This window comes from Cotesia typhae, unplaced genomic scaffold (assembly GCF_013202065.1).
Source record: "Cotesia typhae breed Kobodo isofemale line unplaced genomic scaffold, CoteBio_Ctyphae contig_4, whole genome shotgun sequence".
In the NCBI taxonomy this organism is placed as follows: domain Eukaryota; kingdom Metazoa; phylum Arthropoda; class Insecta; order Hymenoptera; family Braconidae; genus Cotesia; species Cotesia typhae.
The window spans coordinates 714181-786269 of record NW_027423748.1 but is presented as its reverse complement, the minus strand read 5'-3'; the positions used below and the strand labels follow the sequence as shown (position 1 = coordinate 786269).

Sequence of the window (72089 nt, the reverse complement as noted above, 5' to 3'; positions counted from 1 at the left end):
ACTTTTGTCATTAAGAAAAATAGATAAAATTTTTTGTTCGTGAAATTTTCGTCAAGCGTCAGTTTTGTGTCGCATAAATTCCAATACCCAAGGTCAAGCAAGACTTGACTAGCGAATGTTCTAGCAAACAAATTTGACTATTTCGACTCGTGTCAAATTTTTATAAGTTATAAGACGAGTAGAACGCTAGTGATAATGTTTTATATCAAGAATTAATTATTAAGAATTCTATATTGAGAATTAATTATCGAGGATAATATAGAGTGGAAAATTATTGGGAATATTATATTATAAAATTATTCCGTCAAGTGTGAATTTAATAATTTTGGGATTAAGTCCGTGAAGTAGTCAAATTGAAATTACTGAAACTTGATAATTATCGGCGTGGACATTAAGTCCTAGGAATTAGTTAATTGAGTTAGAATTGTCATAGTAAAAGTTTAATCAGAATTAGTTAATTAAACTTATGTTAATAATTTTGAAGTCATTGTAAAGGTCTATGTTGTGACTAAGTTAATTCAAGGCATTAAGCCTCTGGTTATATAGAGATTAGTTCAAGGTTAATTGAAGTTAATTGTTAAATTGGAATTATTGTTTTTGCCGAATACTAATGATTGAATAATTTGGAAAATTATTGTAATTAGATTAAAATCCTTTTTTTAAATTAAAATTATAAAATTAATTAAGCGAAGTGTGGGTTATGTGTGTGAAGAATTGTATGGGTTATGCGTGATAGAGAGTGTTAATAGTGTTAAGTGCGGTAGTCCTGTGGACTTAATTTTAAGTTATAAGTGTGTAAAGTGAGTTCGTTTTGGTAGTCCGGTGGACTTGTAATTTTAAGCTTAGTTTTAGGTCAGGTGTGGGAGACCGTTCGTTAGAAAAAGCCCAGTAGTTTTAAGCAGGTGTGGGAGACCGTTCGTTCAAAAAAGCCCATTAGTTTTAGGTCAGGTGTGGGAGACCGTTCGTTAAGAAAAGCCCATCTAGTTTTAAGCAGGTGTGGGAGACCGTTCGTTCAAAAATGCCCGTCTAGTCATCGTATCGTCGTTGGAAGGTTCATTGTAAATATCGTTTTATTTCGCAGTTGTTCTCCGCGTCGTTAGATTATAAGTGTGTGAGTGAGCGCTTAAATTTGTTAAGTTTGTTAAATTTTTATTGTTAATAAATATCGATATATTGTTAATTAAGATTTTATTATTCAACAGCACCTTCCTCCACTCTCTCTACCCTAAGATAAGTTTTCTCAGCTCTGGACCGGTTCCAGGAACCGTGATTAATAATCCTGGTGGCGCCCTGATAATTTTTATTGTTGTTAGTTTTGTTTAGTTAATTATATAATTGATTAGGGGCCAACCTGAGCAGGTAAAACTGTTACAATATATTTAATTATCATTTATTTATTGTTATGATAATATAATTTTTTAAACTATTTTTTCAATTAAATTCCATCACCATATCAACCTAAGTTCAAATAAAATTTTGTTTATTTACATTTTATAATAATTATTCACCAATGGATTCTGAGATTTCTTTAAAAGTTGTACATATTCTCGGTGATGGCGCGTGTCTTTTTTCTTCAATATCGTATTTATTGTATGGCACTATGTCAAAAAGTGCTCTTATTAGAAATCAGATCGTGCATCATGTATCCAACAACTGGCACAGGTTCAAATATTTTACTCAGCAAGAATCTGGTGAACCTTATGGTACTAAACGTTTGTACTTCGAGGACATGTCGAAGCCTTATACACAAGGATCTCTTTGTGAAGTTAAAGCGGCGGCAGAGTTGTTTCCATATCAGTTTCAAGTATATCAAGATGGCTGTCTCAGGGCTCTGTTTGGTGAACCATCAGATGGAATTAAAAGACTCAGGTTTACTGGAAACCACAACAACGGTCATTATGACGTTTTAGTTCCATTATTTGAACCAATAAGTATTGATAATACTCAACCATCAAACAATCTTGATCAAAATCTTGAAATAGAGACCGAAGATGTAACAAATCTGTCTTCCTCTCAATTAACTTCTGACACAACTTTCTTGAGTAGTGATGGATCTGCTTTTGTGACTGAAATATCAATACGATCCAAAAGTGGAACAAAACGAAGAAAAAGATTTTCTAGCGCAATCAGAGCTAAACAACTGAAAAAAGCTGCTTCAAAATATACAAAAAACCAAAGAGAAGTTCATAGAGAGGCCGCTAGAAAATATAATGAAAGTCATCCTGAAATCTTAAAACAAGCCACCCAAACATATCGTCAAACTCATCCTGATGTAGTGAAAAAAATTCACAAGGCGTACAACGAAAAAAATCCACACGTCAATCGAGCAGCTACTGCCAAATATCATGAAAAGAGATCAAAATCTAAATTATTGTCCTGGACTTCTAAACATTTGTCCGGTTTCAAGTACGATAGTAGAATAAATTACTCAAATGATAAAATTGTCAATCTTGGTCCACGTTCTCCTTGCCAATGGTGTCATGCTCTGAAATGAAAAGATGAGACTCAAGGAATGTGCTGCAGTAGTGGTAAAGTCCAACTTTCTAAGATTGGTCCCTATCCTGAATCTTTACACAGCCTATTGACTCATCAGAATCCACTATCAGAACATTTTCTGAAAAATGCCCGTAAGTATAATGGATGTTTTCAAATGACATCTTTTGGAGCCAAAGAGGTAAGAGAAGGAAATTTTATGCCAACTTTCAAAGTTCAAGGGCAGGTTTATCACAAAATAGGCAGCTTGATGTCTGAACCTAATCAAAAGCCTTGTTTTCTTCAAATATACTTTGTTGGTGATGAATGTCATGAAAGAGACATCCGTTGTGGAATTTATCCTGGCGTTTATCCGGAATTAGTTCATCAACTGCAGAAGTTGTTACATCAGCATAACAAATATCTTCAGGATTTTAAGGCTGCAATAGATTCAATTCCTAAAGATCAAAAAGACTTCAAAGTAATAATTAATGCTGACAGAAAACCGGCTGGAGAACATAAGGGCCGTTTTAATGCTCCTCAAGCAAAAGAAGTTGCAGTTCTAATTGTCGGACAGGATTTCGAAAAAAGAGACATTGTTCTTCATAGTAGAGACAATAAGTTGATGCGAATTAGTGAAACACACTGCTCATATGATGCTTTACAATATCCTTTGATGTTCTGTTATGGAGAAGATGGCTATCACATCAACATATCTAAGCGTGACGAGAGGACTAAACTGCCTCTCGATAAGACAGTATCTGCTTCAGAATTTTACAGCTTTAGGATTATGGAGCGTGAGAGTGAAGTGTGCTATTTATTGCGATTCCGCAATCTTTTAAATCAATTTTTAGTTGACATGTACGCAAAAATTGAGACTGAAAGACTTAACTATGTTCGTAACAACCAAAAAAAACTGAGAAGTGAAGAATACGTTCACTTGAAAGATGCTTTGTCAAAAAATGATGAACAATTATCAACAATGGGAAAAATGGTTGTGTTGCCTTCTTCTTTTACTGGAGGACCCCGTTACATGCATGAGCGAACTCAAGATGCAATGACATATGTACGTCATTATGGACGGCCAGATTTATTTATAACATTCACCTGCAATCCTAAGTGGCCGGAAATAACGCAGCTTTTGAGTGAAGGTCAACAGTCTCATGATAGACATGACATCGTAGCGAGGGTTTTCAATGTGAAAGTGAAACATATGATAAAACTTCTTACAGTAGGTCGTATCTTTGGTGACACGAGGTGTCACATGTACACCATAGAATGGCAAAAACGTGGACTCCCTCATGTTCGTATTCTATTATGGTTAGAAGAGAAAATGAGACCAGAGTCTATTGACCAAATTATCTGCGCTGAGTTACCTGATCCAGACATAAATCCAGATCTTTATCAAATTATCAAGACAACAATGGTTCACGGTCGATGTGGATCTTTCAATTTAAAATCACCCTGTGTGGTTGATGGTAAGTGCACAAAAAATGACCCCAAGGAATTTTTAAAAGAAACTCAAACAGGAGATGACGGATATCCCAAGTATCGTAGACGATCACCAGCAGACGGAGGAAAAACTTTCAAACTTAACGGAGTTGAAATCGACAACCGATGGATAGTGCCGTACAATCCCGTTCTATCCCATACTTTTGGGGCTCATGTTAATGTTGAGTTGTAACTCTGTAAAATCCATAAAATACATCTGTAATTATTTAAATAAAGGATCTGACCAAGCATCGTTCACCGTTCAGGATCTTGATGAGGTGACGAACTACCAGGCGGGACGTTACATCAGTAGCTCTGAAGCAGCCTGGCGAATATTTCGTTTTCCTATTCATGACAGGTTTCCTTCGGTGATGCATCTTGCCGTACATCTTGAAAATGGTCAAAGAATTTATTTTACTGAGCAAGATGTGGTTGACAAAGTAATTAATCCAAAAAAAACAACACTAATGGCTTTTTTTGAGCTTTGCCAAGTTGATGACTTTGCAAAAACTCTTTTGTATGTTGAAGTTCCAGCTTATTACGTATGGAAAAATAACCGATTTGATAGAAGAAAAAAAGATAAGGTTGTTTCAAGTTATTTAGGAGTCAAGAAAGATCAAGTTTTAGGTAGAGTTTATACCGTGCATCCCGGAAATACTGAATGTTATCACCTGCGTCTTCTCTTATATGAGATTCGAGGTCCTACATCATTTTCTGCTTTGAAACCTGTTGATGGAGTGATTCATCCATCATTTCAAGCAGCATGTAGAGCACTTGGTCTTCTAGAAGATGATGCTAATTGGTATCGCACTCTGGATGAAGCTTGCATCTCTGATTCGCCCTACAAGATCCGTGAGCTGTTTGCCATTATGTTAGTTTTTTGTCATGTTGACGACCCACCAAAATTATGGGAGAAATATCGAGATTATTTTTCAGAAGATATTAAGAGAGAGGTAGAACGACACGGTGGAGATGTTGAGTTGTTACTTGACGTTATTTACAACAAATGTCTCATACTACTTGAAGATACTGTTATATCAATGTCTGGAAAAACACTTCTTCAGTTCGGTCTTCACTCTCCAACCCGAGATGAAAGGTTTATTGTCCCTAATCGTCAATATTTGCGTGAATTGGCTTACGACACCGTCTATTTAACTAAAGTTTTAGCAGAAAATGTTCTTAAATTAAATCTAGAACAGGACAAAGTTTACAATGAAATTTTAAATTCAATTATATCTGATTCTGGGCAGTTGTATTTTCTTGATGCTCCAGGTTGCACTGGAAAAACGTTTTTAATCAATTTACTGCTTGCGAAAATCAGGAGTGAAATAAACATCGCTATAGCCGTAGCTTCTTCAGGAATTGCGGCGACTTTGATAGACGGAGGTAAAACAGCTCACTCTGCCTTTAAATTACCTCTCAATTTAGGTTATTCTGAGTCTCCACTTTGTAACATCTCTAAACAGAGTAATATGGCTCATGTGCTGCGAGAAGCAAAAATTATTATCTGGGACGAGTGCACTATGGCTCACAAAAATGGTATTGAAGCTCTAATTAGATTGCTCCAAGACATTAGAGGTTGCGACCGAATTATGGGAGGAGTAATTGTTCTCTTGGCCGGTGATTTTAGACAAACTTTGCCTGTTGTGCTACGAGGAACACGTGCAGATGAAGTTAAAGCCTGTATCAAGTCATCAATTTTATGGCCTTCGGTCAAAGTTCTATCTTTGACCATCAATATGCGTGTTCATCTTCAGCCAAATTCGAAAGCAGAAGAGTTTTCAAAAATACTGATTGATATAGGTGATGGCAAAATTCCGGAAGAAGACGGAAGAATAAACGTGTCCTATATTAATTGTGAAACTGTCCTAGATTTAATCACCTTGACTGACAAAATATACCCGAATATTGAAAAAGCTGGCGACAATTGTAATTCATGGTTAAAGGAAAGAGCCATCCTCACACCAACCAATGAACAAGTCAATTGTATTAACAACTTTTTGCTGGAGAAACTGCCAACTGAGCAAGTAAGATATGAATCGGTGGACAAAGTACTGGAGGATGAAGAAGCTGTCCACTATCCTGTTGAATTCTTACACACTCTCAATCCACCAGGGATACCACCTCGTGTTCTTTAACTCAAGATTGGCACTCCAATAATGTTGCTCCGCAATTTAAATCCGCCAAAATTATGTAATGGTACCAGGCTTCAAGTCAAGGTCTTACAAAAAAATGTCATTGAAGCCATGATTTTCACCGGAAAATATGAAGGAGAAACTGTATTCATTCCAAGGATTCCTCTGATCGCATCAGATTACCACTTCGAATTTAAACGTCTGCAATTTCCTGTCAAAGTTTGTTATGCCATGACGATTAACAAGGCACAAGGGCAGAGTTTAAAGATGACTGGTATTGATTTAAGAAATGACTGTTTCTCTCATGGCCAACTATACGTGGCATGCTCAAGAGTAAGTTCACCTGACTTACAAGAATGACAGCTTGGTCATTCTTCAACCAATAGGAAAAACGAAAAATGTTGTATATAAAGAAGTTTTAAGTATTCAAATTTCGATTTTTGAGTATATTAATAATTATTTCTTTAAATTAGATCGATAGAATCAGAAAATAAACAGTAATCCAATCAATAAATATTAAAATTTCAAAAATTTTTTGGATCTACCGCTAGAGTGGTTTTTAATTCAATTATTTTAAATATTTTATCTATATAATAATTTCTTTTTACTGTAACAAGAGAAATGTTTATCAAGCTTTCAATTTTGTTTAGTGTTAATTGATTGGATACATTTATAAATTGCCAAAGAATAGATATAATAAACAATATATTTTAATAACTTTCAGGTTTATTGTAAAGCTAAAACTATGAATAATGTGATTTTTGGATTTTAATTTACGTTTCTAATATACAAAATTAGTAATCAAAAAAATTTTTAAACTATGAAAATAATAGTATAAAAATAAGAACAATGCTAAAATAGAAAATGCTAGCAATATGCTGAAAAGTTCATAGTTTTAAATTTATAACTGATGTTCATTTAGAATTAGTTAATAAAAAAGATATAAGTTAAATTACTGTCTTTTTATTTAGCACGACAGAGTATTGATGCCCAGGTTTAAGTTGTTTATATCCAATCTATATTTATATAGATTTGATATGTGTAACAAATTCTAAACTTGATGGCATTGACACTCACGTCGATCCATGGTGTAGGCCTACTGGGGATCCCGCCATGTAAAAAAATGGGAACGCATCGTACGACACAGTACCTCCATGGTGATGTGGAAAGCTGTGTTATTTATTATTTTAAGTCATATAAATCGATAAGACCCTAAGTAGTGAAAGGTGTGTTAATTTCGTAAAATCCGTTCATGATATATAATTAGGAAGCTAGATAACACAATTTAATATTTCTTTCAGTTGGCATGTATTTTATGCCACGCGAAGCGGGCGGGTAACGGCTAGTTATATATGTCGGATTAGCGTTGGGTTGAGATGAACTCTCGCTGCCATTATTATTGTTGGACATTTTATTGTGAATTTAATGGTACAACGTCACAGGTAATACAATTTAACTGTATGTAACTATAGTCACTTATATCAACAATCACTTATTAATAACGTACAATAACAAAGAATCACTACACTATGATTATTACTATTATTACTAGATACAAACAATTGTAGTTTGACAAACGGGGTTAATATAAACAATATCAAAGTAATTACAATATTATTAACGTTGACGTTAGGAATGATCAGAGACTTAAGTCGGAAAACGAATCCACGATCGGAAGAGCAGCAGCCCGTTCTCGTGTACTGTTCAGGAAGAACTGCCTATTACCAGAAACTGTTTTCTATCTGTAGCTCCTTCAAGTAATTACTTTTAAAATAAAAAAATACACAAGCTACGTACTGCAAATTCTAAAAATGTCTCGTCTTTTTGGGTATTGCTGTCCCTTCGATCGTGGCTACGTTAGACCCGCACATGTGGTCTTTCCAACCCAAGTTGACCGTCATAAAAGGCTCCGAGAGAGTCTTACTAAACTTTCCTTAAGGGATTAAATCATAAAAATTAAAATGCTAAAGTTTATTTCTAGTTATAAACTAAAATGCTTGGGATTTTCCAACGTTCCCTTGTAAAAACCCAGCTATTGTCATCTCCGACACGGCCATCCTGACGATCACACGTCCTCGGGTGCATCTAAAATTTAGTTTTGTTCAGGGTTAGAGTCGAACTAACGACTTTTAGACAACGAATAACTTAAAATAATCTACTAGTTCAGGGATCTAATCGAACAACAGAGGATAGAAGGTTGTGTATAACAAAATATCAAATTTTATGATCGCTAGTGCCAGTTGTGTTTCACGAGATATGGATTCTGGTGAATTTCATTTTCTGTAATTGCCAACAAAAAAACACATCTAAATTGCTTTAGACTCCACTGTCAGACTGGACAAGTGGTATAGAAACACATCTAAATTTCTTTAGACTCCACTGTCACACTGGACAAGTGGTATAGAAACACATCTAAATTTCTTTAGACTCCACTGTCACACTGGACAAGTGGTATAGGTTTATTTGATCTAAATTACTGTCAATGCTCTTCAGTGCTTTCTACACTTAACGAGTTATTTTCGTCCTCAAGATCACTATGATCCAACTCACTAGGAACACAACTTTGCGGCATCTTTCTTAACTTATCATGACTATATTTATACGTTCTTTTGCCTCTAACTGAATTTAAAATGTATCTATCTCCTTCTAGAACCTCTGCTATTACAAATGGCCCCTAAATTTCGGATCTAATTTAGTTTGATTTCTCTCTTCATTTTTTAACAGTACAAAATCGCCAATATTAAATCTAATTACTTTAGCTTTAGTCTTATCAAATCTATTCTTATTATAAATAGCATTACTTTCGATGTTACTTATAGCTTGCTGTCTTACATTGGAGATATCTATTTCTCTTACTTCAGAGTTTTCATGCGCTAAAAATCCGTAAGGTCTTGCCACCTTACCAATGAGCAATTCTAGAGGACTAGATTTGGTAACGCGATTGGTAGTGCAATTCAAAGCCAACTGTATTTCGCCTACTGCGTCTTGCCATGAACGTCCAGTCGTTTCTACTGCGGTGAGCATATTCTTTAGAGTACCCATAACGCGTTCTACCTGACCATTTGCCCTACTAGATCCCGTAGCTATTAGGTGTAATTTAATATCTTGACTTTTACAAAAATTTTGGAAATCCTTACCAGTAAAGCATCTACCTTGATCAGCAATTACACGGCAAGGACTACCAAAAATAAAGATAGCTGATTTAAGTGCTTTTATTGTATTAAGGGAATCTATATTGCGAGTATGATACAGGTATACGTATTTTGTAAAGGCGTCAATGAGTACAATAATGTATTCTTTGGAGTCGTTCTTACCACTTAGTTTACCCGTAATATCCATATGGATAGTGTGCCAGGGTATACCGGTTTTGGGTATCGGGTGTAGCTCGGCCTGTATCTTGCCTGAATTAGATTTAGAGACTTGACAAGTATGACAGTTTTCTACAAATTTCCGCACGTACTTTGCCATCCCTTCGAACCAATAGTATTCGTATAGCTTTTCAAGGGTCTTATCCCAACCTAAGTGCATGATCGATTGATGTATATGATTAATAACGGACCATCGAAAACCTCGCGGGACAATGGGTAGACAAAGAGTCTTCCCATTCCTTTGAATTTTTCGATAAAGGGTGCCGGATCTTAATTCGTACGTCTTTAGGATATCCTCCGTATTTTCATTGTTGTGCAATTTAGAAACGATTTCCGAGATTTGAGGATCGCGACGTTGCTCTGCTAGTAACCAGTCTTCCGATATCTCTGTAAAATTAATGAGCTTCTCTTCGATCCTTTCAAAGGGTTTACAAGAGATGTTAATTGGGTTACGGGAAAAGAAATCAACGTGTGACATTCGTTTTCCCTCCCTGTAAACAATTTCAAAAGTATAGGATTGCAGAAAAGCCCACCATCTATGAACCCGGTCATTTAAATTGATTTTATTTTGGGATGCTTTTAAAGAATTACAGTCAGTAACAACTGTAAATTCTCGACCGTGTAGATAATGCCGAAAATGCCTGATCGAGTTTACTACAGCCAAGGTTTCTAGCTCGTACGAATGATACCTGGATTCGGCTGAGCTAGTCCTTTTACTATAGTATTCTACGACTCTATTGTTACCTTCTACTTTTAGCATCAGCATAGCCCCGTAACCATCGGAACTAGCGTCGGTGTGAAGTTCAATGGGATAATTAGGGTCAAAGATGATCAAGACTGGTTCGTGTGTCAAGATGGTAATTACTTTTTGCCGGAGTGTTTCATGTTTGTCTTGCCAATCTATGTTTTTGTTGCCCGACGTAAGAGAATACAAAGGTTTCATAATCTGTGAAAACTTTGGGATGAATTTACGGAAGTAAGAAGCTAAACCGATAAATTGTCTCAGTTGTGTGACAGTAGTTGGAGCAGGTAAAGAATTCAAAGCTTGTATCTTACGCGGGTTGGGTCGTATCTCACCGTTAGTAATTTCATAACCCAGGTAAGAAATCGATGTTTTGAGGAAGGAACATTTAGCAAAATTAAATGAAAATCCTGCTTTAACGAGGATATTTAGAAGGGTTTCTAATCGCTCCAACGCTGATTCTATTGAACTGGCGATAATTAACACGTCATCTAAATAGACTACAACCCAGGAATAAGCTAAATCACCCAAAGCTTTAAGAATTTCTCTCTGGAAGACAGACGGCGCATTCTTCAATCCAAATGGCATTCTCAGGTACTCGTATTGACCATCGGGAGTAACAAAAGCTGTGAATTCAGTAGAGTTTGGGTGGATACCGATTTGGTGAAAGCCGCTAGCCATATCTAAGCTTATAAAATACTTAGCGTCACGTAACCTTGAGATTTGGTCTGAAATTAAAGGCAATGGAAATCTGTCTGCAACAGTGTTTCTATTTAACTCTCGGTAATCCACACAAAGTCTATCTGAACCATCTTTCTTTTTGACGAGTAATATAGGGCTAGAAAACGGTGAGTTGCTGGGTTTTATAATATTCGCTTTAAGCAATTCGTCAATTCTTTCACGAACAATCTCCCGTTCTTCAACACTGAGTCGATACGGTCTTCTTTGAACGGTAACATTAGGATCTATAAGACGTATTTCTAACTGACCTGTAGTAACTTCGTTTCGGGAAAACCCGTGATAAAAGAATCTTTAACATTTTCTAAAACAGAAATTAATTTGGTTTTATCGCTGCCCGTAACGTCGGTGTTTATCTCATTAAAATTAATGTCACTAGGAACCGTTTCGCAGGTATTGACTACTTTCGTTTTACAAATAGTAAAGTGATTTTGCGTAATATTTATTTCAAAACCCTGACCCAGAATTTCACGACCAATCATTATATTATATTTTAAGTAATTATCCGGAATCACATGAAAGACTATCTCCAATGTAAAGCTATTTATACAAACGGTAGACAAAATTTGCAAGGTGCATTTGACACAATTATCTCCTATACCTCTCATTAAAACTACGTCATTGATACGTTTGCCCGAAAATTTCTTGGCAACTGACTCTTTGATTAGTGAGCACTCAGCTCCTGAATCAAAGCAAAATGGAAACGACTCACCCATATGGGTCATTGTACCCGTTGGAACATCTACGGTGCAAAAGTCCACTCGGCGTTCGATGCTTGAGTGTTGGTTACTATTGTTGTTGACGCCGGTGCTGTTTTTTTCCTTGACGGACAGTTCGGTGCGATATGACCCTCTTTGTGGCACTTAAAACAGGTAACCTTGGTGGCGATGGATGATCGATTCCCTTCTGGGCTATGGAGATGTTTCCTCTTGTCAAGAAATAACTTTTTGCGACATTCAGCTATTTTATGGCCGGGAATGCCGCAGAAAAGACATTTAATCCGTGACTCCGTAGTTTTAGAGCGTTTAGGGTCTGGATTTGACAAGTTTTCAGATGACTGAAACGGTCGCTTCTTCGCGTACGAATAAGCTCTCATTTCGTTGAGGAACTGATCTTCTGTTTTTACCTCGCTCGTAAGCGCGGTGCGTTCCACGCGGTGATCTTGAGACGTTAATCGATAGAGAACAACGCCGTTGATGATTTCCGCCATGCTTAAATTTTCCCACCTGGCTTTGAGGAGAGAGCGTAAGCGGATACCGAAAGCTCCAGTAGTCTCATCTTTTAGCGGTTGTTCGTTAAAAATTTTCATGAGTGCTGAAGCTGCGGTTTCTCTTCCCCCAAAACGGGAAATAAATAGTTCCTTGAATCGGGACCAAGTGATAGTTCCTCCAACCATAACTTGAGTTAACCACTGTGCGGCGGAACCCTCTAGAGCGCTACTAAGCGCGGAAAACAATGCGCTGCCCTGCAACGGATTTTCTTCCATCATGATGGTGACAGCTGAACTCCATGCAGCCGGATCAGAGCCAGAAGTTTCTGGATTAAATCGTGGCAACGTAAATCTCCTGGTATTCGTATTAGGCTTTGGAGTGATCGACTGGATCAACTCGCGTAAAATAGCCATGTGCTCTTGCATTGATATACCAGGCGTCGATCCCACTTCTGATGTCGGATTAGCGTTGGGTTGAGATGAACTCTCGCTGCCATTATTATTGTTGGACATTTTATTGTGAATTTAATGGTACAACGTCACAGGTAATACAATTTAACTGTATGTAACTATAGTCACTTATATCAACAATCACTTATTAATAACGTACAATAACAAAGAATCACTACACTATGATTATTACTATTATTACTAGATACAAACAATTGTAGTTTGACAAACGGGGTTAATATAAACAATATCAAAGTAATTACAATATTATTAACGTTGACGTTAGGAATGATCAGAGACTTAAGTCGGAAAACGAATCCACGATCGGAAGAGCAGCAGCCCGTTCTCGTGTACTGTTCAGGAAGAACTGCCTATTACCAGAAACTGTTTTCTATCTGTAGCTCCTTCAAGTAATTACTTTTAAAATAAAAAAATACACAAGCTACGTACTGCAAATTCTAAAAATGTCTCGTCTTTTTGGTATTGCTGTCCCTTCGATCGTGGCTACGTTAGACCCGCACATGTGGTCTTTCCAACCCAAGTTGACCGTCATAAAAGGCTCCGAGAGAGTCTTACTAAACTTTCCTTAAGGGATTAAATCATAAAAATTAAAATGCTAAAGTTTATTTCTAGTTATAAACTAAAATGCTTGGGATTTTCCAACGTTCCCTTGTAAAAACCCAGCTATTGTCATCTCCGACATATATATATATATATATATATTCACAATTTGTAGGTAGTATGTGACGGGAAATTTTTGAGGGTTCATTCTTTGGAAAAGGGATAAACGCTAAACGATTATGAATGATACTGCAACACAAAACGCCCCCTTGCTCGAATCTGAAGCTCGCCGGAGTCCAGGGTAAAAGGGGGGTTGAACAACAAAATATATTTCAGAAGAAAATAAATCTCAGTTACTTAAACATAAATAATACATAACTACGTCTTACTAAATAACTCCAAATGTCAAACAGGTTATGATAGAGAAATAAATAATCATTTATTTATCAAAATCGACTCACAAAGAGTTACGAAACAAAATAACAAACTCTCGTAATACAAAAATGTTGAGGTTATATCCAACCTCAGCAACTAAATCTACGATAATAATACAAACAAAATGTCTTCATGACGTTGATCGCGCACGCGTATGAGGACCCGATCAAAACTGGTCTGTACAAGACAAACTCGCACACATTCTGGCTCCCGTGAGCGTCCAAATCGCGAACTACAACTCCAAAAACTGGTTACCCACTCCCCAGGAGACTAGCCGTCACCCTGGGCCTAAAACTCTACCCTGAGAGCGGATGGAGAGTTCCTCTCCGCTCCCACCTACACGGCTTGTGATTACCTACCGGATTTTCGACAGAGGGTCAAAGATCCGGGGAAGTCAAATCTTGTTGAGAGTTCAAAAGGTACTTACCAGTGTTCTAGGCGAACCAAGGTAATGTCCCTCCAGCTGTTATTGGTAGAAGAATATTCCCTCAATAACACTCTGTCACAAGACTTCCTTTCCGATCGCCAATTTTCGCTTTTAACAGTTTTTCAAAAAGTCACTTACAACGAACCAGAATAATCGTTTTTGCCCTCTACACGTTGTTTACAAACTACTAATTTAATTGGCAATTCCCTCATTCTATATCCATTCGGTTCGTCAAATTCTGAGTTTTGAGAATCAAATATCAACAGATTACATACAATTTCAACAGAATACATTCCCATACTAAAATTTGCTCGGGACTTAGAATAATTTCGTTTATAAATATTTCTCTTTTAAATAATAATCGCCATTTCTCTCATTATATAACCATTCGCCGCTTTTCCATACTAACTCGGCTTAGGACTTAGAATAATTTATAAATTGGAAATTTACAATAATTCGTTTCCAAAATTAATTACATTAATTTTCTTTCAATAAATTTTTAAACAACAAAAAAAATATAATCACTAATAATAATCATCGTAGACAAACTAATACTTTTATGATTAACTAATTATTAACTCATCTAGCTATTCAACATTGGTAACTAAACTATTAAACATTAATTGTTTTGAACAACGATATTAACTAACAAAAAAGAAAAAATATATTTCTGAATATTTATAATCAAAACTAAATTAAATAACTAATATTTCCACACGTCGTTAGTGAATAATACTTTTCAATTAGTAATAACTTAAATAAATAAAAATGAATTATAATAAAGTTAAATAATAATTTAGCAGGAAAATACGCCCGTCGAAGTATCAGGAGAACATGAGAAAAGGAGAGTAGGTAGCTGTCGTTGGTCCCCTCCTGGTCCCTTCTTCCGCGCCCTACTCCTCCGCTGTCTCGTACTAGCCATCGGCCCTCTCTCTCCGGCTCAGTCCCTCTTCCCTAGTTTAGACCCTTTTTCCGACATCTGGGTCACAAGTACAAGAATTGAAAAATAATTTTTGGTTGCCAGTATACCTGTAGTCGTTGCACTGATCAGTCGATAGTTTTGTGATAAATTATTTCTCAAGTGAATTAAATTATTAACCATGGGACGTGATTCTAGAAAGGTTTCAAGAGAACTTCGGAGTTCTGAAAAAATTAATAAGTCGCGTTCAGTCAAAAGAAAGAATGTTTTTAATCCGAAAACAGCCGAACGTGATGAAAGTATTCAGAGTACATCTTCTAAAACATTAAAACAAAACACTGAAGATGATGTACCTGAAGACAGCAGTACTGAATTTCGAATATTAAATTTTATTCAGGTATTCACTGCAATTTCTGCTCTTATAAAATGTAAAAAATGTGATGGAAATGTAGTGTTTCAAACAGCAAGTACACGTGGGCTAGGATTCAAAATTGTAGTTGCATGTAATAACTGTGGAAATGAATATATTCCTTCCTGTTCTTTCGTTGGGTATTCTTATGAAATAAACAGACGTTTCATTTTTATAATGAGAATACTAGGAATAGGATACGAAGGATTGTGCAAGTTTTGCGGCCTGATGGACATGCCGTCTTTTTTAGATAAATCTACGTATACAATTTTACTGAAACAGATTTTGAATTGTAGTAAAATCGTCGCAGAAACCTTCATGACGAAAGCTGTGAATGAAGAAAAACAAGCAATGCCAACAACTGAAAATGAAGAGATAAATCATCTAACTGTATCGGGAGATGGAACCTGGCAAAAACGGGGATATACATCGTCATTTGGAGTTTCTTCTATAATTGGCTATTTTACTGGAAAGATTCTTGACATAAACATTAAAAGTGCATATTGTAAGCTATGTGAGTATTGGAAAAAAAACCAAATACTGTTGAGTTCCAGGAATGGTATCAATCGCATGAAGATGTGTGTTCTGCTAATCATAAAGGGTCTTCTGGGAAAATGGAGGTGGATGCGATGGTCGAAATGTTTTCGTATTCTGAAACTAAATATGGAGTTAAGTATGCCAACTGTATTGGTGATGGTGACTCCAAGACCTATTCAGGAATTATAAAATCAGATCCTTACAAAAATACAACTGTAAATAAAAAGGAATGTATAGGGCATATCCAAAAGCGGATGGGGAGTCGATTACGTACGCTGAAGAGTAACCAAAAAGGTCTTGGTGGTCGAGGTAAGCTCACAGGAAAAGTAATAGACAAACTAACTGTGTACTGTGGTTTAGCAATACGCCGGCATTGTGATTCTATTGAAAATATGAAATCTGCTATAATGGCAACCTTTTATCACTACGGCTCGAGTGATGAAAAACCGAATCATGATATGTGTCCAAAAGGCAAAGAATCTTGGTGCTCTTACCACCGCGCTGAAGCAAGAGGAGAGCTTGATACCTATTCTCACGATTATTCTCCCTTACCTTCTGATGTTTTAAAAGCTATCAAGCCTATATACGAAGATCTTAGTAATGAAAATTTACTTTCAAGATGTGTAGGTGGATTCAATCAGAATAATAATGAAAGCTTTAACCAACTAGTATGGAAAATATGCCCAAAAACGGTAAATACTAGTTATACTATCGTACAAATAGCTGCATACGTTGCTATGTGTATATTTAATGAGGGTATAAATTCATTATTAGTCTTGATGAATACACTAGGACTTAATTGTGGGCCTAATTCTCATCGGTATGCAGAAAGAATGGATGCTGCACGTATGAAAGTAGCAGATAAGAGCGCTAATGATAACACCCGAGAAGGTCGATTGCAACGTAGGCACCAGCAAATCGATATTTTGGAAGCTGCTATGATGGCTGAAAAGCTATTATATGGTCCGAGAATAGATGACTCAGTGTAAGTTATTAAATAATTCTTATAATTCGACATAAATCCATAGCAAAACTTTAAATGCGTTTTTCTCAAAACTATGTTTTCTGAACTGGTGATCACTGTAACTTAAAAACTGCTCAGTAGATTTCAATAAAATTTATTGTACTTTTGAAAAACATTAAAAACTCGGATTTTTTTTTTTCAAAAATTTCGATTTTTTTTTAACAATAAACTGTCGGTTTTTTTCTCGAAAATTTGAAAAAAATTTCCTGAAGCCGCCATTTTGTTAATTTCGAAAAAAAAAGCTTCGATCAGGCACAAGATTATCTATTAATAAAACTAATTTTTCTTGTCCGATTGATTTTAGATGAATCTCCAAGGACTTATGATGATCACCGCAAAGGACTTCGGGAGGAACGGGCTCTACAAAAACAGCGATAACTTTTTGAATTATTAATTTTATTTTTGAAATTTTCGTGAAGTCAAATCGAAACGTGTTCTAATAAAGCTATGTTTTTATTTTTGTCAAATAAAGTAATTAACTACAAAAAAAAAATTATTGAAAATCATCATTTTTCAGGCCTCTGAGTACCCCTAACCCCTTAAAAACACTGCTTACTCGATTAATTATCAGTTTCAGTGGAAAAATCCGTTTTTTAATTTTTTTTAAATTTCTAGTGGACATAACTATCAATATGGTGGTGTGGTGAAATCTTCTGAAATTATATAAAATTTTTGGATTCAATTTTTTTCAGCTCTGTCATTAAGCTTCAATGAAGAAACTTGATATTGCTTAGTTTAATTGTAATTAACACATTTTGATTGGCAATCACACCGCATTTTCTCAATTTATTCAGCCATATGTTTTCTTTTCTAGAGCACTCAATTGTATCCACTTTGAAGTAGTTTTCATAATCAAACACGAGAGGGCGTTTTAGTAAAATCATAAATGATGTCTGGAAGATTAAAAAATTTCAAATAACATACGTATGACATGTCGATTTTACCTAAATTTTGTAAAACTTATTATTAAATAATAATAGTTGATTAATTAAATTCATGCATTTTATAGGTTGAATTACTTATAAATTTTTAATCATTAAAAGGATGTTTATTTATTCTGAAAAAATTTGGGGTACTCAATGACGCGCGCCAAGTACGATAAAAAAATTTTTTTTTTTAATTTTTAAATTTTCAACAAATTTTCTTTCAATTTTTTTAACATTATGACAGTTTCTTGGTATTTTCTTGTATTTCACTTTTTTTTTGTAGAGAATGACAATTATTATATCGAGTCTTATTTTTTTTGTAAAGTGCAAACGTTATTGAGATGAGTTTTATGAACGTGGACTTAGCGCAATTTTTTTACAGTGAAACTGTTTTTGTTCGGATTTCACATCTTTTTGTAAAGAATGTGTTATATCTGGCCAAATTTTTATATATTTTTCCTATCGATGGGAAAATTTTCATAAAATCCCAAGTAAAGCCGATAAGAACTTTATCTTTCTTAATGGGTAAAAAAAAACCCAGAACCATAAAATATATTAGTAATGTTATTTCAAAAGTACTTGGGTTATTTGCTTAAAAATGCCTACACAAATAGCCTAATGCATTTTACTATCTCTAATATTTTTATCACTATAATCCAAAAAGGTTCTTAGATAACATAAAACCTTGGACCCCAAACGATCCATAAACCATTAAAAGTAAATTAGTTTGGGAATAATGGTTTATGATCGTTTGAGGTATCTTTTGTAATCTTTTATAATGTAAAATTCGTACTTATTTAGTTAACAATAGTTAAAAGAAAATCCAATGTTTAAATGTACAGGGCTGCAATACTGTCACGTGTACACCAAATGAGGATAAGATAATAAACTAACAACTTAAATAAAATAATAAATTAATAAATAAATAAAATAACAAATTAATGAATTAATAAAGCAACAAATTAATGAATTTATAAACTAAAATACATTCGACATATTAATATTTATTATAATATGTCATTTTCAAACTTGTTAATTATAACAGTTAAAAATTAATAATTAATAACAATTATAAAAACCAATAATATATTTGTTAACTGTAGTAATAAATAATAGAACCAATAAGAAAAATTTGTTAATAAGTAAACATTATTATAAGTGCTAAAATGTTGAAGATTGTTAATGACAATTAACATAGAGATAATTATTTTTAGCTAAATAATTATTTATACATATAATTATTATTATTAAAAAAATGTTAGTTTGTGTGTGGGTGTGCACACAGACAAGCTAGCATCAGGGCAGTCCTTTACCTGCCCAAAATAATTACGGAGTAGGGATGATACCCTGAAAACTGACCCTGATTGGGAAATTCTGTGCCCCAACCCAAGGCCCAATAGGTGGAGCCTTAATTAGGGAACACTTATATAACTAAGAGTTAGTTACTTTGTCTTCTAGTTCCAATATCAGTGCAGTCCTAGTTCAACTATTTCAACAGTTAGTTAACAGCTACTTGCTTTAAACGGTGGTCCATCAGTACCATTTTCAAGTATTAAATTTTTATAGTTACATTCAAGTATCCGCATACTTAGTTTTCTCTACATACAGTAGGAAAACGTGTAACTGAGAACAACCGTTCACTTTCAATTCGAGTCGATACATTTTTCCTTGATTTCATTCAAGTGTCCGCACACTTTGTTTCTCCGCATATCGTGGAAAACGTGAAACAGCACAAAGATGACGACTTCGGTAGTTTGAGACAAGTGAACATCCCGTATCCTAACAAAACCCACAGCAGTATCCAATCAAGGTCAACTCAACAGGGATCATGGGTTTATTCTAAGTTATAGCAGTTAACAAATTAAGTTATTTTTATATTCAGAATTTCAATTTAGAATTTCGTAAATCAATATTTAAAATAATTTCAACTTAGAATTTTGTAAATCAATATTTAAAATAAATTCAACTTAGAATTTTGTAAATCAATATTTAAAATAAATTCAACTTAGAATTTTGTAAATCAATAGTTAAAATAAATTCAACGCAAAGTAAAACCACCCATCTAAACATTATTACATGCCAAATACAATCTCACGATCCCGGTCTATAGGTCGCAAGACTTGGACCACGGAGCTTAGATAGAAGGAGAACGATCGAGATAGGGGGTTTGGTAAAAATGTGTCCTCAAAAATAGTAGCAAATTACTGATGCCTATTCTCACCACCAGAGTAGCGCCACTATCAACTCGATCTCTGTGACGTCATTAAAGACAGCAACTTTGCTACAACGCATGTAAACATAAACGCATGTGTACATTCATGTTTTTTGGCTATACTTGATATTTTTTAAATTTTTAAAGTAATTAAATCGATAATTTTGTAAAATGGTGAAGAAATGTGCAGTTAAAAATTGTATGAGTGGCAGTATAGCAGAACGAAAAATGAAGTTGAAGCAAAATGATCGTCCAACGGCTTTATTTCAAGTACCAAAGGTAAGATAACCTATAGTTTTAAATTATTTCCATTTTCAAAATTAATAATTGTGATTGAATAATAATAAAAATTTAATTTTTATTTTGTGTAATGGTTTAAAATAATAACTAATGTATATTTTTTAACAATGATCACTGTTAGTGACAAAGAACAGTATATAAACGATATGTTGTTAGTAGGAGTGAAATGTTTAATTTATAATGTTTTTTTTTTTTTTATTATTATAAATACCAAACGTAATAAAAAGAAAAAATTTTGAAGTCTGTGTTTAAAAAAAGTAGAGTCTAGTAATAAGATAAAGTTTGTGGATTATTAATTTTATATGGGTTATTCTCTGGAAGAATGTTTTTTGCTGTCCCAGGCATTTTTTTATTAGAAAAATTGTTATTTTGTAACTAAAAAAAAATTTATTATGAAAGTAAAAAAAAAAACATTTCTATTTGGAGCAGTGAAAACTAAAATGGAATAAATTTTGGGTTTTTTGTTATAAATTCGTAAACCACCGAAATGTCAGTCCCCTGGGCTATCCCAGTCCCAAAATTAAAACTTAAATATAATTTAGTCCATAATGTTTATTAACTCAATAAGTTAACTAACAATCTTCTTCAATAAAAAGTACCGAAAGTTAATTTGTTTCATTAAATTCATTAAACCAAAGTGTGTCGCAGGCATTTTAAGATCATTCCCCTGTCAAAAGTTCTAAGCCAAAAAAAAATCCAGCGTGTTATTTTAGCTTTTGTAAAGATTATAAGGATCTAACTAGCCTTAAGATAATAACCATAGGGCTGATAGTGCTTTATCGTCAATTTATTTAGTGTTAAAGCACTGTTTGTGCTGGAAATATGTGTCCGGGCCACTTCAAAACTCAGTCTCCTGACAACTATTTTTATTTATAATTTATTTATAAAATTCGATCCATAAGTCTTAATATTATTCTAATTAATGTAAACATTGATTGAGAACTTGAAAAGTCGAATGCATTGAGTTTGCTTGATTTTTCTCAATTTCATAAAAAAAAAAATAATTCCCTAGCAAACAGTCCCCTGTCATGTTATACGGCAAAAGACACAAATATCGAAAAAACAAAAATTAATTTGGCTGTTAATTTATTATCATTAAGCTGATATTTTTGTAGCCCTTGTTAATTTTTTTTCTTATAAAATCAAAAATAATTTAGTCGGACAATTTTGTACAGATTTAAGACATCTTTACAGAGAATCACCCATATACTATACATTTTCATCTTTGGACTTTGAAAAATTTTATCCATTCATTTGCACTAATAAAAAACTTAACTTTGGAAAAAAAATACAAAACATGTTAGAAAAATCAATTCTTTTCGTCGAAGTATTAATGTACATGTTTTCAAATCAATATAATAACAAATAATAAATTATTTGTTACTATTAATACATATTAATATGTAAGTAAATTTTTCTTCTGTTTGAAATTAGTGTCCGAGCATGTTGTAAAAATGGAATTTGGCATTGTCACAGCAACTTCTTCCTAAAAACTTCGTTTGTGAATTGCATTTTAAAGAGGAAGATATTCATAAAAAATTTGACTCAATTATTTTGCCTAATGGTGATATTTACGACTTATCAAAAGCCAGATTTGATTTAAAAGTAGGTGCGATTCCAGTGATAGTAAATAATACTACTGATGTTAATATGTTCCAATGCTCGGAAAATACTAGTATTCCTATGCATGTAAACTCGGAGCAGATTGTAGACGGAGAAGATATTACTATAGCTGAAAATCAACAGTATGAAAAAAATGATGTAAGCAACAATTTGTCCGAGTCTAGCGAACAGATTTCTAGTTCAATAATTATTGACGGAATAACTGCAGATCCAAATTGTATCGAGGCTGCAGAACTCGCAGAACAAACCAGCTCCGATGAAAATATTTTTCAGGCACCTACTATTGACAATTCTGAAACTTTTTCATTATTTACCATAATACAAGCACTTGAAGACCGAGGTGTACCTCAAAATTGGTATTGGCCAAAACAATTAGAGCCACAAAAAGTATTAGTTCTGTATTATGTCGATATTATTTTAAAGCAGGTAAAATTAGAAATTAAGATTAGTCGGGATTTAACACTTCAGGTATATAAAAAATAATTTTGTGCTTATACTTTGTCCTATTAAATATTTCATCTGTAAATATTATCGTACTTTGTAGGTAACTGTTATTAAAACTGAAGTTTCTGTAAATTTAGATAATCCATTAACATCAACGAAAAATTTTTGGAAAATGCTACAAGATTGGAGATTGCTACGTTAATTAATAACAAATATTATTTAAACTAAAAAACGAATACTTTCAAACTATTTTACTTTGCTCTGCAATTCAGCTGCCCAATTTCAAAACACAGTAACTACCATTTAAAAATTTTTTTCAATTTTTCTTATTAAAAAAAATTTTGTCCACCATATTGATGAAAAATTTGATCTGTGAATAGAAAATACTTGAATATAAATATTTTTAAGAAGAAATACTTGAAATTAAGGTCTAAAAGTTATAAAAAATGCAACGATACTGGAAAAAATCTGGTATAAAAATTTTGCTGTAACTGTGTTTTAAAATTAGGCAGCTGAAATTTCTTAAAATAAAAATTAATATGTAATTTTTATTTTTAATTACTATCAAAAAACTATTTCATTATACATAATAATAATAATTTAATTATTAAATAATTATTAACTAAAAAGTAAATTTTTTTTTAATGTATTTGACAATTTCAAGACATATTGACATTATAAAGCAATATAAAATTAGAGGTTTCTTTTATAATAAATTCATGTATTATTAATTTACGGAACATTTACGTATTTTTAATAATTTCACCCCATTAACTACAGTTTTAATTATCCTTTTTTTATAACAATTATTTAATCCTAATGATTATTTTTGGTTATGGATATAGAATTTGATCGAATACTTTTAATCGCTAAATTTAAAAAATGGATCGAGGCAGTTGCAGCGCGCTCTGTAATGAAACTTTATTTTCCCCTTATTTCGAGGACATCTTTATACATTGCGTGCGTTCTCCTTCTATCTAAGCTCCGTGACTTGGATCAAAAATATATTTCGCCAGGTCTAATCCTGGACATAACAAATGAAAATTTTTGAAACGAGTCTAATTTTTTTGTGTAAACTGCTAATGTTATTGAGATGAGTTTTATGAACGTGGACTTGGCGCAATTTTTTACAGTGAAACTGTTTTTGTTCGGATTTATTAATAACAACAATCATTTTAGTAATAATAATGATAATGAAAAACATTATTATTGCTTTCATTTTTAACATCAATTTATTATTACCGATATTAATACTTTCAGTATTATAATTACTATTATTGTTATTTTTATTATGGTTACCAATATTATTTATTGTTATTATGATATTGTTGTCAGTAAATGACGCAATATATCAAACCCATAGTCATATTTCGTATTATCAAGAGATTAAGATTATTTGAAACCCGCTCAATTTGATGACAGTGCCATCTACATGCAATAACCATAAGATCATAGAATGTACTCACTTTTCAATGAGAATTCCCCAGACACTGAACATCTGGTTTATCCGAAGAAAGTATAACTCATACAATGTTTGTGTGTTTAAACTGGTTAACAAATAAAATTTAATTAAAAAAATATGTTTCAAACATAAACATGGAAGGTTGTATGATAATTTGTTCTATAAAATTTTTTGTTTCATAAGATAGTTTTACATTTTTAATTTCAAACGTAAACTTTTCCCGCGCAATATTAAAAATTCATAAATAAATGAATTTTTTCAGGCAAAGCTATAATCATATAAAAAGTCGTTCGTTCTTTGATTTTACAGCTCAAATTCTGATATAAAAAATTAAAGTTTTTTTTTCTCATATTAGCTAGTGGTATTAAAATATTTAAACTGACTAATCTGCGTCAACGCCTCCGGTTTAAATCGATAACCTAAATTATCGATGGAAATTATACATTCCTTATATATACAAAGAGAATTTTGACATTTTCTTAATAGGAAAAAATTTTAATTTAGATTTAATACTGTAATACACATTAATTCAATGAAAATTACAAACAATTATTTTAGTAATAATAATGATAATGGTAAATATTATTATTGCTTTTATTTTTAACATCAATTTATTATTACCGATATTATTACTTTTAGTATTATAATTAGTATTATTGTTATCGAAAATATGAAACATTAGAAATTAGATTTCTTGTTAAAAAGTGTTCAATTATATTTTTTAATTTTTTTTTTTAATTAATTTTTAATTAATATTTTTTCAATTAATTAATATTAGGAAAATAAGGTATGAACTACTGTTATAATAGAAATTTAAGAAAAAGAAAGAACGTAGAATTTAAAATAAAATTTGCAACCTCAGAAAAACGTCATGCTTACAGTAAACACAGTCGGTAGTCTGACGCTACGTTTACAACGAAATTTTTGAACGGAACTTGGCGCCAGATTCTACCAAATCTATGGATTATTTTTTTTTTATTTAGTATTATAATTTTAAAAATTTTTGTTTTGTTGTTTGTGCTCATTTACTTAAGTATTTTTTTTAACTTTAAAAGAAGTTAGTAGTAGTTATTTTATTTAATTTCTTATTAAGTTTAAGATAAGTTAATATATTTTAAGTATTAAGATGTCGTATATACATAGAAAAAGAAAACTTCTTGAACTAAGAAAATTGTAAGGAAGACCGAAGTTATTTTGGAGCAAGAAGGAATTTTCTTGGCTTAAAAAAAATTAACTTCATTCAAGAAATTTTCAATCTTCCTTAAGATTTTTTTTTATTTAAGAAAATATATGCTTGACTTAAGACTTTCTTTCTTTCGGTGTACCTCAAGTTTTCAATTTACTTCTTTTGTAAGAAAAATACGTAAGCACTTTTAGAATTCGCAGGCCATCTTACTGATTGTGCAGTCTCATCATCTATTTGGATCCATGATAAATTATATTTAATCATCGCAACATGATGATTTTCAGAATTACCATCTTTTGAAGAGTTAAATAGAGCACTTACAATAGCATAGTTTGTATTACATATTGATATTTTTGCTTTGGGTACCGATTTTATAAACCTTTTGTTCCTATTTATTACTTTATTTTTTCCTTTGATGGATACATGTAATTTCACAACTAATATATGTTGCAAGGAATTTAATGAAATTTTTGTTAGCGTTTCTTTGACTTCTTTACAATTATCACAAAATTTGAAATTAGTAAACCAATATCCAAATGATGAATCAATTAATTCTTGTACACTACTGGAAAAAATTAAGGGATCAAAAAAAAATTCCAAATTTTTCGGTAGTTTTCAACAGGCCGTAACTTTGAGAGAAATAGTCGTACAGGAAATAAAAAAAAAGGAAATTGTAGCTCCAAGTGTCTAGTTTTTGGATTAGAACTTCAAAATTTTGTAGCCTCCGCGGTTTCTGAGTAATCGTAGAAAAACCAGCAACAAAAAAATTCTCAAAATTTTTTTAGTTTTTTTTTTTTGGTCTACGGGCGTGGAAAAAATTTTTTTAGCTTAACCACCATAAGGATCGGATACTTTGTTCATTTAGCTTTAATTTCTTTTTTTAAACACCCTGATACGTCCACTCCTCGCTGAGATATCGGTCTTCAAATGGAAAAGGATCTTTTTGTCTTTGATTACCGATATCTCAGCAACCAATAATCGCACAGAAAGTTAAAGGTGGGTTTCAAGAACTTGAATGAATTCCCTTAACGACTGTCCATTGTTTTTTCGAAAAAAATTTTTTCTTTCCGTCACATGAATTTGAACATGCAACAAAAAAAGGGGCTTTTAGTGGTTTTTGGAAAATCAAGCGCTGGATCGAAAATATTGAGGAAACCACTAATGTTAAGTGTGCCTTTTACAGTTCAATATGTCCACAAAAACCCTACAAAGAATCAAATTAATCCAGCCAGCCGTTTTTTTGTTTCACTTGATCGAATTTTTGAAAAATTAAAGGAACACGTTTTTTGCTCTGAAAAGCTCATAATTTTTAAAAATGAGAAAAAAATGGTTTTTTCGAGCTTTTTCCACATTTTCGTTTCAAAAAGTGCTTAAATTGAAAAAAAAAAATTAAAAAAAAATTTTAAAAAAAAAAAATTTTCAAAAAAAAAAAATAAAAAAAAAAATTTTTTTTGGAAAAATTTTTTTTTTAACAAGTTAAGGAAACTCAAAAAACCATCGCCCAATGATTTTTATCACCTTTCCACCGCTGCATTCCTTGATTCTACTGATCTCCTTTTAATTAAATTAATAAAAAAAGTTAATACCCCCAATCGAATTTCGATTTTTTTCATACGCTTTTCGGAGTTTTTTTTTCATTTCTTTTTGTGAATCCTTAGCAAATCGCTTCATTCAACAGTTTTTTTCAAAACTAATCCCTCTGCGCTAAAAAAAATTTTTTTTAATTTTTTGGTCAAAATTGAAAATTTCTGACTTTTGATTCTTAATCATGATTAGACGACATTTATCGGAGGTGGAAGTCGCTCGTTTAGTGACTCGTATCGACGAAGGTTACACTCAACATGCAGTTGCTATCCGAATGGTTGTAAGTCAATCTGTCGTATCTCGAGCTTATACCAGATACCAAGAGACGAATCAATATCATCGTCGCCCCGGACAAGGTCGCCATCGAGTCACTAATGCCCGCGATGATCGAACAATTGTTAGAGAAGTTCGACGACAACCTTTCGTCAATGCGAATATTGTCGCTCGAAACTTCCCCAATCGCAGACAACAGCAACAACAACAGCAACAGCGACGACGGCATCAAGTGCGAAACATTTGCTCTCGAACAATCATCAACCGTCTTCGTGAAACTGGGTTACACGCACGACATCCTAATCGTGTACCCCTGTTGACAGCAAGACATCGTCGAGCTCGTTTAGCGTATGCTTACGATCATCGAAATTGGAACTTGAGGGAATGGACAAATGTTTTATTCACTGATGAGTCTCGTTTTAATCTGTATGGCAACGATCGACGTCCTCTCGTTTGGCGCCGTCGTGGAGAACGTTTTTGCCAGAACTTTGTCCGTCCAGTCGTTGCCTACGGCGGTGGATCAGTTATGGTGTGGGGCGGCGTTTCACGAAATTGGAGAACACCTTTGGTAATTGTACGCGAAAATTTGACAGCTAGACGTTACATCGACCAAATTTTAAGGCCCATTGTTCTGCGCAGACGACAACATCTGAGGTCGTTCATATTGATGCAAGATAATGCACGTCCACACACAGCCAACATTACCCGGCGCTTCTTTGAGCGGCATGACATCACATTGTTGCGACACCCAGCAATGAGTCCAGATCTCAACCCCATAGAGCACGTTTGGGACATAATGGGCCGTCGGTTGCGCAGAGAGTATCCAAATTTGCAGAACTTAGCTGCTTTGGAGCGCGCGCTTCAGCACATTTGGAATACCATTCCGCAGCCTCAAATTACCGTCTGCATAAACATGGCTGAACGTTTGAGAGCCGTTATTGAAAACAGGGGTGGTAATACCCGGTATTGAACCAACAAAAACCTTCAGAGAATGAGTTTGGAGTCATTAAATACGGTGGAACTGACGAGCCACCGGGTCTCAATTCTCCTGAAATACCTCACACACACACACACACACACACACACACACACACACACACACACACACACACACACACACACACACACACACACACACACACACACACACACACACACACACACACACACACACACACACACACACACACACACACACACACACACACACACACACACACACACACACACACACACACACACACACACACACACACACACACACACAAGCGTAAATCCGTCCGCGCGACCTCCACGTGGTACGCTTTGGATAACGCTAATGCCGGCGGTAATTGTTTTCTTAAACTTTTCAAGAGAAAAAATTTCAAAAACATTTTTTTAATTTTTTTTTCAATTTAAGCACTTTCTGGAACAAAAATGTGGAAAAAGCTCGAAAAAACAATTTTTTTCTCATTTTTAAAAATTATGAGCTTTTCAGAGCAAAAAACGTGATCCTTTAATTTTTTCAAAAATTCGATCAAGTGAAACAAAAAAACGGCTGGCTGGATTAATTTGATTCTTTGTAGGGTTTTTGTGGACATATTGAACTGTAAAAGGCACACTTAACATTAGTGGTTTCCTCAATATTTTCGATCCAGCGCTTGATTTTCCAAAAAACCACTAAAAGCCCTTTTTTTGTTGCATTTTCAAATTCATGTGACGGAAAGAAAAAATTTTTTTTCGAAAAAATAATGGACATTCGTTAAGGGGAATTCATTCAAGTTCTTGAAACCCACCTTTAACTTTCTGTGCGATCATTGGTTGCTGAGATATCGATAATCAAACACAAAAAGATCCTTTTCCATTTGAAGACCGATATCTCAGCGAGGAATGGACGTATCAGGGTGTTTAAAAAAAGAAGTTAAAGCTAAATGAACAAAGTATCCGATCATTATGGTGGTTAAGCTAAAAAAATTTTTTCCACGCCCGTAGACCAAAAAAAAAAACTAAAAAAATTTGGAGAATTTTTTTGTTGCTGGTTTTTCTACGATTACTCAGAAACCGCGGAGGCTACAAAATTTTGAAGTTCTAATCCAAAAACTAGACACTTGGAGCTACAATTTCCTTTTTTTTTATTTCCTGTACGACCATATCTCTCAAAGTTACGGCCTGTTGAAAACTACCGAAAAATTTGGAATTTTTTTTTGATCCCTTAATTTTTTCCAGTAGTGTAGTTCAAATGTTTTTTCCTCATCATATATTGAAACATGTAATACATTTTCTAGTATACTGTAAGAATTAGAATAATTGCATGTTTTGCATCGATCATTAATTTCTAATTTAAATTGTACTAAATTTCTAATATCACAATTATCATCACAAATTTTAAGAAATACTGATACAGGATCGTTATTTGTCATAGAATAAGGCTGCTCTATTAATGACTCTTTAATGTCACTGGACTTTAAAAGTAATTCGCGATTATTATATTTGCTAAATAAATTACTAAGTTTATTGTTGACAGATTGATTCTTTAGGCCATGATTGATTAATAATGTCCTAATTATTGTATTATTAAACATACATTGAATAATTGAATTAAGACCATCGGAAACGTTATCACAGTTTTCGATACCTCGACAATCTAATAAACTAAGAGAAGCTTTTTTCGCATTTTTGAGTTCAATTTGAATAGAATGTTCTTCAACTGCCCAAATCATGTCCCATACTTTTTGCCAACGTGTATCAGGAATTGGTATGGTAGGTAAATCAGACCTATAAATTTTTCTTAAACGATTATATTCTTTAATTGCTGAAGAGCTTGCTTTAACGGAATGAGGATCAAAATTGATTAAATGTAGTCCACGTAACTCTGTTACACGAGATAGGGCTACATAAATTTGACCAACATTAAAAATGGTGTTCCCTGCTTCAATGATGACATTTTTTAAACTTAAACCTTGATTCTTATCAATAGTTACTGCATAACTCAAGCATAATGGAAATTGTTCTCTTACAACGAAAGCTCTTTCAAATAATTGAAATTTTACTTTAATACCATTTTAAAAATCAGCTCCTAAATTATCATTTATTATTATTATGATATTGTTGCTAGTAAATAAGACAATGCATCAAACGAATAATTACAATACGAATTATATAAAAATTATGATTATTTGAAACCCGCTCAATCGAATAACAATGCCACCTACAGGAAATGACCAAAAGATCATAGAATGTACACATTGCTTAATGAGAATTCTCGAGACCCTGAACAGCTGGTATATTCGAAGAAAGTAAAACTCAAACAATGTTTAGCCTATTATCTATTTGGTCTGGTTAATAAATTAAATTAAATTAGAACAATATGTTTAACAACATACACATAGGTTGTTGGATCGTTTAGTTAGTAGTTTACTCTGTAATTTTTTTTGTATTCATAAGAAATTTTTTTACATTCTTAATTTAAAGTTTGTACTTTTCCCACGGATATGAAATGTTCATAAAATTATTATAAAAATAAATTAAACTTTTATTTTCCGTAAAGAAACTAGTAGCATCGATAAAATTTCATGAAAATTAGTCGCGTATATCTTTTGGATGAGATTGATAGACTTGAATTATCAATCATAATATTTATATTTTATAAAATCGTAGGAAAAATTTTTTATATTTTTTGTAATTTAGGAAATTGTGAATTTGGATTTAATACCACAATCCTTAATAATTTAATAAAATAATCGTACTGTTCAATATTATGAATGCAATTATTTTTAACATCAATCTATTGTTATCATTATAATAACTATCAGTATTATCTTCATTTTTATTGTTATTATTAGCATGATCATTTTTATTACATATTATTATTATCATAATTATGTTGTTAGTAATTAATAAGATTCATCAAACTCATAACGAATATAAGCATTATGTACAATCGCTTTCATTAATGCCTGGGTTAGGAATTTCTCACTTATAACCACTCAACATATTTTTATAGTCATGGGTGATAAGCTGTTGTGGTACACTGAGAGTACGAAACAGTGTGAACATTGGCATACTAAACGAAAAATATATTTAGAATGGTTAGTAGTGTAGTGACGGATGTAAACAAATATTTATGGTGAGTAAATAAATCAAAAGTTTAATCTATTTAAATATTAAATACAATATTTAATGATTGTAAAATTTTTGTTTTTTTAATTATATTTATTGTTATTGATTATTTATATAAATTTCCAAAGCTGTCAAATACTTATTAAATTATGTCAATCCGCTAGACTGAAAGTCAATCCTCTAAAGGATCAGCAGAGAAAGTTAATGCATATTGCTGGTGGTAATATGTCACAAAGATCGTAATGGACATCAAACATACAATTATCAAGAGGATCACAACGCAGCTCTAATACAAATCTTCTCCAACAAAAATCAAACTTGGTTCTACCTTCCACTTTTAATGTACGTAATTGACGTGAAATCAAAATAGAATCAAACCTTGACATAATCTACGAGTCTCCCAACAGCTCGGCTAAAGAAAATGATATGTCAGATATGTTTTCTTCTCTTCGAGCCAAGCGATCCCAGGTATCCAGTAAGAATTCACACAAATTATAAACTCGAATAATTTTTAATATTACCTTATTTTACAGAATCCCCGAGTCCTGCCAAAAGAGCTCCGGAAAAGGAAGCAAGAGACCTAAGAGTAAGTTGCAAACCCTCAGGATTCGTCTCAAGGAATTGTTCTCAAGTTACGAACGTCTTGAGTGAATTTTTTACTTCCGTAGGAATCGTTCCAAGTGAAAGCGACTCTCATTACATTTTAGGTACTTAATTATTTAAAAAAATTCATTTAAATTATTAAAACTATGAAAAATCCAAATCCTTATTAATTATTTCCAAAAAGCGATCCATTGATTACAGTGAAAAAAATCCAGCAGGTCTTCCTCTCCAATGATTATTCCAGAGGAGCTATTTTAAAAGAGTTTGACGGTTATTGTAGGCAAGTCAACAAATGTCTAATTGCCACCACAATAAATTTGTCTGATAACTGTCAATTGGATTCATTCTAAAGTTCTCCAGTGATTAAAATTTTTTTACAAGTTCCAGCTATCCAGAGTACAGTCTTAAACAGTCTGCTGACTAAAATAAATGAGATTATTGTCACTGCGTAAGTAATAAACTCTTCAATAACATAATAAAAAAAAAAAAATAAAAATAAATTAATAAATCAATTAACTTTTCTTTCCTCATCTACGTCACTTATTTTATTTATTATATATATTCTACTTCAGTTTAATAATTAGTGATTATTTGAAGTTTAATTGTTGTAAAACAATTGGATTGATGGATTTATTTCAGATCACAAATGTTGATAAAAGTCAAGTCTTACTGGTGCAACCAAAGGCCATGGATTATTAAAAAAGAAAGCTGATGCTTTACAGATGAGATTCCGTGTGATTCTTGGTAAAATTATCGAGTTAAATATTTTTTTTTTTAATTTCTTTTTCAGTAAAAGAAAGTTCAATAGATAAAAAAGATTTTTTTTTGTTTTTGTAAAGTCTACAGTGATGTACGTTCGGTTTTAATACCGGTACCTTCCCTCAAACTTGGGTAGGTTTTCTTACAAGTAAACTTATTTAGTGGCCTTGAAAAAGACCGTTGTTATTAAAACTACGTTGTAGTCTTAATTTCTTGAGATGACTTACTAGTCACACGCTCTTGAAAAGAGCTTTGAATAGTGAGCTCTGAGAAGAACTGTTTAGATTTTAGCCCTTAAAAGAGCTGTTAGGATAGTACTCGAACGTAGCTGCCTTTGAAACTGACTCAGTGTATTTGATATGATCCGAGTTGGCCGAATAAAGACTTTGAGTTAGGGATAGACAAGCTTTGCACGCTTGCTATCCGAAACACTGCACTGTAGTTGGTAAGCCTTGCTCGCTTACTGTAGATCTTTGAGTTATTTCTTCTTCTTCTTCTTCTTCTTCTTCTTCTTCTTCCTCGCTCGATGGTTTGAAGTGGACTGTGTGGTAGCTCTCCTCGCTGCCTCTTTTAAACGGTCTGGTGATTTGAGAGGGGATTGAATTGTATGAATGCATTGGCTCGCTAGCTCCGATGGACTGAGTGGGGGTATTGAAGGTAGCGGCCCAATTACAACTTAGAATACTTTCCCACTATGACTGGCTCTCTCGTTATGGTCCGTGCGTTTGTTAGTACCTGATGAAGATCTTAGCTATGACCAGTGCGGCCAGATCGTGGGTAAAACTTACCACCTCTCTGATGCCGCGCGCGCCACGCACATAGCGAAGCAATGTATCGGTGTGTCGGGTTCGGGGAAGCAGCCGACTACGTGTAGCTGGATCGTAACATATTACGGCCGATACCTCCTGCATATAAAAAAAAAAATATGGATGAAATTTTTTTCAGGCAATAATTTTGGCATAAAAATAAATAAATATTAATATTAATAATAATTATAGTTATTAATAACAATTGTTATTATTAATGGTAACCTTAAAATCCTAAACACAACTTTTATATAAGATTTCATTTATAATCTTAAAATGCTCTGGTAGCCGGCAGGTATAATTTTTGGTTCCGTACTCCCTAAGTTGCGTGTTATTTTTATTATTAGTTATTATTATTATTATTATTATTTGTTATTAATTGCTCAGGGGGGTTTTCCCCGGAATCCGACTCTCCGAGGGCCCAGCCTGAGCGCCATCCATTACTGCTGCACCACTCCGCACAACAAGGCGGTTAGTGAGTGCAGCAGGCCAAGTTCATTTGCCTAAGTAGACGCAGGGATCCCAAAATGACAGCCTTTTGCATCCGCACTGCTAGAGACACGGCTGCTGAACTGCAAGCCGGTATCTTCGCAAGTGAAGACACAAAAGACTGTTTCATCCCTCCAAGGACGCCGACAACCAAAACGACGAGCTTGACACGGTAACCTGGGTACAGTTTGCCAATTTCAAACAGGAGATCCTGATATATCTGGTGTTTGTGCTCTTCTTTGGCCGAGATATTGTATTCGGCTGGGGCCGAAAACTCAATGACATAAATGTCACGAGTAGCCTTGTCAAAGAGCACAATATCAGGTTTGTTGTGGTCAATCCGCCGGGTTGTTGCGAATGGTATGTTCCAATAAATTTTGGAACTGTCATTCTCAACAACCTGCGGAATATCTCCTGGCAGATAAGGCAACACTGGTGTCTCATCGATACCGCAGCTATATCTGAGATGATAATAGAGTACTCGCAGGGCAGCATTGTGACGCTGTATGTAGGCACCTCTTGCCAGCACAGGACATGCCGACAAAAGGTGCATCAGCGTCTCCGGATGTTGTTTACACGTCCGACAGGACGTGTCCGGAAGCTGCGCCTGGAGCACCTTGCTACGGTATTCGAGAGTGTTGATAACACCATCTTGGCAGGCAAATATAAACCCTTCGGTCTCGGACATCAGGCCAGCTGACTTCAAGAAGGAGAATGTCAGCTGGGTGGACAAGCCATGGTCACGGACGTGTTTGAAATACACGCTGTGCATGGACTTGTCCATGTGTTCACCGAGGAGTTTTTTTCCTCGGCTATCCTGACGACGCTCTTGAACTCCTTTTTCGGGAGTTCAATGAGAGCGTTTATTTCTCCGAGACCTAAGGTATTTGCCGCGTAGATTGCTGCCTTATACAAGAACGACCCCTTCCGCGCATTTTCATGACTATGAACAAATTGCATCAGGAAGTCGTCCTCGTCTGCTGTGAAATTGGCAACCTCGTATGTTAAACCCAGAACCAAACGATCGTGAAGCCGCTCCAAGCTCTGCAATCCTCTCCCTCCGATGTTCCGGGAGAGGTACATCCTGGCGACTGATGAATTAGGGTGCATGCTCTGATTCATATTGATGACTTTACGGGTTTTGATGTCGAGATCTTTCAACTCATTTCGAGGCCATTTCAGGATCCCAAAAGAGTAAAGTAGGACCGGGACAGCGAGCATGTTAGTAGCTGAGACTTTGTTCTTGCCGGAAAGTTCTGATGACCAGATCTTCCGGAGTCTCCTAACATACTCACTGCGAAGAGTTGTTCGGACTTCAGAGACGGCATGCATTTGCCGCTCTTCAATCCCTAGATATCTGTACAACTCTCCGGCGTCTAATTCTCATAAGACGCTCCCATCCACTAATTCGACATCTCCACCCGTATCAGAGCACTTACCCTTCGCCAGGTGTACGACCGCACACTTGTCCAACCCAAAAGACATTCCGACATCTCGTGTGTACTCTGCTACGATGTTGATGGCCGTTTGTAGATGATCTTTGTTGGCACTGTATATCTTTAGATCATCCATAAACAGTTGGTGAGTGATCGAGTATACTCGATCACTCGGTAGCCCCGCAGAGTACCCACGAGTTTGTCGGAGGGCAACAGATATTGGCAGCAGTGAGATGCAAAACAACAGAGGGCTCAGAGAATCTCCCTGAAAGACGCCTCTCTTGTACTGAACAGTTCCGGTTACGTGCAATGCATTTCCACTTCCTATGTGAAAACGCGTTCGCCAGAGCTGCATCGTACGTTGTATGCATCCCACTGTTTGGCGATTGATTCCGAGGCATTTGAGCAGATAGAGAATCAACTCATGTGAAGTTGAGTCAAATGCCTTACGGTAGTCAATCCAGGCCATAGACAGGTTGCGTTGGTAGTAGATTGCGTCTTGAATGACGCATCTATCTACCAATAAGTTGATCTTGCAACCTGACACGCCCTGTTTACTGCCACGTTGTTCGTATATCTGTTGCCACACAGGCTCTATCTCCTGCAAGATACGGTTATTTAAGATTTTTGTAAAAATCTTGTAAACCGCATTCAAGCAAGTGATAGGCCTGTAGTTCTTTGGGTTGGACAAGTCACCCTTTTTAGGGATGAGTACGGTTCGCCCTTCTACCAGCCAGTCTGGAATTGGTTCGTCGCCCTGAATGTATGATGTAAAAATCCGGGCCAGATGAGCATGTGTAGAAGAAAATTTCTTCCACCAGAAGATGTTTATGCCATCTGGACCCGGGGCACCCCAGTTCTTGCTGCCATTCAGGGCTTTACGAACCTCTTCCACACTGACTGCAGGGCTCTCTTCGGCGATGTCCTGCCGTCGGTGTTCTCGACAGAATGCCTCGAAGTCGTGCAGAGCTGGAGTATCCGGGTTGACGTTTGGTTGATCTCCGTACAATTCACTCCAAAAGGCTTCCACTCGCTCAGATGATGGATAATTCTCGGGAACAGCGGTCTTAGGTGACAGAAAGCGTGAAGGGTTGGATCGAAACAAAGAGTTGTCGATCAACCGCTTCAGCCTTTTCTCTAGTGACTTTTGGAAGCCACCAGAGCCCGCAACCTGTTAAGAGATTCTTCTTTGATGACAAGAAGAGTACTCTTGTTCAGTGTGTGATGTCGCCTTCGAAGTTCTGCCGCCAGGCGACGAACTTTGGCGTGTACGGTCTTTGAGTACTAACATACTCTATCACACACTGAATGCGGGAGACTTGTTTCCGAGAAATGTCAATTTTGTGTCCAAGTTGAGCGATGCGCAGCTTCAACTTCGCCTCGAAAGAAAGAGAATGTCTTCTCTCTATCGGCAGAAGCGAAGCCGCGGCACCGTAGACAACTTGGTTGACAGTGAGCAGAGTGGAGTCCTCTTGAAGCTGTGTGGGGAGATCTTCGTTCACCGTGTCGAGCTGTTGTTTTGAGTGAGTCATCTTTTTGGAGATGCTCACTTGTCGACCTGTAAAGAGGTTGTCGTTGTCCTCGGAGAAACGGTGCCGTTCTTGGTGTAGCGGTGCTGGAAATGAAGGCCGATTAGACTGCCTTCTATTTGGCAGCAGCGATCGTCGATTATGCCGAAGGTATGAGGCGTAATTACGCAGGTGTTTGGGCGTAAAATGTCTGTGCTCCGGATGCATGCCACACCAAAGTGTGTGCATCCGGGCCATATACCCTGATACCTCCGGCTCGCTGTTCTGCCAGCACACCAAGAGATCGGCGCGAAGCTCCTCCGTCCACTTAAACTTAATCCTATAAGCGCCGGGGTCGTCATAAGTCATCGGGTCCGGTGTGCTCCTCCCACCTGATGACTGGTCCTCATCCGAAGAGGACCGGTTGTGGGGAGCACTTCTGAGATTATACTGTTTTGGAACTCAGATATTACGGTGCAACGGGTAGTTGGCCCGTTGCTCCGGTTACGTTGTTAGCCTACAGACCAGATGTTGCGGTCTGCGTTTCCCGCGGTGCGCCACTAGGAGGCCACGTAACAAGCACCGCTATTATTATTACTATTATTATTATTATTATTATTATTATTACTATTATTACAAAAATCACATATTATATCTTTTAAATAAATAATTAACCAAAAAATCATACGACTACAGTTAAAAATTGTATCATGTTATGCTGTAGTATAGTATTCGTTATAATAATAATAATAATAGTAATAGTAATAATAATAATAGTAATAGTTATAGTAATAATAATAATAATAATAATTGTTAATTGTTATCCGGAAATTCCCAAACACAACTATTATATAAGTTTTTGATTTTGTATCTTAGACGCTGCGATGGCTGTGCGTCTAAGTTTTGGGTTTCAAACGCACAAGGTTACTTGTTCGAAACCGCAATGAAAGCGAATTTTTTTTTTTTGTTTAAATTTATTTATTATTATAACAAAAATAATAATTGAATTTATCTAAATCATTAATAAACTTAATGAATATGTGACGACATAATATTTTTGCAGTACATATCAACGTATTTGTATCAATTATTTTTATTTTAAGAATAACAATAATATTTATAGCAATAGCAATAATAATAATAATAATAATTGTTAATTGTTATCCGGAAATTCCCAAACACAATTCTTATATAAGTTTTTACATTATCTACTCAAGCGCAGCAATGGCCGCGCGCCAAAGTTTTTGGCCTTCGACGCGCAAGTTCGCGCGTTCGATTCCGCACAAAATTGCTTTTTTTTTTGTTTTTTTTTTTTCAATTGCTCTTTAAAGGCACAGATTTCCACATCACCCAAGTGGTACTGTGCTTCGAGATGCGTTCCCATTATTTTTCATGGCGGGTCCCCAGTAGGCCTAAACCATGTCACCTAAAACTTAGATGGAGTAAGTTATTTTTTTACAATAATTTTGTAGTTAACGTTTTAATTAATAAAGTAATTAATGGCAGAGCTTTAAGCTTTTTTTTCTTAATAAGCAAATTAAAATAACTAATTTCTTAAACTAAAGACTAGAAATGCCTAGAAATGTAAAGGAAGCCGAATTGAAGATCCTAACTTCGTCAACAAATGAATGGAATAATAAAAGCAACTTAAGCTTTGACTAGTATACTTTGTTAATAAACTATCTAATTATAAACCTTAAAGCTCCATATTATTTACAAAACTGATAAAAGTAATGAATATTTAAACCTTTGAACAATAAACTTAATTAATTAATGGATGTTTCTATAATTAAATATAATAATTTAAGTTTTTAACACTTGACTAGACTTGACTGGATAAAATAGTACGAAGCAAAGCAGAAGGCTCTGATTTCTTTATAAAATAAAGGATATAATTAATCTTATTAGCAATAAAATTATCTATTGAATAACATTGTTTAAAGTTCTGACTTACGTATAAAATCACAAAAGCTTTATCTAATTTACAGCAATTAAAATGTACAGTGGAAACGTTTCAAAGATATAAATGAAAATTCTTACGATTCATCCATTTCCCAATCATCTCCACTATCGAAAGCATGGACATTCATTACTTCTGACTGGGGCTTTTCTTTTTCGCAATACAAATTGCGAGATGACATCATTCCCACAAGATTTTTATCAATCGACATTTCTACCGCAGTTAAGTGACTTGATTTTGAAGAAGATCGTATAACACAAAGGGAATTAAGGGTTTGTGGGCTTAAGTTGTTCCTTTTCTTGGTTTTGATGTCAGGTATGAGAGAAAAAGCCCTCTCCGCCGCAGCGTTTGAATGAGGAAGGGCCCTGACTGCACTTAACAATGACCTCATCATCGGAAACTGGACAACATTATCTGAAGTAGTAAGAGTGCAAATTTCTATCCACATATTATCAAATGAAAGTTTGCACCATTGCTCCTTCAGAGTCGGATTGATACAGTACAATGAACGCCATTCTTCCTGAATTAATTCTTCTGAAACTCTAAGTTTTCGACAGACGTACTGTACTTTAGAAATCGATGATTCTCGATCGGAGTCAAGAAGAGCGATTTCCTTTGAAAAAACAGTCAAATTTGAGAAGAATTCATCGTTAAATGGTAAACGTTTACGAATATTTTCTGCAGCCAATATAAGAAATTGTAAACAATTGTAGCGAAATTGGTTGACAATAGATTCAGGAACGCCAAATAGATTTAATTGATCTTTTAAGTAATCTCTACACTCGTATCCGACATCAACGTCAGCTAAATCAAGTTGATTGCCGCTAAAATTAAAGTCGATATTGCGAGCTTCGAAGATTACAGGGTCTAACAAATGTGGATTCAAGAATCTTTGAAGATATTCAACGAGTAATTTTTTCGAAAAAGGTTGCAACTCATTAACTAATGTCTTATGAGCCTGAAAATAAGAATTGACGCTTTCTAAAGAGCTAAGTGCAAATTTTAAAAAAATCAGATATGCTTTCGTCATGGGATCGTTCATAACCTCTAAGAAGCTATCTGCAGTTGCAACGTTTTCCGAAGCTTGATCAACCATAAAACCATAGATCGCTTCCCAATTCTCTAAAATTCTCGTAATGGCGATCCGACGTGATAACCATCGCGTTGGAGCAAACCGCAAAAGGTTAGAAGGGTGTTCATAGTAAGCTCTCTGAAATGTTCGAAATTCTGCTAAACGTTTTGGACTACCATTGGTGAAAGTTGGAATTTTGGACATAAAGTCAAGAATATTCTCTGGGATCGCAGTACACGCATTTTTAGCAACCAGCGCTAAAGAATGACGTATACAAGGAAAAGTTAACAGATCAGGAACAACTTTGATCGTGTGGGTTTTAAACGAATGGTTTTTGCAATCATTACTGATGCATTATCACATGCAAGACCAATAAAATTATCCAGAGGAATTCCCTGTTTTACCAACGCATTTGTAAACTGTTCGGAAAGATGTTCACCAGAACAGTTAGTAGCATCTACTTCAATCAACTCAATCAACTCAGTCTTTACGATTAAAGAATCGGGAGCAACATATCGAACCATCAGCGTCATCCATTTATCGTTCGTATTGTCTGTAGTCTCGTCAACAAAAGCAGAATATTTTGTTTCTTGGAGATCTGTTACGATTTGCTGTGAGTGATGAACGCTAACCACATGGTTAACAACCCCCGTAGCTTTTGTTTTACCCAATGTCATTTTCTGTAAAACTGCAGGTTCTTGACCGATAGTTTGAAAGAGATTTAACATTAGTGGGGCAATTGACAAGGGGATATTATTTTCAGCCAAAAAATGTGCAAGCCGAATCTCAGCTGCTTGAACACGTTCATTGAAATCCAAATCAGATGAAGATGAAGGTGAAGGGGAAACGTTCGATAAATCAGCAGAGATAATAAAAGAATTCATCATCTTCGAATGTGACACGGATTTGGAATGCCTGTCAATTTCCGAACGACCACAAAATAAAATTAAATTACACGCAAGACAATGAAACTTAGTTGAATCTGACGGACATTCCTTCACCCATGTCTTCCACTGTGGATGATCGACGAACCATTGGTGTTGAAATGTTTTGGACTTTTTAGATTTTTTGGCAGAAGGCTCTAGTAAATCCATGATCAAAAACAAATAAAAATAACACCAATGCTGCGATGATCAAAAAGAATGAAAAAGAAAAAAAAATGAAAAAAAAAACAAATGATAAATTGTTAAATTTATGAATTTAATAATAAATCAACTATTGAAATAAATAAATAGAAAAGAAAATAATGATAAAGTAATTAAATACCTGATGAAATTACTGTGTAATCCATAAAAAAACTGCGTTGAATCAGCAATCTTCTTCCACGGTTTAAACGACTTGAAATATCGCGAAGAACTGACCATCTCAACACTAAAAGTTAACGAACAACGCAATAGCCACATTACACAGAATTAACGATTTAAAAATTCACGGAAAACGGACCAACACAACATTAAATATCCACAACGTAACACACACACACGACATATACAAATTCCGCAACACTAACGGCTTAAAAACTCTCAGAGAACGAACCAATTACAACACAACACTGAAAATCGATAATGCATATTACTTCGGATCTCAGAAATCAACAATGTTAAAACCCAGAGAGAATCGACAAATCACGAGCGTAGCAGTCTGTTAGTAAACAAACGAACCGGCGTTTGTGAGACCATAGCGTCATGCTAAATTCTCGCGCGCTTTGACAGACCTTCGGAAATTTCTTGTATGTCATTACAAGCAAAAAATTTTTTACCGCTTAATGAAAATATATAATACTAAGGTAATAATTAAAGAATAAATTAATTATACGATAAACAATAATTGAAAAAAAAAAAAAACAAAAAAAAAAGCAATTTTGTGCGGGATCGAACGCGCGAACTTGAGCGTCGAAGGCCAAAAACTTTGGCGCGCGGCCATTGCTGCGCTTGAGTAGATAATGTAAAAACTTATATAAGAATTGTGTTTGGGAATTTCCGGATAACAATTAACAATTATTATTATTATTATTATTATTATTATTATTATTATTATTATTATTATTATCATTATTATTATTATTGCTATTGCTATAAATATTATTGTTATTCTTAAAATAAAAATAATTGATACAAATACGTTGATATGTACTGCAAAAATATTATGTCGTCACATATTTATTAAGTTTATTAATGATTTAGATAAATTCAATTATTATTTTTGTTATAATAATAAATAAATTTAAACAAAAAAAAAAAAATTGACAAAAAAAAAATTCGCTTTCATTGCGGTTTCGAACAAGTAACGTTGTGCGTTTGAAACCCAAAACTTAGACGCACAGCCATCGCAGCGTCTAAGATAAAAAATCAAAAACTTATATAATAGTTGTGTTTGGGAATTTCCGGATAACAATTAACAATTATTATTATTATTATTACTATAACTATTACTATTATTATTATTACTATTACTATTATTATTATTATTATAACGAATACTATACTACAGCATAACATGATACAATTTTTAACTGTAGTCGTATGATTTTTTGGTTAATTATTTATTTAAAAGATATAATATGTGATTTTTGTAATAATAGTAATAATAATAATAATAATAATAATAATAATAACTAATGATAATATTAAAAAAAAAAATGTCACTCAATTGCGAATTCGAACACGCAACTTAGGGAGTACGGAACCTAAAATTATACCTACCGGCTACCAGAGCATTTTAAGATTATAAATGAAATCTTATATAAAAGTTGTGTTTAGGATTTTAAGGTTACCATTAATAATAACAATTGTTATTGATAACTATAATTATTATTAATATTAATATTTATTTATTTTTAAAATTTATTTTTATGCCAAAATTATTGCCTGAAAAAAATTTCATCCATATTTTTTTTTTATATGCAGGAGGTATCGGCCGTAATATGTCCTGCTACACGTAGTCGGCTGCTTCCCCGAACCCGACACACCGATACATTGCTTCGCTGTGTGCGTGGCGGGCGCGGCATCAGAGAGGTGGTAAGTTTTACCCACGATCTGGCCGCACTGGCTACGACTGGCTTTCTAGTCATGATCAGTACGATTATTAGTCCTCAATGAAGACCTTGACTATGGCTAGCTCCCTAGTCATAGTTCTTGCGATTGTTAGTACTTCATGAAGATCTTGATTATGACTAGCTCTCTAGTCATGGTCCGCGCGATTGTTAGTGCCGAATGATGAATTTGAGGGTTTTTTCAACATTGTCCCCCCCAAATTCTGCAGGAATGCAGAATTTCACTATGATGTATGACCCAGATGTCGGAAAAAGGGTCTTGAGTAGGGGAGTGGGACTGAGTCGGAGAGAGAGGGCCGATGGCTGGTGCAGGACAGCTGAGGAGTAGGGCGCGGAAGAAGGGACAAGGAGGGAAGCGACGGCAGCTACCTACTCTTCGTCATTTATGTTCGCCTGATACTTCAACGGGCGAATTTTCTCGAGAAATTATTAATTAACATTCTAAATAATCCGGTTTTCTTTATTAAGTTGTTGTTTAAGAGTGCAGTATTATTATCCTAATTATTAATAATGATAATTTACGATATCGCAAATATTATTCACCAAAGATGTGTGAAAATATTATTTAGTTAAGTTAGATTGGATTATAAATATTCAAAACTATTTTGTGTTAGTAATATCGTTTTGTTTAAAACAATTAAGGTTTAATAGTTTAGCTACCAATGTTGAATATCTAGACGGGTTAATAATTAGTTAGTTATGAAAGTATTATTTTGTTTACGATGATTATTTATTGTGATTATATTTCTTTAGTTTATTGAAAAAAAAATAATGCAATTAATTTTGGAAACAAATTATTGTAAATTTCCAATTTATAAAAGAAATTATTCTAAGTCCCAAGCCGATTTAGTATGGGAAAGCGGCGAATGGATATAAAATGAAAGAAATGACGATTATTATTTAAAAGAAAAATATTTTATAAAAGGAATTTTCTAAGTCCCGAGCAAATTTTAGTATGGGAATGTATTCTGTTGATATTTGATTGTCGATGTGAAAAGTAAAACTCAGAATTTGACGAACCGAATGGTTATAGAATGAAGGAATGCCAATTAATTTGATAGTTTGTAAATAACGTGTAGAGGGCAAAAACGATTATTCTGGTTCGCTGTAAGTGACTTTTGGAAAAACTGATAAAAGCGAAAATTGGCGATCGGAAAAGCGAGTCTTGTGACAGAGTGTTATTGAGGGAATATTCTTCCACCAATAACAGCTGGAGGGACATTACCTTGGTTCGTCTAGAACACTGGTAAGTACCTTTTGAACTCTCAACAAGATTTTGACTTCCCCGGATTTTTGACCCTCTGTCAAAAATCCGGTAGGTAATCACAAGCCGTGTAGGTGGGAGCGGAGAGGACACTCTCCATCCGCTCTCGGGGTAGAGATTTAGGCCCAGGGTGACGGCTAGTCTCCTGGGAAGTGGGCAACCAGGTTTTGGAATATTAGTTCGCGATTTTGACACTCACGAGAGTGAGAATGCGTGAGAGTTTGTTTTGTACAGACCAGTTTTGATCGGGCCGTGATACGCGTGCGTTGATCGACGTCACGAAGTCATGTTGTGTATTTTTGTCGTTAGATTTAGTTGTTGAGGTTTGAATAACCTAAAATTTGTACTACGAGCTTTGTTATTTTTTTTGTAATCTTTTCCATTAACGTATTGAGTTGATTTTGGTAATTAAATGATTATTTTGTTTCTATATCATAACCTGTTTGATATTTTGAGTTATTTATTTAGACGTAGTTATGTATTATTTATTTATAAGTAACTGAGTTCTGTTGGTTTTATTTTGGATTGTATTTTGTTGTTTAAACCCCCTTTTACCCTGGACTCCGGCGAGCTTCAGATTCGAGCAAGGGGGCGTTTTGTGTCGCAGTATCGTTCATATTCGTTCGGCGTTTATTCTTCAAAATAATAAACACTCAAAAATTACCCGTTACAGATGTATCTTGATGAGGAGCTAATGGGAGAAGAGCTAACTTGACAATTGGTCTGGTAAGAGTTGTTGTAGCGGTCTTGATAGTGACTACTCGAGTAAGTCCATCTTTTCCGGGGTGAAGTTGAATTACTCTCGCGAGAGGCCATTTTGAAGGGGGAAGTCTTTCATCAGTTATTAGCACTAAAGATCCTAGTTTGATATCTTCTTGTTGGTTGCGCCACTTTGAGATGGACTGATGTGCAGATAAGCATTCAGCTGACCATGGGTTCCAGAATTGTTGAAATCGTTCCTGAATCCGTTGGAATTGAGATAGTCTGGACTCGTTTACGGAAGTTATAGATGGTTCAGGTATTGAGTTGAGCGCAGCTCCTCGAATGAAATGGCCTGGAGTTAGGGCTGAGAGGTCCTCTGGATCATCTGATAGAGCACTGAGAGGTCTTGAGTTGAGCACTGCTTCAACTTGTGCTAAGAGAGTAGAAAAATCTTCAAATGTGAAGCTGGTTTCCGATTGGAGATGACGTTTGACAGATTTCACTGCAGCTTCCCATTTACCTCCCATATGCGGTGTTCCTGGGGGATTAAATCTCCAATTGGTACCATCATTGGTGAGTAGGCGTTGAAGCTCTTTTGATTCCGATGTAGCCTGGGAGAAGAGACGTTTCAATTCATTGTCAGCTCCTTTGAAATTAGTTCCACAATCGCTATGTAATGTTTTGCAGATTCCTCGTCGACTAGAAAATCTTCGAAATGCCTTCAAGAAACCTTCGGTTGAGTAATCTGAGACTGCTTCAAGATGAATTGCTGATGTTGAGAAACAGACGAAAACAGCTATCCACCCTTTAAATTTTCTTGCACCTCTTCCTTGGAACGTTTTAAGAGTTATGGGTCCAGCGTAGTCCACACCAGTGGTTTCAAAGACTGGTGATGGAGTAACTCGAGATGCTGGAAGAGGGGCCATAAGTTGTTGAGTTTTGACTGCTTGAATTCGAGCGCATGTTAAGCAATGATGGATGTAAGATTTAATAGGAGCTCTGCCGCCCAGAATCCAACATTGACGTCGTAGATATGCCAAAGTAAGTTGTGTCCCGCCATGAAGGATTCGCGTATGAGCGTCAGCGATGAGAAGTTCTGAGAGTTTGCATTTACTCGGGAGTATTGGTGGATGTTTGCTCTCTGGATCAAGTTGAGAGTTCTGAAGACGTCCTCCTACTCGAAGTATGCCTTGATAATCTAATCTTGCAGTTAGTCTAGAGAGGGCATGAGACTTCACCAGTGGTTTTCCTGACATGATAGTGCTGATCTCAGATGAAAAGTATGCTTGCTGCGTTGCTTTTATCCAGAAGAGTTTTGCTTTTTCTAAGTCTGCAGGTCCAATTGGAGATGTTGATATGTTTGCGTTGGGGATCCGTTTGAAACATGAGATGGCTCTTTGACAAAGTGCTGTTATTCGTAGTAACTTGTTAAGATCCTTGTGGAATGTTTTTACACATGGAAGATCGATTAAGTCCCAAATTGTTGGCTGTATAACTGCTGTTAACGAGATGCCAGGTCGTTCCTCGAGATCTTCTGTTGGAGATGGAGCTACGAAGATTGGCCAATATTCAGGAGATTGAGCTAACCATGGTGGGCCTGTCCACCAGAGATGATGCTGAATTAGTTGAGAAGCGTTTAGACCTCTTGAAGCACAATCTGCTGGATTGAGCTTTCCTGATGTGTATCTCCAACTTGCATTTGGAAGTGTCTGATGAATAGTTGAAACTCTGTTTCCAACGTATTCTTTCCATTTCATGGGGTTATTTTTAACCCATGCAAGTGTTATTGAAGAGTCGGTCCATCGAAATACTGGGACATCTTGGAGTTCCAATGTAGATTGCGTATGCCTTATAAGTTGAGCGAGAAGTACAGCAGCTGAAAGCTCTAATCGTGGGATGGTTAGTCGCTTGATCGGAGCGACTCTAGTTTTTGAGCAGACTAGAGTGACTTTCGAATTTCCTGTATGATCAGTGACTCTGAGATAAACAACGGCTGCCATTGCTAGCTGAGAGGCATCGGAGAATCCATGTAGTTGGATAGAGTACGAATTAGATTGCAGATTAATCCATCTGGGTATTCGAAGTTCAGTTAGCTTTGAGATGTCTTCTTTAAACTTGGCCCATTGATGAATTGTATCAGGGCAGAGTTGATCATCCCAATCTAGCTTCTCAAGCCATAGCTGCTGGAGTCGAATCTTTGCTCGAATTACTATAGGTGAGATGAGTCCTAATGGATCAAAGAGCTGAGCTACTCCAGAGAGAATCGACCTTTTAGTTATTGAGTCCTTTTCTGAGATGGTACCTTGGAACGTAAACTGATCTTGAGAGGACGACCAGGAGATGCCCAATACGTTTGATAACGAATCATCAAAGATATGAACTGTTGACTCGTCTTTTAATTGAGATGCTGATGGGATGATGAAGTCCTGACTGTTGCTTTTCCACTTATCTAATGGTAGGCATGCTGAAGCGCACATATGGTTGAGCTGCTGAGCGATTTCATTAAGAAGTTCAATCGTGTCAGCTCCACCGGAGATGTCATCTACATAACTTCCTTTCAGGATTGCATCTACTGCAAGTGGATAATTCTCTCGTTCGTCTTCCACTAGTCGCTTGAGGGTCCTGCAGGCAAGATACGGCGCTGATCGAGTCCCATACGTAACAGTTGTCTATTAATATGCTTGTACGTTACGCTGCTTGTTGATCCAAAGAATTCGTTGCAAGTCCCAATCTTTCTGATGGACTTGAGTTTACCTAAACATCTTTACAATGTCTGTCATAAAGATGTATTTATAGCGTCTGATCCATAACAATACATCAATGATGTCTCGTTGAGTTTTTGGGCCTGTGTGTTGAATGTGATTGAGAGAGACTTGAGAAGTGGTCTTGCACGACCCGTTAAACACGACTCTGAGCTTTGTTGAGGTGCTCTGTTCTCTGAGAACTCCATGATGAGGTAGATAATAAGGATATTGAGGTTCAGGGGCATCCTTAGGAACCGCTACCATGTGGCCTAATGTTTCATACTCTTGCATAAAGTCCATATACCGCTGTTTGAGAAGTTCGTCGGAATCCAGACGCTTGAGAAGTCGTTTCAGACACCGGTAAGCGATAGCTCTGGAATCTCCCAATTGCGAGATTTCAGCTGATAGTGGTATTCGCACCACGTAGCGACCTTCTTGGTTTCGTGAGAGTGTGCTAGTGTAATAGTCTTCACATTGAGCCTCTGCTAAACTGAGAGATGGCTTTGTTTGATCTGGTACTTCTTCCTGAACACAGAACTTTGTGAGCGAGTCTTGAAGCTCATCGTTTGTTACAGTATGAAGCGACCTGAGGGGGTGATTTCATGCTTGAGATGATGCTGGTCCAAGAAAGGCCCATCCAAAGATTGTGTGAATAGCTAATGGCTCATCTGATTGCCCTTTAATTATTGGAGATGGTTCTAGTATTTGATTAAGCGTGTCTGCCCCTATGAGGATTTCAACGTGTCCAGGCTTCAGGAAGTCTGGATCTGCTCGTTCTAGCTTGCTCAGATGAGACCAATGCTGGTCTGTGATGGAGACTGATGGAATCTTAGTAGTGATTTGAGGCAGGATGTATGCTCTGAGATGGACTTGCTTATGTGAGATGCAGGATTCAATAGTTAAGTTCGTTTGACCAAGGGTTTTACTTGGAGAATGATTACCCACGCCTAATATTGGTATCACAGCTGCTAGATGGTTGAGCTTTGCATCTCTAACTAGCTTGGCTGAGACTAATGTCAATTCTGATCCTGGATCGATGAGAAGACGAGTTGTATATGTTTTCATGTTAGGAGACACTACAAGTGCTTCGCAAGTAGCCAGGATTACTGCGGTTCTTGTGTTAAATGCTGATAAAGCTATCGCCTTTGCCCGAGCAGGCAATTGCTCTGGCTGAGATGATTTGGAGATGTCAATTGTCTGAGACGACTGGCTGTATTTCGTGATATTGGCATCAGTTTGAGATGCTCTTGATCTGAGATGACTTCCGGGCTTGAGATGACTGCGTGGGATTCGAGAAGACTGCTGCCACCGTCATTGTGGAGTTGATTTGTCTTCTGTCTGTGAATGTTGAGACAGCGATGTTAACCTTTCAGAAAAGGCTGCAAGAGGTGCTGGCTTTTCCTTGGGTTTTGTAAACAGGCTGTATAACAATGTATGATGGCGCTCTTTACACAGCTTACAAGTTTGAGTGTTACTGCACTTGTACAAGTTGTGCGTACCTAAGCAGTTGTAACACAACTGCTCGGTCTTGACTAACTGAAGTTTTTCAGCATCGGGCTTTGCTGAGAAGTCTGGACAGAAGGCAAGATTAATGATTCTTGCCACAGTACTTTCAAGTGTTGTTTAAATCCTTCACCCATGGCTTTGCCTCAGTTTGAGATGACGTTCCAAGTTGGTCTGAGATGACGTGATGAACCTTTGCTGGTTGAGATGGCCTAGTATCTGGTTTTATCTTTCTTAAAGCGCTCTTGGACTGTTCTTCCATGCTTTCCAGAGCTCTAGCAGCACCAGTAAGAAAACCAGTTAACTGATCTAAAGATGGGTACTCCGTTGCTGACCGAAGGTGCATCTCCCAATCCTCACGAGTCTTGGGATCCAGATGATGTGTCATGAGGTGGACTATGAGTGAATCCCATTGGTCAACTGGAAGTCCAAGGGCTTTTAGTGAGTTAGTCGACTCAGAAACAACATTGAGAAGTGCATTGAGAGTAGCTGATGACCGAACTCCTGGCGTCTTCAAGCGTAGAAGCTTATCCAGTTGAGCTGCTATGAGAAGTCTTTTGTTCTCATACCTCTTGACTAGCATGTCCCAGGCGACTTGGAAAGAGTCAGCTGAGATTTTTATGTTGGAGATGAGACTAGCAGCATTTCCACTGAGACTATTGCGGAGATGGAAACTTTTCTGCGTTTGAGATGGCTGTATTTTCACCAATTAGTGAGACGAACAAATCTGAGAAGGCTCTCCAATCTCCGAAATTACCAGAAAAACGTGGAATCGGAATCTTGGGCAATGATGATGGTCTGACTGTTGTACCTCCGGTTAAACTTACGTTGGCAAGGCTAGATCCACTAGGAGGGTTAGCTGCTTCAAGCTCTGAGATTCTTTCTTCCACGGCAGCTTGGATATTCACAACGCACTGCATAGCCGTTTCGTAAGCGTTGTTCTTGATGTACGGATCGTCTGGTGGGATCTCGACCTTGGATAGGATGATTTTTTCGTGCTCGACTTCAAACTTCACCCAGTTTGTCTTGAGCATTAGCAACTTTGCTTTGGCCACGTGAATATTGAAGTTGTGATGCGCTTCTGCCTGGACTTCCTTCTGAAGGGACATGATGAAGGCGTATTTGGACTGCTGCAGTGACAGTCTTGCCTGAAGTGCCGACATTCCTGAGGATTTGAATAACAAAACTTCCCGCAGCACTTAGTGCTCCGCAATGCGCAAAGTTGTGAAATCCAATCTCAAGAAACGTCACACACGCCCAGAGATATGTCTTGAGATGTCGCTGATAACTACCCAAGCTAAGGGAAGATCCGGCTCGAGGGACCATAAAATGTTCGGTTTTAATACCGGTACCTTCCCTCAAACTTGGGTAGGTTTTCTTACAAGTAAACTTATTTACTGGCCTTGAAAAAGACCGTTGTTATTAAGACTACGTTGTAGTCTTAATTTCTTGGGATGGCTTACTAGTCACACGCTGTTAAAAAGAGCTTTGAATAATGAGCTCTGAGAAGAACTGTTTAGATTTTAGCCCTTAAAAGAGCTGTTAGGATAGTACTCGAACGTAGCTGCCTTTGAAACTGACTTAGTGTATTTGATATGATCCGAGTTGGCCGAATAAAGACTTTGAGTTGAGGATAGACAAGCTTTGCACGCTTGCTATCCGAAACACTGCACTGTAGTTGGTAAGCCTTGCTCGCTTACTGTAGATCTTTGAGTTATTTCTTTTTCTTCTTCTTCTTCTTCTTCCTCGCTCGATGGTTTGAAGTGGACTGTGCGGTAGTTCTCCTCGCTGTCTCTTTTAAACGGTCTGGTGATTTGAGAGGGGATTGAATTGTATGAATGCATTGGCTCGCTAGCTCCGATCGACTGAGTGGGGGTATCGAAGGTAGCGGCCCAATTACAACTTAGAATACTTTCCCACTATGACTGGCTCTCTCGTCATGGTCCGTGCGTTTGTTAGTACCTGATGAAGATCTTAGCTAAGACTGGCTTTCTAGTCATGAACAGTACGATTATTAGTACTTAATGAAGACCTTGACTATGGCTAGTTCCTTAGTCATGGTTCTTGCGATTGTTAGTACTTCATGAAGATCTTGATTATGACTAGCTCTCTAGTCATGGTCCGCGCGATTGTTAGTACCATGACTAGCTCTCTAGTCATGGTCCGTGCGATTGTTAGTGCCGAATGATGAATTTGAGGGCTTTTTCAACAATTTAATAAAAAATCATTTCGATTTATTTCTAGCCAAAAACATTGATGGGAGAAGTGATGAAAGAAGCGGCATTTCCATTAGCAGAAGCTAAATTTGCGACTGGTGATTTCAACCAAGTGGTCCTCCAGAATATAACTAAGGCCCAAATTAAAATCCAGTCCAAGAAAAACTATGTAGCTAGTGTTAATTTGACAGTATTCGAATTCTACCAAGACGGTACGGATACTTACGAGCTCGCTGAGTTGGCTCGTGGTGATCAGCTACTCGCTAAACTCAAGAAGAATTATCAAAAAGGAGTCAAGCTTCTTGTGGTCGTTAAAGATCTCCAGTCCACGTCAATAATTTTTATGATTTAGGAATTTAAAAATGTTAGAAATAATTAATTTTTCATAATAATTTATTATTATTTAAAATAAATGAAAATTGAAAATCTCCTGTCTCTGTTTTCGACATTCAATTATTTTTTCTACTACTTTATTTTATTAAATTATTATTAATATTAAATTTAATTATTAATGAATTAGTAGTTAGGGTTTTGAAAATTAAGTAACTTTAATATAGGGATTCATATTCATAATAGGCCCGTCGTGGTTGGCGTACTCAGGCAGCTCACTCGCTTCTCTGCCACTTAATGTCTATAATTTTTATAATCTAGGAATATAAAAATTTTTTTAAATTAATTTTTAATAATAATCAAACGAGTATCAATAATCCTAGAGATTGACCAGTCAAGGGATCGCATAATACAAACAATTTTAAAATATAATTATAATTATTAAAAAAAAAAAGAAAAATTTTAAATTTACTATTTTTTTCAAAAAGGGGAAGGAGATTTTTTTTTATTAACAGTTTATTAAGTTTGTAATTTTTTTTTTATTTATCAGTAAAAATATATTTTTTATAAGATTTATTTATTTTTATTTGATATTTATTTATTTTTATTTTATATATTGATTGTCTGAAATTAAATAATTAACGTAATTCCATTTAATTTTAAAGGTTAATATGGAATTTCTTCATGAAGAAGTCCTCATGAAAAGCTATCAGACCCTGGTGGTCGGGGTGCATAAGGTAGCTCCGATTTCCATCAGCTACTAATCGCAGAAATTCCTGTAATCATAATAAACACGAAATTTTCAATTATTATAGAGTTTAAATTATAGTAACTTTGATTATTAAATATAAGTTAATTTTCTAATAATAATCGAAAATATAAATAATAATAAATGGTACATACAACATATTCCTTAATAAGTTGATTGAACCGGTCCATCAACATCTCGGCTGACTTCTTCCGGCTCAGAAAAATTGGACGCTGACTGATTAAGCTGAAATTTTATAAAATTATTAATAAAATCAGCTAATAGCTGAGAAATCAATCGCGGACAAACAACGTAACATGTAATTTATATATATTAAAATAATAATACTCACTTCCATACAGTTAGTTCTCTGGAAAAAAAAGTTGTCTCCGGGATCTCCCGGTCATAATGATGGAGGCGAAGCTTCAGGAGTTCATGGTCCTCGTCGTAGGTCCCTGTAGTTAAAAAAAAATTATTAATAAATAAATAAATGAAAATTAACTTAATCGACATATAGACAGTTTTATAATTTATTTTAGAAATTAGTTATTTTAAAAGAAAGTTACTAAATAATATTATAAATAGTAAAAAATTACTTACAGCGCGATAAATCCTTGTACCACAATGACTCCCCCAGGTAAGTTCCTTTTCCGTACGGCATCTTTGCTTGTGTTTAATCAAATGATATAAAATAAATGAAAATAATTTTTTATTGATAACATTTTGTTTAATGAATGAATCAAAGCGATTGTTGCGTAGCGCGAATTGACAGACATGCGCAGTAGTTATATTAGGTCGAGCAGCGACACTATTTTTTATTCGCGCATGCGCAACAGTTTATGCGCGAAAATTTGAACGACTGAAATCTAAATAACTTCTATTTTTAACTTTTATGTTCTTAAAGCCCGTCAAGACCTTTCATTTGAGTACCCACATGCATTTCTGATATATTTTTCATATATACATATAAATAATGTATATAATTATGAAAAATATGTGAAAATTGTATGCGGGCACTCAAATAAAAGATTTCGGTGAGTGTAACACAAAGATGAACTTAGATTTTTAAAAATGTCAATAATTCATAAGATAAGAGATTATTTTCTAAGAATTGTAATTATAAAAATTACTATGAATCACTATTGAATTGTTACTATCACACCAGATTCAAATAGAAAATGTACTGTCAGACACACTAAGAATGATCCTTTCGCCAAAAGTCAATCGTGCAGAATGCGTAGCCAAGCAAATTACATGAATATTTTCACAGTTACGCCCCGAGAACTGTGCTATAGTTACAAGGAAGGTGTCGAGATACATACAAAGTAATTAACAACTATAATTAATTGATTGTACCGTGAGCAGTTTGGTTTATTAAAAGTAAATTAAATTTGTAAAACAATTTTCTCTATCAGATTCTGCAGGATTTAACACGGATGTTCAGCTTATCAGAGATTAAATAACAACTCACACAAAAGATCAAAGAGAAACTGATGGATTTATTAAAAAAGACAATTTTAACTGTTTCATCATTTATGATTTTAATTTTTGAAAACTTGTACCCTTTATCTTTGGAAGTAACATAGACCCAAGTAACACAACAGTGTAAAATGAACATATAACATTCATAATTATAATAATAATAATAATAATAATAATAATAATAATAATAATAATAATAACCCAAGTTACCGTGTCAAGCTCGTCGTTTTGGTTGTCGGCGTCCTAGGAGGGATGAAACAGTCTTTTGTGTCTTCACTTGCGAAGATACCGGCTTGCAGTTCAGCAGCCGTGTCTCTAGCAGTGCGGATGCAAAAGGCTGTCATGTTGGAATCCCTGCGTCTACTTAGGCAAATGAACTTGGCCTGCTGCACTCACTAACCGCCTTGTTGTGCGGAGTGGTGCAGCAGTAATGGATGGCGCTCAGGCTGGGCCCTCGGAGAGTCGGACTCCGGGGAAAACCCCCCTGAGCAATGAATAACAAATAATAATAATAATAATAATAATAATAATAATAATAATAATAATAATAATAATAATAGCGATGCTTGCTACGTGGCCTCCAAGCGGCGCATCGCGGGAAACGCAGACCATAACATCAGGTCTGTAGGCGAACGACGTAGCCCGTGCAGTGGGCCAACTACCCACTGCATGGAAATAACTGAGTTACCACAAGATACCAACTCAGAAGTGCTCCCCACAACCGGTCCTTTTCGGATGAGGACCATTCATCAGGTGGGAGGAGCACGCCGGACCCGATGAATGATGACGACCCTGGCGCCTTAAGGACTTACTTTAAGTGGACGGAGGAACGGAGAGTCGATCTCTTGGTGTGCTACCAACGTAGCGAGCCGGGGGTGAGCGGCTATATGGCCCGGATGCACACTCTTTGGAGTGACATGCATCCGGAGCTAGCGCATTTTACGCCCAAACACCTGCGTAATTATGCCGCTCATCTTCGGCGAAATAGAAGATCGCTTGTGCCGGACAGAAGGCAGTCTAATAGACTTTCCTTTCCGGCGCAACTACACCAAGAGCGACGCCGTTCCTCCTTGGACAACAACAATCCCTTTGTAGGACGGCAAGTAAGTATATCTAAAAAGATAACTTACTCCCAACAACAGCTTGACGCGGTAAACGAAGATCTCCGTGCAAACATCCTGAAAATTGACATGTCCCGGAAACATGTCTCCCGCATTCAGTGTGTGATTGAGTTAGAAACAACTCAAAAAGCATACACGCCCCGAAATCGACGCATTGTTGCTGAACTTCGGTGGCGTCATCACACACTGAACAAGAGTACTCTTCTTGTCATCAAAGAAGAGTCTCTTAATAAATTGCGGGCTCTAGTGGCTGCTAAAAAGTCATTAGAGAAAAGGCTGAAGCGGTTGGTCGACAACTCGTTGTTTCGATCCAGCCCTTCACGGTTTCTGACACCAAAGACCGATGTTACCGGGAATTATCCAACACCTGAGCGGGTGGAAGCTTTTTGGACTGAGTTGTATGGAGATCAACCAAACGTGAACGCCAACACTCCAGCTCTGCACGACTTCAAAGTATTCTGTCGGGAACACCGTCGACAGAATGCTGATGAAGAGAGCCCTGCAGTCAGTGTGGATGAAGTTCGTTCAGCTCTAAATGGCAGCAAAAATTGGGCTGCCCCGGGACCAGACGGCATTAATGTCTTTTGGTGGAAGAAGTTTACTTCTACCCACCTCCATCTGGCCCGCATATTTACATCATACATTAGAGCTGACGATCCGATTCCGGACTGGCTTGTAGAAGGGCGAACCGTACTGATACCTAAAAAAGGTGACTTGTCTGACCCTAAGAATTTCAGGCCTATCACCTGCTTGAATGCGGTTTATAAAAATTTTTACAAAAATTTTAAATAACCGTATCTTGCAGCAGATAGAGCCTGTATGGCAACAGATATATGAACAACGTGGCAGTAAAGAGGCCTGTCAGGTTGCAAGGAGAACCTGATAGTGGATCGATGCGTCTTACAAGATGCGATCTACTATCAACGCAACCTGTCAATGGTTTGGATTGACTATCGCAAGGCATTTGACTCAACTCCACATGAGTTAATTTTATATCTACTCAAATGCCTGGGAGTCAATCCCGAAATAGTGGAATGTATTCGGCGTACAATGCAGCTCTGGCGAACGCGATTTCACATTGGAAGTGGAAACGCATTGCACGTAACCGGAGTTGTAGAGTACAAACGAGGGGTCTTCCAAGGCGATTCCTTGAGCCCTCTGCTGTTTTGCATTTCACTGCTGCCTATATCTGTTGCTCTCCGTAAAACTCGTGGGTACTCTGTGGGGCCTCCGGGTGATCGAAAATATTCGATCACCCATCTGCTTTACATGGATGATCTGAAGCTATATAGTGCTGATGAAGATCATCTACAAGCAGCCCTCAACATCGTAGCAGAGTACACACGAGATGTCGGAATGTCTTTTGGGTTGGACAAGTGTGCGGTCGTAAATCTGGCGAGGGGTAAGTGCTCTGATACTGGTGATGATGTCGAATTAGTGGATGGGAGCGTCTTAAGCCAATTAGACACCGGGGAGTTGTATAGATATCTAGGAATGGAAGAGCACCGCATGCATGCGGTCTCTGAAGTCCGAACAACTCTCCAGAGCGAGTATGTTAGGAGACTCCGGAAAATTTGGTCCTCCGAACTTTCCGGCAAAAACAAAGTCTCAGCTACTAACATGCTCGCTGTCCCAGTCTTACTATACTCTTTCGGTGTCCTGAAATGGACCCGAAAGGATTTACGAGATCTCGACATCAAAACCCGTAAGATCATTAATATGAATCGGAGCATGCACCCCAATTCATCAGTCGCCAGATTATACCTCTCCCGGTTCAGGTCCATCGGTGGGAGAGGTTTGCAGAGTTTGGAGCGGCTTCACGACCGTTTGGTCCTGGGTTTAACTCACGAAGTTGTCAATTTCACTGCAGACGAGGATGACTTTCTTATGCAAATTGTACATAAACATGAAAATGCGCATAAGGGGTCATTCTTGTATAAGGCAGCAATATATGCGGCAAGAACCCTTGGTCTTGGAGAAATAAACGCTCTTATGGAACTCCGAAAGGAGGAATTTAAGAGCGTCATCAGGAACGCCGAGGAAAAACTACTCCTTGGCGAACTGATGGACAAGTCCATGCACAGCGTGTTCTTTAAACACGTGCGTGATCATGGCTTGTCCATCCAGCTGACGTTTTCCTTCTTAAAGTCAGCGGGCCTGATGTCCGAGACTGAAGGGTTCATATTTGCCTGCCAAGATGGTGTCATTAACACTCTTGAGTACCGTAGCAAGGTGCTCCAGGTGCAGCTTCCGGAGACGTCCTGTAGGAGGTGTAGACAACATCCGGAGACGCTTATGCACCTTTTGTCGGCATGTCCAGTGCTGGCGAGAGGTGCATATATCCAGCGTCACAATGCTGCCCTGAGAGTACTGTACTACTATCTTCGTCATTGCTACGGTATTGACGTGACACCAGTGCTGCCTTATTTGCCAGGAGATATTCCCCAGGTTGTTGAGAATGACAGTTGCAAAATTTATTGGAACATGCCATTTGCAACAACCCGGCGGATAGATCACAACAAACCTGATATTGTGCTCTTCGACAAGGCCACTCGTGACATCTATGTCATTGAGTTCTCGGCCCCGGCTGAATACAACATCTCAGCCAAAGAAGAGCACAAAAGACAAATATATCAGGATCTCCTGTTTGAAATTGGCAAACTTTACCCAGGTTACCGTGTCAAGCTTGTCGTCCTGATTGTTGGCGTCCTAGGAGGGATGAAACAGTCTTTTGTATCCTCACTTGCCAAAGTTCCAGCTTGCTCATCAAAAGCTGAGTTCTTGGCAGTTAGGATGCAGAAGGCTGTTTTACTTGGTTCTCTCCGTCTCTTAAGGGAAATGACTTTGGCCTGCTGTGATCACTAACCGCCTTGTTGTGCGGAGTGGTCCAGCAGTAACGGACGGAGCTCAGGCTGGGCCCTCGGAGAATCGGACTCCGGGGATAATCCCCCTGAGCATTTAATAACTAAATAATAATAATAATAATAATAATAATAATAATAATATGGCCCGGATGCACACTCGTTGGAGTGATATGCATCCGGAGCTAGCGCATTTTACGCCCAAACACCTGCGTAATTATGCCGCTCATCTTCGGCGAAATAGAAGATCGCTTGTGCCGGGAAGAAGGCAGTCTAGTAGACTTTCCTTTCCGGCGCAACTACACCAAGAGCGACGCCGTTCCTCCTTGGACAACAACAATCCCTTTGTAGGACGGCAAGTAAGTATATCTAAAAAGATAACTTACTCCCAACAACAGCTTGACGCGGTAAACGAAGATCTCCGTGCAACCATCCTGGAGGGCTCCACCCTGCTCACTGTGAGCCAGGTTGTGTATGGTGCAGCAGTTTCGGCTTTTTCGAGAGAGAGACATTGTCTCTCGATCGAAGCAAGGTTGAGACAGCGCATCTTACAACTTGGCTCCAAAATTGACAGATCCCGGAAACATGTCTCCCGCATTCAGTGTGTGATTGAGTTCGAAACAACTCAAAAAGCATACACGCCCCGAATTCGACGCATTGTTGCTGAACTTCGGTGGCGTCATCACACACTGAACAAGAGTACTCTTCTTGTCATCAAAGAAGAGTCTCTTAATAAATTGCGGGCTCTAGTGACTGCCAAAAAGTCACTAGAGAAAAGGCTGAAGCGGTTGGTCGACAACTCGTTGTTTCGATCCAGCCCTTCACGGTTTCTGACAGCAAAGACCGATGTTACTGGGACTTATCCAACACCTGAGCGGGTGGAAGCTTTTGGACTGAGTTGTATGGAGATCAACCAAACGTGAACGCCAATACTCCAGCTCTGCACGACTTCAAAGCATTCTGTCGGGAACACCGTCGGCAGAATGCTGATGAAGAGAGCCCTGCAGTCAGTGTGGATGAAGTTCGTTCAGCTCTAAATGGCAGCAAAAATTGGGCTGCCCCGGGACCAGATGGCATTAATGTCTTCTGGTAGAAGAAGTTTACTTCTACCCACCTCCATCTGGCCTGCATATTTACATCGTACATTAGAGCTGACGATCCGATTCCGAACTGGCTTGTAGAAGGGCGAATCGTACTGATACCTAAAAAAGGTGACTTGTCTGACCCTAAGAATTTCAGGTCTATCACCTGCTTGAATGCGGTTTATAAAATTTTTACAAAAATTTTAAATAACCGTATCTTGCAGCAGATAGAGCCTGTATGGCAACAGATATATGAACAACGTGGCAGTAAAAGAGGCCTGTCAGGTTGCAAGGAGAACCTGATAGTGGATCGATGCGTCTTACAAGATGCGATCTACTATCAACGCAACCTGTCAATGGCTTGGATTGACTATCGCAAGGCATTTGACTCAACTCCACATGAGTTGATTTTATATCTACTCAAATGCCTGGGAGTCAATCCCAAAATAGTGGAATGCATTCGGCGTACAATGCAGCTCTGGCGAACGCGTTTTCACATTGGAAGTGGAAACGCATTGCACGTAACCGGAGTTGTAGAATACAAACGAGGGGTCTTCCAAGGCGATTCCTTGAGCCCTCTGCTCTTTTGCATTTCACTGCTGCCTATATCTGTTGCTCTCCGTACAACTCGTGGGTACTCTGTGGGGCCTCCGGGTGATCGAAAATATTCGATCACACATCTGCTTTACATGGATGATCTGAAGCTATATAGTGCTGATGAAGATCATCTACAAGCAGCCCTCAACATCGTAGTAGAGTACACACGAGATGTCGGAATGTCTTTTGGGTTGGACAAGTGTGCGGTCGTACATCTGGCGAGGGGTAAGTGCTCTGATACTGGTGATGATGTCGAGTTAGTAGATGGGAGTGTCTTAAGAGAATTAGACGCCGGGGAGTTGTATAGATATCTAGAAATGGAAGAGCACCGCATGCATGCGGTCTCTGAAGTCCGAACAACTCTCCAGAGCGAGTATGTTAGGAGACTCCTGAAAATTTGGTCCTCCGAACCTTCCGGCAAAAACAAAGTCTCAGCTACTAACATGCTCGCTGTCCCAGTCTTACTATAATCTTTCGGTGTCCTGAAATGGGCCCGAAAGGATTTACGAGATCTCGACATCAAAACCCGTAAGATCATTAATATGAATCGGAGCATGCACCCCAATTCATCAGTCGCCAGATTATACCTCTCCCGGTCCATCGGTGGGAGAGGTTTGCAGAGTTTGGAGCGGCTTCACGACCGTTTGTTTCTGGGTTTAACACACGAAGTTGTCAATTTCACTGCAGACGAGGATGACTTTCTTATGCAAATTGTACATAAACATGAAAATGCGCATAAGGGGTCATTCTTGTATAAGGCAGCAATATATGCGGCAAGAACCCTTGGTCTTGGAGAAATAAACGCTCTTATGGAACTCCGAAAGGAGGAATTTAAGAGCGTCATCAGGAACGCCGAGGAAAAACTACTCCTTGGCGAACTGATGGACAAGTCCATGCACAGCGTGTTCTTTAAACACGTGCGTGATCATGGCTTGTCCATCCAGCTGACGTTTTCCTTCTTAAAGTCAGCGGGCCTGATGTCCGAGACTGAAGGGTTCACATTTGCCTGCCAAGACTGTAGTACTATCTTCGTCATTGCTACGGTATTGACGTGACACCAGTGCTGCCTTATCTGCCAGGAGATATTCCCCAGGTTGTTGAGAATGACAGTTGCAAAATTTATTGGAACATGCCATTTGCAACAACCCGGTGGATAGATCACAACAAACCTGATATTGTGCTCTTCGACAAGGCCACTCGTGACATTTATGTCATTGAGTTCTCGGCCCCGGCTGAATACAACATCTCAGCCAAAGAAGAGCACAAAAGACAAATATATCAGGATCACCTGTTTGAAATTGGCAAACTTTACCCAGGTTACCGTGTCAACCTTGTCGTCCTGATTGTTGGCATCCTAGGAGGGATGAAAGAGTCTTTTGTATCCTCACTAGCCAAAGTTCCAGCTTGTTCATCAAAAGCTGAGTTCTTGGCAGTTAGGATGCAGAAGGCTGTTATACTTGGTTCACTCCGTCTCTTAAGGGAAATGACTTTAGCCTGCTGTGATCACTAACCGCCTTGTTGTGCGGAGTGGTCCAGTAGTAACGGATGGAGCTCAGGCTGGGCCCTCGGAGAATCGGACTCCGGGGATAACCCCCCCTGAGCATTTAATAACAAAATAATAATAATAATAATAATAATAATAATAATAATAATAATAATAATATATACATCATCCATTAGAGCGGACGATCCGATTCCGGACTGGCTTGTAGAAGGGCGAACCGTACTGATATCTAAAAAAGGTGACTTGTCTGACCCTAAGAATTTCACGCCTATCACCTGCTTGAATGCGGTTTATAAATATTTTACAAAAATTTTAAATAACCGTATCTTGCAGCAGAGAGAGCCTGGATGGCAACAGATATACGGAGTGATTCAGAATTAGTGTCCGACCAAGAAAATTTGGATCGAAGAGGCGATTTTAAGCACAATTGCAAGAATAAAATTTTTCGAAATTCTCAATATTTTGGGAGTTATTGAGGATTGAAATAGACCAATGAGAGAGCTCGTTACAAATTTAAAGAAAGAAAAAAAGTACAATAAAATTTACCAAGACAACTTCATAACAAATGACATTATTGACTTATTTATTTTAAAAATAATATAAGATGTAGTTTCTTTTGTATCGAATAAATAAAAACTTTAATATTTTTCCTGGAGAAAATAAAATTATTTCGCGCATTTCCTCGGGCTTACTCGAGTAATACAATTATGGTCTTAAAATTAGTATTGCTAGTTCTCCTGCCTATTGTCATGCATGTTGTCTTGATGATTGTCCTACGGAGTGTTATGTAGAAAATCTTACTAAGTGTTCTGACGGTCAACAAGTATCTTAATTTCATCTAGTAAATCGGTGGGATTTATGGGAAAAATTATTCTCTACAAAAAAGTGATAACATCATTTTACCGTATCATTAGCCCAAAAAAAAGTTGGAGCTGCGTCTCGGTTGAAAATTGCTATTCACTCCAAAAATTAAGTTTCCTTTTCTGAAGTTCCACAAGTATCTCACTTTTATTAAATGAATAGGTAGGAATTATAGGAAAAATTATTCTCTACAAAAAAGTATTAAGATCATTTCACTGTATCTTTAGCCCAAAAAAAGTTGGAGCTGCATCTCGGTCGAAAATTGCTATTCACTCCAAAAATTAAGTTTCCATTTCTGAAATTCCACAAGTATCTCACTTACGTTTTATGAATAGGTAGGAATTATAGAAAAAATTAACCTCTACTAAAAAGTATTGAGATTGCTTTACTGTATCTTTAGCCCAAAACAAGTTGGAGCTGCATCTCAGTTGAAAATTGCTAGTCACTTCAAAAATTAAGTTTCCATTTCTGAAATTCCACAAGTATCTCACTTTCATGAAAAGAATAGGTAGGAATTATAGAACAAATTTACCTGTTCAAAAACGTATTGAGATCATATTACCGTATCTTTAGCCCAAAAAAAAGTTGGAGCTGCGTCTCGGTTGAAAATTGCTATTCACTCCAAAAATTAAGTGTCCATTTCTGAAGTTCCACAAGTATCTCACTTTTATTAAATGAATAGGTAGGAATTATAGGAAAAATTATTCTCTACAAAAAAGTATTAAAATCATTTCACTGTATCTTTATCCCAAAAAAGTTGGAGCTGCATCTCGGTCGAAAATTGCTATTTACTCCAAAAATTAAGTTTTCATTTATGAAATTCCACAAGTATCTCAGTTTTATTAACTGAATAGGTAGGAATTATAGGAAAAATTATTCTCTACAAAAAAGTATTGAGATCATTTCACTGTATCTTTAGCCCAAAAAAAGTTGGAGCTGCATCTCAGTTGAAAATTGCTAGTCACTCCAAAAATTAAGTTTCCATTTCTGAAATTCCACAAGTATCTCACTTACGTTTTATGAATAGGTAGGAATTATAGAAAAAATTAACCTCTACAAAAAAGTATTGAGATTGATTTACTGTACCTTTAGCCCAAGAAAAGTTGGAGCTGCATCTTTGTTAAAAATTGCTATTCACTCCAAAAAATTAAGTTTCCATTTCTGACATTCCTCAAGTATCTCACATTCATCTAGTGAATAGACGGGAATGCAGAAAGAAATGATCCTACAATTAATTAAACAGATTATTTTACCGTATTATTAGCTAATAAAATGTATAAACGTATCGTACATTAAACATGCGATTCCCCCTACATTGATAGATCAGGGGGTTAATGCTTCGTATAATTTTCAATTAAGTTTACGAATTTCGCATTTGTTAATTATTCAAAAGGGAAGGTCAGGCGCCATCAATTTGATTATTAGGGATATGCCCAGCAAGACAATCTGCGAGTTGTAAGCGAGACTTTGCGCAAAATGTCATGAGATACGTTCAGCGAGACATTAAGCGAGACGTTGAGCGAGACGTAGAGCGAGATGTCCAGCGAGACGTTAACCGAGGCGTTGATCGATACGTTGATCGAAATGTCCAGCGAGACATTGAGCGAAACGTTGAGCGAGACGTTGAGCGAGACGTTGAGCGAGATGTTCAGCGAGACGTTAACCGAGACGTTGAGCCAGATGTCCAGCGAGACGTTAACCGAGACGCTAACCGAGACGTTGAGTGAGACGTTGAGCAAGACGTTGAGCGAGACGTTGAGCGAGATGTGCAGCAAGACGTTAACCGAGACGTTGAGCCAGATGTCCATCGAGACGTTAACCGCGACGTTAACCGAGACATTGAGCTAGATGTCCCGTTCACCTATGCTGCTTCAGTCCGCAGGGCACGCTGCGCTCTGCTGAGATGGCAGATCATCACCTCCCCTGCTTTCTCCACGCACTCCTGTGCCTTGGTCGTCGGCCGATTGCAGCAGCTCCAGCGCCAGCCTACAGCGATGGCGGCACTGGACAGCCGGAGATGTGGCGGCCATCGCTGGCGCATTCGCACCCAATCATGGCGGGTGAATGGCTGGTGGCAGACTGCCACGATACGGCAGCTTCTCGCCTGGTCGTCTCGCTTCTCCTCCGCGAGTATCTCCGCAAACAATCCAGGGTTCATTGCCTTGATCCGCGCTAATGCTCGGCGCTCTAGCTCCATACAGTCTGACATCTGCAATATAATAACCAACGCTACAATGACATACTTTTACAATTACTAAATATACCGGGTTCGAGCTTCGGTTTTTAATATTTATTTCCGTCATTTACTGGTTCCCGTTTGACCAGACGCAAGGCTCTAACGTGCTAATGTCTCGCTGGACGATTATTTGGCCCGACGAGTTTGTATATGACGGTAGAAATTACTTCTGACACGACGTACTTCTCCTGAGAGTACTTTCGCGTTAGCTTCGACGAAATTCGGTTGCTCCGCGCGACAAGAGGTGCTGTTGCACTTTCACGACTTCTCCCACGGCGAATCGCTCATCTCGGTAATAACGATTGTAGTATGTAGCCTGCCGTTCAAAACTACGACTTTAATTATCGGTTACTAAATCGTGTAACTGCGTAAGTCGTCCTAAACGTTCCATGTACGCATTTGTATCGAAACACGGAATCACCGTTGCACCCTCAACCAATTTTCGATATTACTTCGGTATTCTGGGTTATCAGCCGTAATTTAACATTGCCAGCGTGACGAAATTCGTGAACTTGTTCATCCTACGCAAAGTGTGGGAGTATACGAGACTGACAAACGAGACTGTTGACAAGACAATAGATGGGATAAGCTGAGCTCAACATAGTGGTCGTGCGGCTGCACCTCCCCGTGGGCCTCGCTGGTTACTGGCTAGCTAATAATGCTAGCTTGCTAACGCAGTCGTTGAATGGAATAGACAGTTTGACAAATGACGAGGACCATTAACGACTGTTCGACAATAGTACAGGAGCTTGAGGGCAGGGTTTTTCTTCGCTTGGGCCTGAAGCCGTGGTGTAGCGAATGTGAAAGGGGAAAAATCAAAAGTTCGTAGTTTACCTAATGGTCACATATGCGGCTCGAAGGTGTATTTATAAAATAAAGAATAGATCATTACAATATCAGCAGACTATCGCAGAGGAGTGCAGCTTCACTATACTTAGAGCCTCACGAACCCTCAAACCTTGAGTAATCCCCAAAACTAAGTTGGACCTACGTGATAAGGGCTGCATGGCAGGAGGGGTGTTCTACTGTCGCTAATGTGGCGGTGCCGGTTCTGGTTGACGACCTCCAGTTTCTACTAACAGAAATGCTGAGTGAAAGCTCTCTTATTTATCACTGTATATGACTCGTGAGAACAAAAATGGAACTTATTAACAACAAACAAAACCAAAACCAAAAACTATCTATGCCAGCGGATACCAAAGAAGTATGCATCCGATTACGGAGATGAGACGACTTACTCAGACCAGACCAAGCTGACAAGACTCAGACATTTAGAGGAAACTACGCCTCACCAGAAGTCTCGAAAAACCTCAGGCAGAAAATCAACGCTGTGGAGTGCATGAGTGGGAATGTCAGTACAGAAAGCGAAACATGCAAAATAGCCCAGCTGAACATGATAAACAAAACCTTAGAGTGTGATGAACTGTACGATCACGCCACCAAGTGCAGCATTAGCATACTAACCGTGTACGAACTCTACAACCGTGATGGAAAGATCCCTGGCTTTGGCACGACAGCAAGAATCATCGGTAGCGACTCAATTAACTCTCGCATCATGACGGGCTCGGTCATCCTTGAGAGAAACACAGAATGCCTAAACCTAGCGCACCTAAATACGACACACTACGCCATGTGTCAAATAACCAACAAGGTAGGCCAGTTCTACGTAATCAATATGTACGACGCCAACGTGCGATTTCCTACCTCGGACAAGGATGTGACGGTCAGGTCTTAGCCTAAGAAAACTCGCTCAGACAGAAGTGGTGAAATCATGGAGGACTTCATTTTGTCCAACAACCTCATTCTACTCAACAACATTGAGTCTGAGCTGTCTACGTTCTCATCTGGGCAACATAATGCATGCATAGACCTATCACTAGGGCCAGGAAGTTGGCCTTTTTTAATTGTTCAAATTTTAGGTTAAACATATGAAAGCTCATTTGAAACGCAGCAAGATTCCGGGCCCTACCTATCACTTTGCTCATCAAAGATCTACCGACTTCCAAAAAGTGGGAAGTCAAGGACCAATGGGTAACAAGCGATCACAGACTCATTGTAATGTAACGGGTGTTAATCGTTCGATTTGGTCGCCAATTAATAAGATGGTCTATTAATAGATGTTTTATCAATTGGGCGCCACCAGGTTTTATATTGGTTCCTGGAACCAACCAAAACATGAGATATTCTTGAATTCAGGGAAGAGAGATAAGAAAACTAAGCTGAGAAATAAACAAATCAATTAGTAACAAGAGATCTCAATTTATTAACAACAATTTTTCCGGATATTAACAATTAACAATTTGAATATTCATACACACACAATTTATAGCGTATCTCGGCTTTTCATGTAACCACCGGGTCTTACTTAGGAACTAACTACGGCTTGACTCAAATCACCGCAGATTATTAAAATCAAATCCCACCGGAATGAAAAAAACTAACGAACCCCACCGGGGTGAATCTTAGGAACTAACCACGGCTTGACTCAAATCACCGCGGATCTGGTTTCGAGGCAGAGGGAGACTAGGCGCCTTAAGCCTTATCTCGTAACCGAGATTAATCAACTGCGAATAACTACTACAGCTTATTAACCAGTCAACCAGCCATTCACTCATTCATAACCAACGAATTAAAATAATCTTATAACACACACACCTTTTAAATTTCTATCTCGAAACAATCCCAAAATTTAATTTAATTCTTTCTTATAAAATAAATTCCAAAATCAAATTTAAATTCAAATTATACTTTACATCCTATTAAACAATTATTCGGAATTAAATTCATTAGTTAAAATTTTCCATCAAAAAAAGTTATTATTTTAACGTTCGGATTGAAAAATTTTACTCTCGACCTTGGGTATCCTTGTCTTACACATGGCGGGATGCTCAATGCTAGCGCTCTCCACCACTACGCTTACGTTTGATAACGTTGCAGAAATTTCTCCCATTTGAATCGATGATAAAATTTTATTATTAAATTTTATTTTACTAATTAATTCTTTAGAAAAATTTATGTTACGCAATTTTAATCCAATTTAATTACTGATGAGTAGGGTCAGGAAGTTCGCCTTCAGAATTCGCGTAAATTCGAAGAAAAATTCTGATTGGCGGTTGATTCGTTTATTCCAATTTCATATTCCGCAAGTTCATAATGTCAGAAGCTAAATTCATGCGAGTCAGAGCTGTCAGAGCAGGTTAGACGTGTAACACGTGGGTAAATACATCATATTGAGGTTACACATAAATATGTTTTGGATTATTAAAATTCTAAACATGTAAATTAGAAAATAAAAAAACACAGATCTTTTTAAAAAAATGAAAGAAAAGTGACAATGATTTTTTTCAGGTTAAATTTGTGACTCAATAAAAAAAAAATTTTGGTAAATTTTAAGATTTTGATCGAAATTGTTTTGTAACTTTTTTTCGGCCAGACTAGCCAAAAAATCATTCAATACTTTTTTGTAGAGAAAATTGTGTTCTATAATTACCACCTGTGACTTAAGCTTATAAAGGTCAGCAGAAAAAAATCACCATGGAAAACTTAATTGTTTAGTAAATTTTAAGTTTTTGATCGAAATTGTTTAGTACCTTTTTTTAGGATAAACTAGGCAAAAAATCATTCAATACTTTTTTTGTAGAGAATATTTTCTTCTATAATTACCACCTGAGACTTAAGCTTATATAGGTCAGCAGAAAAAAATCACCATGGAAAACTTAATTTTTTAGTAAATTTTAAGTTTTTGATCGAAATTGTTTTGTACCTTTTTTCGGGATAAACTAGGAAAAAAATCATTAAATACTTTTTTGTAGAAAATATTTTGTTCTATAATTACCACCTGTGACTTAAGCTCATATAGGTCAGCAGAAAAAAATCTCCATAAAAAACTTAATTTTTTAGTAATTTAAATTTAAAGTTTTTGATCGAAATTATTTTGTAAGTTTTTTTGGGCTAAACTAGGCAAAAAATCATGCAATACTTTTTTGTAGTGAATATTTTGTTCTATAATTACCACCTGTGACTTAAGCTTACATAGGTCAGCAGAAAATAATCACTATGGAAAACTCAATTCTTTAGTAAATTTCCAGTTTTTCACCGAAATTATCCTGTAAGTTTTTTTTTGGTTTGTCTGAGCAAAAAATACTTCTAGATTTTATTGTAGAAAATATCGTTTTTCATATTTAGGGCCAGGAATTCGGTTTTGTTAAAAGACAAAGAAAAAAGATAGGCGGAGCCAAGTTCTCTGATTGGTTGAAAAAAATGAATTTGTTTTGTTTCTCGCAAGCACCTGAAGCCAATAGCATGGTAAAAAATAAAAACCGGATTGCTAAACCAAGATAAAAATATTTCAAAAAAAAAATACATATGAGCTTAAAGGTTGTGTTAAATCATTACAGATATTGCGCTGACGATCTCGCCAGTTGTCATGCTAATAATGACGCTAAATTCAGCAAACTCTGGACAATGTTGTGGTAGCATGTTTTTAGGATAGTGTAAAAAATATTTTAAAATTGCACACGCACCCGACGTAGACAAATACGTTGGTAATTCTCTGAGATATTGTACTGAGGGTCTTGCTGGATAGCACGCGGAAAATTTTGCTGAATATCGCACTTATGATCTTGGGGGTCATCTCGCTACATATCTTGCGGGATATCACGCTGACGGTCTCGCTCGATATCGCCCTGACGGTCTCACTGGATATCGCGCAAGATATCTTGCTGGATATCGCGCAGGATATTTTGCTGGATATCGCGCTGACGATCACGCTGGTTACCTTCCTTTATATCACGCTGGCGATCTCGCTGGATATCGTGCTGACGGTCTCACTCCATATCTTGATATCGCGCTGACGGTATCGCTGGATATTAAGCTGACAATCTGGCTGGATATCATGCTGAGTGTCTCGCTGGATATCGTGCTGGTGGTCTTGATGGATATCGTGCTGACGGTCTCACTAGATATCTTGCTTGATATCGCGCTGACGGTTCCACTGAATATCGTGCTGACGGTCTCACTGGATATCTTGCTTCATATCGCGCTGACGGTCTCATTGGATATCTTGCTTGACATCGCGCTGACAGTCTCACTGGATATTGTGCTGACGGTCTCACTGGAAATCTTGCTTGATATCGCGCTGACGATCTCGCTGGATATGGCGCTTATGATCTAGCCGCATATCTTGCTGGATATCGCGCTGACAATCTCGCTGGATATCGCGCTGACAATCCGGCTGGATATCGTGCTGAGTGTCTTGCTTAATATCGCGCTGATGGTCCCACTGGATATCTTGCTTGCTATCGCACTGACGGTCCCACTGGATATCGTGCTGACGGTCTCACTAGATATCTCGCTGGATATCGCACTGCCGGTCTCGTTGGATACCTTTCTAGATATCACGCTGGCGATCTCGCTGTATATCGTGCTGACGTTGTCACTGGATATCTTGATATCGCGCTGACAATCTGGCTGGATATCGTGCTGGCGGTCTTGATGGATATCTTGCTTGATATCGCGCTAACTGTCTCACTGGATATCGTGCTGACGGTCTCACTGGATATCTTGCTTGAAATCGCGCTGAGGGTCTCACTGGATATCTCGCTGGATATCGCGCTGACGGTCTCGCTGGATATCGCGCTGACAATTCGGCTGTATGTCGTGCTGACGGTCTCGCTGGATATCTTGCTTGATATCGCGCTGACGATCTCGCTGGATATCTTGCTTGTTATCGCACTGACGGTCTCACTGGATATCTTTCCTGTTATCGCGCTGACGGTCTCACTGGATATCTTGCTTGATATCGCGCTGACGATCTTGCTGGATATCGCGCTGCCGGTCTCGCTGGATACCTTTCTAGATATCACGCTGGCGATCTTGCTGTATATCGTGCTGACGGTCTCACTGGATATCTTGCTTGACGGTCTCACTGGATATCGTGCTGCAGTCTCACTGGTATCGCTAAGACTTGACGAATATCTGCCCAATATTCTTGGATAGGTCGTGCTCGTCTGGGCAATTTTGAGGAAAACGCAAGGTCAGGTATAAGAAGAGTAAGCCACAAACTCACAAAGTATAAAAACACTTACACGAGATAAAACATATAAAAAAATGAACTGATTTGTAATTACGCCAATATAAAAACGAACAAAAAATATTCTACTTCACGTACAATAAAAATTCTATAGAGATAAGCATTGAAGTTGGCGCGGATAATAAATCAAATTTTTTAACAGCTAAGAGCGGAAAAGCTCAGAGATCATTTATCGGAATTTGAATAGAAATTAGATGTACGATTTAAATTTGTAACAGATGTAAACGAAATCGTTAGGCGGCATGGACAAGTATTCAAAATAATAACAGCAAGGAAATAGAATGAAGATGTTTTTTACCTAGGTCAAACCAAGAATAAGTCACTTGCATATCTTGGCTGAAACTTTCAATTTTATAGTGAAAATAAGTATTACTTCTGAATTTCTCATCCTCAACGGCTTGAGCTTAGCAAATAGGCTTGTTTTATAGAATAAAATTAGCCGGAAAAATAGTACAGTATAACTTTTAAGCTAAATCTATCCTAGAAAAAGTTACGCACACATTTTGATTGAAACTGTGAATTTTTTTGTGAAAAAAGTCTTATATTTCTGAATTTTTAATGCTCAACAGCCTAAAGTGAGCCGTTCGAATTGTTAGATAGAGAAAAATTGGCTGAACATAATAATAGAAAGATTTTTATGAACTAGGCTAGAAAAAATATCGCTTATTTATTTGTCAAAACTGTAATTTTTTTTGTGGAAATAAGCTTCTATTCCGGAATTTTTCGTACTCGACCGCTAAAGCTCAGCAAATAGGCTTATTTCTTGGAGAAATATCAGCTAAATAAAATTGCATAGAGGTTGTTTTGACCTAAATCTAGCCTAGAAAAAGTTACGCACATATTTTGATTGAAATTGGGAATTTTTCTTAGAAAATGAGCTTCTATTTCTGAATTTTTCATGCTTAACGGCCTAAAGTGAGCCGTTGGGTTTATTGAATAAAGAAAAACTGGCTGAACATAATAAAGAAAAGATGTTTTTGAACTAGGTCTAGGCCAGGAAAGTTACGCTCATTTTGTTGTTGAAACTATGAAATTTTTCTGAAAATGACCTTTCATTTTTTAAACTTCTTATACTCAACCGCCTTAGCTCAGCAAATCGATATATTTTATCGAGATAAGTTAGCTTAACAAAATCGTGCAAAAGTAGTTTTTACCTAAATCTAGCATAGAAATAGTTATGCGCATATTTTTGTTGAAACCGTTAATTTTTTTTTTAAATGAGCTTCTATTTCTTTATTTTTTATATCGAATGTCCTCAAGTGAGCCTTTGGGCTTTTTTCATAGAGAAAAATTTGCTGAACAAATTATTATTATCTTGGTTAAAACTTTGAATTTAATTGTGAAAATGAGATATAATTTCTAAATGTTTGTGTTTAACCGCCTAAGCTTAGTTATTGAGCTTGTTTTATATAAAAAGATCAGCTAAAAATAGAATAGAGATGAAAATATTCGAACCGCTTACTATGTTGTTAGCTAGGAGGTTTAAATGTTGAAGGAATTATTTGAAAATAAAAAAACAAGAGACGGCTAGTGCAGTTAAACAACGGCAAAGTTTATGTTGCTACGAAGTCTGTGAAAACCAGCTTATTTATCTGAGATTGTTTTTTATCTGTAATTTATTTATTATTCATTTAAATTAAATATTTTACGTTCCCATTTGTCATTGAGCTTTATTGTTTCTTTAAAATGTATGCCTTAGTTTTTTGGCCGGAGGAAAAAACCACAAGTGTGATTCAGTCAAAATTAATTAATAAGCGACTCGAGTGTAATCATGCAACTGTCAGATGGGGACGAAAGTACGTGTCTGCTTTTATAATTGCGGAAAGCAGTAAGTTTTAAATTATTGTCTTGATTTAACATTAATAAATTCAATATTAATTTTAACATTCATAAATTAATTCGGTGAATTTTGTTTTCCCATATTTACAGAAGATATTGTTTGGCTTGAAAGTCTCACTGTAAATACAAATGGGGTTATCATCGGTTATTCGGATGATCGTTTGAAGCTTGATGCGTCCGTTCAATTTTCTTCCTCT

At 36.8% G+C, this 72089-nt stretch overlaps 5 protein-coding genes across 9 annotated transcripts in view; all 5 read left to right on the top strand.

The window, feature by feature from the left end:
* The first annotated feature begins 2512 nt into the window (after positions 1–2512).
* Positions 2513–4156, top strand: LOC141527389 (uncharacterized). The gene has a single exon (XM_074242813.1). It carries the CDS (start codon positions 2513–2515, stop codon positions 4154–4156), a length of 1644 nt encoding a protein of 547 aa, XP_074098914.1.
* Positions 4157–4334: 178 nt separating this feature from the next.
* On the top strand, positions 4335–6101 carry LOC141527387 (uncharacterized). Its single transcript, XM_074242812.1, has one exon. It carries the CDS (start codon positions 4335–4337, stop codon positions 6099–6101), a length of 1767 nt encoding a protein of 588 aa, XP_074098913.1.
* A 9667-nt stretch (positions 6102–15768) lies between these two features.
* LOC141527378 (uncharacterized) lies at positions 15769–17701 on the top strand. The gene is made up of 3 exons (XM_074242805.1): positions 15769–15853; positions 15912–16879; positions 17223–17701. Exons 2-3 carry the CDS (start codon positions 15972–15974, stop codon positions 17224–17226), a joined length of 912 nt encoding a protein of 303 aa, XP_074098906.1. The 5' UTR covers positions 15769–15853; positions 15912–15971; the 3' UTR covers positions 17227–17701.
* An 11412-nt stretch (positions 17702–29113) lies between these two features.
* On the top strand, positions 29114–51946 carry LOC141527471 (V-type proton ATPase subunit D-like). 5 transcript variants are annotated; one of them, XM_074242985.1, is made up of 6 exons: positions 29114–31368; positions 31434–31494; positions 31560–31612; positions 31695–31733; positions 31831–32373; positions 51169–51946. In XM_074242985.1, the coding sequence occupies exons 2-5, from the start codon at positions 31448–31450 to the stop codon at positions 31977–31979; spliced, it is 288 nt and encodes a 95-aa protein (XP_074099086.1). In that variant the 5' UTR covers positions 29114–31368; positions 31434–31447; the 3' UTR covers positions 31980–32373; positions 51169–51946. The 5 variants fall into 5 exon arrangements, with proteins under 5 accessions (XP_074099086.1, XP_074099083.1, XP_074099082.1 ...); XM_074242982.1 differs by having other exon boundaries at positions 31560–31733; positions 31814–32373; XM_074242981.1 differs by having other exon boundaries at positions 29114–31494; positions 31560–31733; positions 31814–32077; positions 32269–32373.
* Positions 51947–69633: 17687 nt separating this feature from the next.
* LOC141527123 (uncharacterized) overlaps positions 69634–72089 on the top strand; it is a 3375-nt gene continuing 919 nt past the window's right edge. Inside the window, exons 1-2 of the mRNA XM_074242434.1 lie at positions 69634–71881; positions 71983–72089. The exon at positions 71983–72089 is cut by the window's right edge and continues 697 nt beyond it. Coding sequence (XP_074098535.1) covers positions 71740–71881; positions 71983–72089 — 249 coding nt within the window. The 5' untranslated portion in view covers positions 69634–71739. The remainder of the gene's footprint in view (positions 71882–71982) is intronic.

Bases quoted from the DNA above. Each gene is read 5' to 3' on its own strand.
- LOC141527471 (XM_074242982.1), top strand. From the start codon at position 51,181: ATGGGAGAAGTGATGAAAGAAGCGGCATTTCCATTAGCAGAAGCTAAA.
- LOC141527389 (XM_074242813.1), top strand. From the start codon at position 2,513: ATGTGCTGCAGTAGTGGTAAAGTCCAACTTTCTAAGATTGGTCCCTAT.
- LOC141527387 (XM_074242812.1), top strand. From the start codon at position 4,335: ATGCATCTTGCCGTACATCTTGAAAATGGTCAAAGAATTTATTTTACT.
- LOC141527378 (XM_074242805.1), top strand. From the start codon at position 15,972: ATGGAGGTGGATGCGATGGTCGAAATGTTTTCGTATTCTGAAACTAAA.